General features: G+C 40.6%; 3 protein-coding genes across 5 annotated transcripts in view; 1 reads left to right on the top strand and 2 right to left on the bottom strand.

Moving 5' to 3' along the window:
• Window positions 1–5975: 5975 nt before the first annotated feature.
• On the bottom strand, window positions 5976–41084 carry Aifm1 (apoptosis inducing factor mitochondria associated 1). Its single transcript, XM_077106630.1, has 16 exons — window positions 40888–41084; window positions 31168–31310; window positions 25084–25183; window positions 23383–23507; window positions 23121–23251; window positions 22409–22499; window positions 17433–17517; window positions 16673–16749; window positions 15295–15403; window positions 14398–14505; window positions 13966–14054; window positions 13114–13254; window positions 10298–10440; window positions 8344–8468; window positions 6575–6771; window positions 5976–6239 (listed from the first exon to the last, which is right to left on the bottom strand). Exons 1-16 carry the CDS (start codon window positions 40991–40993, stop codon window positions 6168–6170), a joined length of 1842 nt encoding a protein of 613 aa, XP_076962745.1. The 5' UTR covers window positions 40994–41084; the 3' UTR covers window positions 5976–6167.
• A 5083-nt stretch (window positions 41085–46167) lies between these two features.
• On the top strand, window positions 46168–56804 carry Rab33a (RAB33A, member RAS oncogene family). Of its 3 annotated transcripts, XM_077107442.1 has the most exons (3): window positions 46168–46437; window positions 53888–53892; window positions 56349–56457. In XM_077107442.1, exons 1-3 carry the CDS (start codon window positions 46168–46170, stop codon window positions 56455–56457), a joined length of 384 nt encoding a protein of 127 aa, XP_076963557.1. The 3 variants fall into 3 exon arrangements, with proteins under 3 accessions (XP_076963557.1, XP_076963555.1, XP_076963556.1); XM_077107440.1 differs by lacking the exon at window positions 53888–53892 and having other exon boundaries at window positions 46168–46425; window positions 56349–56804; XM_077107441.1 differs by lacking the exon at window positions 53888–53892 and having other exon boundaries at window positions 46168–46425; window positions 56355–56804.
• Window positions 56805–68865: 12061 nt separating this feature from the next.
• Znf280c (zinc finger protein 280C) overlaps window positions 68866–72089 on the bottom strand; it is a 63164-nt gene continuing 59940 nt past the window's right edge. Inside the window, exons 17-19 of the mRNA XM_077106813.1 lie at window positions 70750–70868; window positions 70567–70603; window positions 68866–70441 (exon numbers count right to left, since the gene is read on the bottom strand). Of these exons, the coding sequence (XP_076962928.1) occupies window positions 70426–70441; window positions 70567–70603; window positions 70750–70868 (172 nt within the window). The 3' untranslated portion in view covers window positions 68866–70425. The remainder of the gene's footprint in view (window positions 70442–70566; window positions 70604–70749; window positions 70869–72089) is intronic.

Raw genomic sequence — 72089 nt, forward strand, 5'->3', positions numbered from 1 at the left:
GGGAGATACTTGCCCAAGGCTTCAGGTTCCATTGGCATCTAGAGATGTCAGATGACTGAAGCCATGAATTCATGAAGCACCAAGAGACTTTTCCATACACAGGTTAGGGCTGAAGGTAGAAAGATGATCTAGTCTGTTCCCCTCATTGTACAGATGAGGAAACTGAGGCCTAGGAAAGTAGCTGCCAGAGGCTATGTGTATAGTAGGTGGCAGAAACAAGACTCAAACCCACAAGAATGCTATTTCCATTGAGGTCTACTACTTCAGAGAAAAAATGTGGGCAGGGAGCACTTATTGGAACCTGAAGAAGAGAGAAGGAAAACTGAAGTCAGGGGTGGTGAAGGGGGTTGCCAAAGTTCTAAGAGGAAGGAGGGAGAATAAAAGGCTTGAGGAAAAGTGAAGAGAGATGTCTAATCTCTTTGGGCAAAAAGACTGTCAACTCCATCCTCTATCCAGCATTGGACTCTCCATGTTCTGTTCTTAGGTTCCATTGGCATACAACCAGAAAATGGGGAAGAACCATGGTTTTGTCAGTGAAAGAAAAGCCTAGAGTAGACAGAAGCAGGACAATAAGACAATTTGAGGGACACTACAGTTCTAACTGGAACTTACTCATCATTCTCCCAGGACTGATAGTCCCCGTTGGCTTGTATGTCACTAGGTTATAAAGCTATCGAAGGTTGGGACTATATATTACTTATCTCTTTATCTCCAGGGCCTTGCATAGTACCGTGGCATGCAGTAGTTGTCAGAAAAATATTTGTTAGCAACGTGACATCAGTGAATACATTTTTGTGTGTTTTTCTAAGCCCAGTACATGTTAGGTGATTCCCAAGAAGCATCTCTGGGTTGTATTGCAAATGCCAAGACATCCTAGGTGGGAACCTCCCTGGGAGACCAGCCACTATCTGCCAAAATGAGAAGGGACTCCTGGGATTTTCCCAACTGAGACGACAGACTGCAGACCTGGGAGGCCCCATTGGGACTAGGTGAGGTCTTCAAGAAGGAATAGGACTAGCAAAATTCCTAGGGTCTCCATCTGGCAATGGGCCTCCAGAACAGATTTTGGCTGTTTGTCTCCCAACTATCAATGCTTTTCTGCCAAAGGTCTCCAGGAATGCTTGGTGGTTGAGCAAGCTGCATTTATTGTTCATTGCAGCAAGGGAGAAGGCACACCATAGGGGATCATGGGGAGTCTCAGGAAGCGGGTCCTAGAATGGACTTATTATAGGATTCCAGTTGGGTTGGGAGGTTTGGGGGGAGAGATTAAGGAAGCTGGACTCACTCTGGATTAGATACTGTCAAGAAACAGGGATAGGACTGGGGTTGTGGCTCAGAGATAGAATGCTCGCCTACCATGCATGAGGCACTGGGTTCGATCCATAGAACCACATAAAAATAAAATAATGTTATAACTAAAAATAAATATTAAAAAAGAAGCAGGGATAATCCTTTAATTGGATAGGAGGGCAGGCTAGACCACCACCAAAGCTATAAAAAAGCAGCAGTCACTCAGATTAGCCAAACTGGGGGGATCATTTTTGTGGTCTGGGCAATGTTGATGTTTTTGTGTGCATTCACACGATTGTGGAGTGGTCTCTTTTTTTGTGTGTTGGTGCATCACGGTCACACAGTGACCTTGTATGATGCCAATGTCCTGTGAATCCATGTTCAACAAAACACCCAGACCCAGATATGAGTGCCAAGCCAATTGGCAGCCACACCAAGACCTTGCCAGCAATACCAGGCCAGCTTCCGAATGTCAGGGACTGCTTTCCTTTCTCAAAATGTCCATTTTGAGGTGATCCCGCACTTCCAACCAGGGCTTGGCAGTTCAGTATCTAAATATTTAGGCCCTCCCTGTACTCTGACCCAGTCACACCCATATGTAGAACCAGCCAGGCAGGGGGACGTCATCACTGGCTTGGGCTGCATGTATCTGTGTGTGGTTTTGTGTACGTGTGTCTGTGCCCGCCAGAAATTCCCTGATAAGATGGGAAAGAAGCCAGAGGCAGTCCTACTTCTCCTCTGGGCCCAGCAGGACTTCCCCTTTGCCCAGAGAGCAAGGCACTGGGATTGAGTCCCAATAATCTCTAGGCAGCAAGGGTACTCTGCTTTAGGTGGAGTCAGGGAAGGAGGGACAGAAGGGATATTGCAGCAGCCAAACTTGAGAGGAACGGGAAGGGAAGGGGTAGTAGTGGAAGGGAGGGGAGAGTTCCTTTGTATAAATGGGTCTCTAGAGAAGCTGCTGGTTTTCCTTCAAGGAAGCAGCCTGTAGTAGGTCACTGTGTATTCCCACCCCCATCCCTTTCTGTTCTAAGCCTCTTGTCTCCAAAACAGGCCTCGTTGATTAGAACAACAAAAAATCACATATGTTGACCTCATCGTTCACTCAGAGGCTTAATCTGACCCCTTTCCAATCACACAAACTTTCTTCCCTAAGTTCTACCTCTTCAGCTTTAAAATATTAGGACATCTCTTGCTCTTTGTTATAGGTGGCCAGGCAAAGGCTACTATCATCCCTAAGTGGTACCAAGGTGCCATCTGAGATCATTTGTAAAATGGCAAAGGAAAGGAGGGTAAAATCAAGTGGGAGAGCTCAAAATGCTTGGTATTTTGGCAAAGCCCCAACTCTTCTTCCCAGGGCATGACTTGCCCTGTCCTGCACTGTGGTGTGGCCTAGCTAATCACAGAGCTGCTATCAAGGGCCAAACCTCAATTGCCACTGCTAGTCTGTGGAGTCAGAATTCAGACCCTGTGATCTTCGGTGGCCTATGCAAATTAAATGTATCCTGGGTAAGTGGCAAGTTGTGGCAGGGGGTGACATGATGAGGATCTGAATGTTCTCCCATAAACAACCTGAATTACAGAGATCAGAGGCTACAAGACAGGATTGTTTTCTATGGTCAACCCTGTTATCTAGCATCATCCAACCAACCAATCAAGGACTGTTCAGCACTTTGTCAGGGTTTTGTGGGTGTGGCATGTGGTCCCCATCTTGAAGAAATAAAAAGTCCCTAGTCTGGGATAGCTTACAATTCCTTTAGAATGACTTACAGAATAATAGACATGTGCTGGAGGTAAAGCTCAATGGTAGAGCAGCACATGCTCTGGATTCCATTCCAGCACCGCTAAGGATCTCTGATCTTAACACTACCCAATGTATACATGCATCAAAACATCACAATGGTAACTCCCCAACTATGTGCAATTTTTATGGTTTTGTTTTTGGCGCTGGGGATTGAACCTGGGGCCTTGCACAGGCTAGGCAAGTGCCCTACCTCTGAGCTATATACATCCCAGTCCCAACTTTTGTTTTATGTATCAGTTATGAAAGAAAACTTAAAAAGACTTTCAGAGATCAGATAAATCATGCATGGACACTACTCCACTTGGCATCATACCATCAAGGCAAGACTTGGTTTGGGCCTTGAAAGACCAGCATGATTTCGATAGATAAAAGAGAAGAATGGCATTCCAGATCTATGTGTGAGTCATAGGAAAGGTGCTGGACACACAGAGTGGGCCGAGATCATGATGTATGCTACTGGAGACTTTGGATTTGATGTATTGGTGACAGGAATTCACTGTACATTCTTAACAGGGAGGGGAACAAATATCAAGCAGTACTTTAGTAAGTAACCTAGCAGCAGTTGTTGGCTAAGGATGATATTTTCATTGAGCTCTATTCTTGGCATGTCCATAGTACTTTGTCTTTCTATGGACACATCTCATTATATTGTACTTGTGCATTACTCACTGACACCAGGAGTCACTTGTTAAAAAGTAGTGAATATATATATATACACACACATACACACACATATATATACATACATATATATATGTATGTATATATATATTTGGCATCCAGGGATTGAACTCAGGGGGCTTTACCACTAAGCTGCAGCCCCAGCCCTTACTATTTTTTTTTTTTGAGACAGTGTCTCATTAAGTTGTTCAAGTTGGCCTTGACCTTGAGATCCTCCTGCCTCAGCCACCTGAGTAGCTAGGGTTTCAGGTATGTGCCACTGTGTTCAGCAATGGCAATGTTTTATCCATCTTCCAATTATAACATTTACCTGGCTCATAGTAGGCAATGAACACTGATTAAATGAATAGATCATTTAATTTGAATTAACTGAATTATAATGACATACCACACAAGGATAATAACTCAAAGAATTAGGCTGAATTGTACATATCACTGAAAAAAGACAGATCACAATTTGATCTTTTCTTTATGATCTTCTTACTCTTACCTTTATAAGCAGTAATTATTTTTTTAAATATATTTTTTAGTTGTTGATTGATAGATCTTTTATTTTTTAAAATTTATCTATACATGGTGCTGATAATCGACAATGCCTCACACATACAGGCAAGTATGCTACCACGGAGCCACAGCCCCAGCCCCTGTAAGCAGTAATTATTGATGCTAGATGAGTTTTCTACATAGGAGTTTGGGTACATCATATGTCAGATCATATTCCACTTGACTTGTATCCACCAGAGTAAGAACCTGTTTTAGTGCAGCTAACTGTTACAATGGAATTCTGGCCTGTTTTCCTAGTGTTCAGAAAGGATTTGGTTGTAGCTTCAATTCTCTAAAGCAAGTATTTTTTTTTTTTTTAATTCAGGCCAGCAATAATTTTTTCTTTATGGAAAGATTCATAAGACTCTTACAAGTAGTAAGCATTTAGTCTCAATTGAAATGAGTTGACTTTTATTTTTTAAATTTTAGTTTTTTTGGTACTGCGGATGGAATCCAGGGTCTTGTGCATGCTAAGCATGTGCTGTACCACACAGAACTATGCACCCTCAGTTCAGGTTTAATTTTTAAAAGTTAAGTAATTTAAGCCAGGTGTGGTGGCACATGCCTATAATCCCAGATGCTCAGGAGGCTGAGGCAGGAGGAACACAAGTTCAAGGCCAGCCTTAGCAATTTAGTGAGGCCCTAAGAAACTTAGTGAGAACTTGTCTCAAAATAAAACATTAAAAGAACTGGGGATATAGCTCAGTGGTAAAGCACCCCTGGGTTAAATTCCCAGTATGCCCTCCAAAAAGTAAATTTAAAATGCCCCCAATGAGTTGACTTATGAAACTTTGATTTGTATTCCTTGATCATCTATAAATTCTAGAGAAAACGTGTTGAGAAGGGTGGGTTTCTGGTTTGGGGAACAACAGGCAGACAAGTCAAGAAATCATGAACTTATCTAAGGAGTCCATCTCTAAGTTTAGCCATGAAGCACCTGGTTTTTGAACACTTCTTTGTATCTGTAAGATGGGTCCTTCTGCCACTCAGGAGCAGTTCAGTTCTAGAACAGGAGTTATTCCAGGTAAATCTGAGTCTATTGTTTGTTCACTCATTCAACAATAATTTATTTATTTTATTTTAAAAAATATTTATTTTTCAATTGTAGTTGGACATGATACCTTTATTTTATTTATTTATTTTTATGTGGTGCTGAGGATCGAACCAAGGGCCTCGCACGTGCTAGATGAGTGCTCTACCACTGAGCCACAACCCCAGCCCCAACAGTGATTTATTAAGTACCTACTATGAGCCAGAATCTGTGCTATGTTCTGGAGATATAACTGTAAGCAAGATGTTAATGCCTTGCATGGTTCCTGTTCCAAGAAGCCATGGGTGAGCACGTAAGACACAAAAACAAGGATCAGCCTTGGAAGGGTCAGGAAAGTCTTCATTGAGATAGCAAATTTCCCTGGAGGAAAGGACAGGGTCAAGTGCTGTAGGCAGAGGGGTCTGGAAAGAGGAGAGAAGTTTAGGGAATGATAGGATTTTGAGTGTGGAGTAGGGAATACTGGTATCCGCTCAGAGCGGATACCAATCCCTGTGGACAATCCCACAAGCACACACACAAAAATAAATCTACACTTCAGCAGTGCCTGCTGTCTGATATGCACAGCTTTTCTCCCTCCCTCATCCACCCACCCCCTTTAAAAGAACAGAATTTAATTTAGAAGAATCAGATTTTATTTCATGATGTGAACATTTAAGAATTTGCCTACTGGTTGAAAATATTCACAAAGGTCTCGATCATTCGCTCACATATACACAAAGTCTGCTGAATAAAAAATGTTCCTTTACCCATCCAACCCATTGTTAGGGACTGAGAAGTTCTTGCCTATTCCACTGTGGCGGTTCAATCTTCGTGAATATTGAAGAGTTTGGCTACTTCATTGAGATCTTCATGCTGCTCACCATCCTTAATGATCTGAGAGAGAGAGTAACAATAGGTCTCTAACTCACTCCATGTGCATACAGGCCTGGCCCACACAATAGGGCTTCCTGGGCTAGGCCCCAGCAAACATTGGGCGGGAGTTGTGGGAACATCTGTCTGCTAACCTCAAATGAACAGCTTACTAACTCCCAGGCCACCCCGCCAAGTCCCAAGTGAAAAAGAAATGTTCCTGAGCCAAAGCTATACCTTTGTCCTGCTTTAGGTACAATGTGAACCGGGCAGACAATGCATCTCAGGGCACCAGATGAGGTCAGTAAAATACGACCCACACTTCCCACCTTCCTTTAAGAACTCTGAGAGACACCTACCTTTCTTGCTATTGGCATTCGGTTAAAGATGTTCCACAACACGATCCCCACTACCACTTTGTCCCTGAGATAGAAGATGACACCTTTGCCATAGTCCTCTCCTTGGACAGGGGCCTGTGGGACCGCAGGGGTGGTGGGAGGAACGGCGATTTCAGATGCCTCTGCCTCAGTCTCACTCTCTGAGCGGATACCAGTCCCTGTGGACAATCAATCCCCCAAACACACAAATAAATCCACACTTCAGTTATTACGAGCTTGGGAAATTCTAGAAGGCAACTGTCTTTCGAGACTTGTTTCAAGCTATTTTTAGATGATTTGCTTTTCTACGTTCCTCAGTGAACTCTGGGCTTCTTCAGCCTCTCTCTATTGGCAAAACCAAGGGAAGTTCTTCCTTGCCAGCTGCCAGACACTGGTCAGTCTGACCCTGAACTTCCCTCACTATCTCATTTTAAATTTATGCTATGGATATTTCCTGGTATCTGGATTCCTTCAATCTGCAGACGACTTGCTCTTGTTCTGTGAGAAATATTCTAGAGCTGCATGGTCCAGTTCAGTGGCCACTAGCCACATAAAGCTATTTAAATGAAAATTATGTTGAATCCAATAAAATGCAGAATTCTGTTCCTTGTTTGCACATACCACATTTCTTCTTTAAAACAATTTTTTGTGGTACTTGGGATGAAACCTAAGGGCCTTGCACGAGCTAGGCAAGTATACTACTACTGAGCCATACCAGTCCTTATGTGCTATATTTTTAAGTATTCAACAGCCACATGTGGCCAGTGGCGAATGGCCTGGACAAAGCAGAGATAGAACACTGCCATCACAGCAAAAGTTCTACTGAAAAGAGCTGCTAGAGAAACAGTTTAGCCAAAGCAGAAGCGACTTCCATATGGAAAACCCCAGTGGAGGTATGGGAATGAAATGGAATCACAGCACAGGAAGGGGCTACTTTGTCTTCTGAGAAGCACCAGGCTTCAGATAATACTGTTCAATGGATGGAGCTCTGACCTAGAGTTGATAAGTATCTGGGTCTCTCTCCTGTATCCACTTACCAGGAGAGATCAGAATTAAGGAGTATGGAATACACTTGAATTACTCAGGAAAAGGACCTACATATCCATAAAATGTCTTTCTTTCTCCTTCTTCAAAAGCATGCTGCCCTTGAAACACCTCTGGCAAAAAGACACAGAGCCAAGGTCACGGAACAATGCCGAGGAGTTAATGAATGAGACCTATGTGGGAGGGAAGCCCAATCCAAGAGAGGTGCCTCCTGCCTGAAGCAAACCTGGCATTCAGATCTGACAACTGGAACTGGAAGTAGTTCAAGAACTACTCACCCCAGTGCCTCATTGCCTAGGGCCCATGGGAGACAGAAAGTCCTAAGCTAGGGTTCTCAGGCCTGGTTCTTGAAATTAGTATGAAGAAATTTTTTTGAAAAACAAAAGGGAAAAAAATTCCAAACCTAAAAATTTCAGGTTTGTTTCATCATTGAGGTCTTCTCATCCCCTCGAGACAAACTAAACAACAGAGGTGTTGAGTCAGTTGCTAGCCACTGTCTAGGACAGATATAATATTTGAGTCTATGCTTTGCCAGAACCCAGACCACTGAAGAGTAAGGACTTTGGGTTTGGTTTCTTTTAAAGCACAACATGAAGAGAAACTTTTGCTGCCAGTTCCCTCTGACCAATACAGAATCCCCTTGTTCAGGAAAACTCAGGCCACTACTTATGAACACTCTTCTAAGAGAAGGGGCTGGGTTTCCTTACCTGACTGCTCAGTGGCAGATTTTGGGTTGTCTTGTGCAGTTGCTTTTGCAAAAACACCAACTGTGGGCAAACTACTATCCACAAGACCAATAGCTTCATAGCCAACATCAGGGCCCAAGTCACTCCTATGGAAGGATATAGAAGAGGGTGTTCTGTCAAGGGACTGTAAGGAACGATATGATAGCACATATGTCCCACAATGCTGCACTCTCATATGTCAAAAAGAACTTAGGATGGGTAACAATAAGAGAAATGCCAAACTTATCTAAGGCCACTAGGACATCTGGGGACAACCATGAAAAAGCAGGATTATTCCAAATAGCCTTTATTTTTCCTTAAGAAGGAAATACATGTCACATACTCATACAATGATTTTTCTGAAATTTATTTATGCTTTTAACATTTGCCACACTTGGGAAAGGATACTTTTGCTATTCACTCCCTTCCTTTAACTTGTCCTAAAATGTTTTTTTATTTGTTTGTTTTTGGGTATTGGGGATTGAACCCAGGGGCTCTCTACCTCTCGGCTACATCCCTGGCCCTTTTACAGACAGGGTCTTGCTAAGTTGCTAAAGCTGGCTCAAACTTGTAATCCTTTTGCCTCAGCCTCCTGCATCACTGGGATTACAGGATGCACCATGGCGCCTGGCCTGAAATTATCTGTTTTTGTTTGTTTTGATACCAGGGATTGAATGGTACCAAAACAAACAAAAGAGGCACTTAACCACTGAGCCACATCCTCAGTCCTTTTTATTTTTTGAGACAGGGTGTCGCTGAGTTGCTTAGGGCCTTGCTATATTGCTGAGGCTGATCTCACACTTGCTATCCTCCTGCCTAGCCTCCCAAATCGCTGAGATTTAGGTATATTCTACTGTGCCTGGTAAAAATGCGTTTTTAAAGCTTAGAAGAGTATTTCATTTTTGTGGAACTTGGAATTTGAGATGTTTTATGCTTTCATTAGGTATTTTATTTACCTTTCACCTTCATTTTTAGAGACTGGAATACCTTCTGTAAAGAGGCCCTGTTTATCCAGTTGTCTATTTTATTTTAATTGTTCTTCTTAAAAACTTTTCCTATCATCATCATGCCCTTAATATGCTAGGAACTTCTCATATTTGAGGCACAGACACATCATCACCATGGTTTTGGGTGATAATCTAGGATACTCTGTTTTGTTTCTGCAGCTCTACATTTTATCTTCTTGGCCACAGTAGCTCATTGGACTAGTATGTTCAGGGAAGAGTCTCCAATGCCTCCTTGGAATCTGTTCTTAGGCCCTAACTGATAACTGTATTTTTCTTAACTGCAGTATCTTATATGTGTTGAACCTAAAATTCATCTGTTAATTTTTGCTGCTCACTCATAAAACTGTGACTGTCCTCAAATGTGCTTCCATCAGCTGAGAATATCCCCAATAGCAACCACCAAGAGGCTTCTGAAACCCTGAAGTTTTCTATGTACTCCATCTTTTATAGCAGTAAGATGAAAGTGTATTTAAAAAGGCTAGCTCTGGGATTCAGGACTATTCAGAGCTAACCTTTATCCAAAGAACTGCCCTATCTGCCTTTGAATCGCTGATTGTAAGGGTTACATATGAGTGGGCTGTCTTTTTTCTTCCTGTATGTTGGGCTGATTAGAGTTCCAGTAAAGAAAAAATAAAACATACTGTTGTCTATTCCTAATACTGTACTTTTGTATCACCAACTATAGTTCAAATTCTGAGCTCTTTTGCCAGAAGTGCTGGTGACATTTCCATCCATTCACCTCATCTAATTTATGCCAAACAGGACTCTTTTACCAGAAGGCTAACAGAATGGATGGATATGAAATGGACTCCTCCTGCCATCTATATGAAGCTAACTGGCCCACAAGGAAACTAAACCATAACTCTGTGTTATGACCTTATTAATATCAAGTTCTAAGCAATGGAGTTCCCAAGGCACAGAACTATTACCAGAACATTGACTGATGCCAGTACGGCTTAGCAGCTCCAGTCATATTTTCTCCAGCCAATCTTCCACTCACAACAGCATGATCATGGTGTTCTACTCGCCTTCTACCCAACTTTATATCATAGAAGCATGCAGCATCTCCTGCCTTTGGAAAAAATGTACAACATAGACACATGATCTTTAAAAAAATCAAATTAAAGGTATAATATAAACTTTGGGGGCTTGCAGGACCCTTGCAAAATTAACTGATTCATGTTTTCCATCTTCAGGTTAAAATCCTACCTAAATTATTAAAAATAGTTGAGATTTAATTTTCTCCCAGTACTAAGGCTTGAACCCAGGGCCACGCTACCACTGAGCTATATCCTCATTCATTCATTCACTGCAGTACTAGGGATTGAACCCACGGGGCACGCTCTCACTGAGCTATACCCCCAGCCCCTTTCATTTTGAGAAAGGGTACTGCTAAATTTCCCAGGCTAGCCTCAAACTTTCAAGCCTCCTGCATCAGTGTTCCATACTGGGATTACAACTAATCATGCCCAGCAAGATTCCATTTTTTTTTAAGAAAAGCTAGTCTATGCTTTCACAAAACCAACCTAAATCTCCTTTGCTTCAGTTTATGTATGTCTGTTTCTTCTCATTCTGTCTTAAGCATACAGGCTCTTTAATAACCATAATTTGCAGAATATTCTTTTCAATATGTAGAAACCAGTTTTTAGAAATACTTTCTAAGATAGGGATTTTTTCTCATCATTCAGTATTCATTCATTCCTTCAACAAATATTTATGGAGTGCTTATTATGTACAAAAGCATTATGCTGTCTGGGTTGCTGAGATGAAACTGACATGGACTTTGCCTATGAGGAGTATATACCCTAGTACAGGAAAATGCAGTACTATTCATGACTACAGGGCAATGTAAACAAGTAAAGTTCCTCCAACAGGTAGAGACTCAATGAGCTAAGTGTGTCAGCCAGAGGGAGAGACAACCCAGCTGGGGGTGAACAGGGCCAGCTTCATGCAGGATGTGGTATTTGCGTCTTCTAACCCTTGTTCATCTTTATGGCTATTTAGCCTTCCCCAAAGCAACCTAAAAATCCAACAAGTGAGCAATGGCAAAGTAAACTATGAAATCCACTTAATGGAATATTACATAGTCATTAAAGTGTTTACAGAGTCTGAAGTAACATGGAAAATGCTTACATTTATGATATTAAGTAAAAAAACAGCACAATACAAATTTTATATATAGTATGCTCACTATGACTATGTAAAACAAAGAAAAAACTTATGTGTAAGGAAACAAAGGGAAGAAACACACTAAAATATTCATGGTTGCTGCAGATGATTATCCATCCCCCTTTCTTCTTGTCTGTGTCTTCTACACTGAACACATATCACATTTATTACAGGTTTTAAAAATCCAGTATATTTTTTGCAGTTCTGGGGACTGAACCCTGGGGCTCTTTACCTCTGAGTTGCATTCTCAGTCCCTCCCCATTTTTTAGTACTGAACACAGAACCCAGGAGCACTTTACCAGTGAGCCATATTCGCAGTACTTTTTAAAAATTTTTTATCTTGAGACAGGGTCTTGCTCAGTGGCTTAGGGCCTAAGTTGCTGAGGCTGGCCTTGAACTTGTGATCCTCTTATCTCAGCCTCCTATGTTGTTGGGATTATAGGCATGTGCCACTGTTCCTGGTTCCCCATACCTTTTTTTTTTCCTTATTTATTTTTATGTGGTGCTGCAGATCAAACCCAGTACCTCACAAGTGCAAGGCAAGCACTCTACCACTGAACCACAACCCCAGTCCCCTGGCCCCTCTCCAGCCCTTTTTATTTTTATTTTTGGTACTGGGGATTGAACTCAGGGGCATTAACTACTGAACCACATCCCTAGCCCTTTTTTGTATTTTATTTAGAGACAGGGTCTCACTGAGTTGCTCAGCACCTCGCTAAATTGCTGAGGCTGGCTTTGAACTCAAGATCCTCTTGTCTCAGCTTCCCAAGCTGCTGGGATTACAGGCGTGTACCACAACACCTAGCCACTTTTTTTTTTTTTCAATTTTGATACAGGGTCTTCCTGAGTTGCTGAGGCTGGCCATGAACTTGCAATCCTCCTCCTTCAGCCTCCCAAGTTGCTCATAACATAGATGTATGCCACCACCCCTGGTAAAATCCAGTACATTTCATCTAAAAAAAAAAGCAGTCTTTGAAGGGAAAAATCCTTTCAAGGCTCCCATGTCCTCAGTTGTAGAGTCCATAATCAAACACAATACACTTGTAATGATTTAGCAAAGGGGAAATTACCTCATGGTTCCTACACACACTAGAGTCTTGTTTGTGTCATAATAGGTTTCTAAAAACAGCTAAATATAGTACTCAAAGAAAATGAAAACAGAGTGATTTTCCTTTCCAGGGAACATGTAGAAAATTGCTTCATCTTCCATTCCCTAGTCTCACGTTTGAACTATGGGAACAGCAGATCCATCTGTGTTGTGTATGTACTTGCCAGGGGTTATGCCACGGTTATTGCCAACAAGTAGAATTCGAAGAATTCTATTCCTGTAGGTACATACACTATTCTGATCTTTTACTACTTGCAGATAAGTCCATAGTTCATCTTCTTTTTTTTTTTTTTAATTTCTTGATCTTCTAAATCAAGCAGTTCACAAGTTTCTATTCTATCCCCTTGGCCTCGAAACACTTCAACCCTATTTGTTTAAGCTGTCAGTGAGCTTCAGCACAGCACCTGGAAGACTTGCCCACAGACTGGAGACAATGACTCGTGCCTGGTTATGCTATAGCACACTTACCACCCAGATGTTAGAGCGTGCTTGCAGCTCTGCATTTACCCGGAAGCCACCAAAATCTGAGTCTATTTCTAGGCCACCAGTTTTGGCCAACTCAACATTGGGCTCCAGGCCTACAGCTGCCACTATGTGGTCAGTTTCCACCTGAGGCAAAAAAAGAAAATTCAATTACCACAGATGCCACTTACGCCTATTCACATAACAGCTACAATCATGCAACTAAGAATAGGGACTTTAAAAAATCGTTGGTTAACTTACCTCTGGTACATAGATCTTAAGTTCCATTTCATAAGCACCCCCTTAGCCTGACACACATATCATACATCATCTGAATGGAAATCTGCCACCCTAGCAAGGACTCAAATGATACAGATAGGACGGGGGTAAGGGAAAGTGTTTCACAAGTGCCTACTCTGGCTTTCATCATTCATTTGTGTGTGCATGTGTGTGTTGCTGAGGATAGAACCAAGGGCCTTCTGCAAGCTGGGAAATTTCTCTACTGCTGAGCTATACAGTTTTCATCATCTGTTTTAATGAAGGGACAATTATGACAGTTAATGGAGGCTGCCGAGAAAACGAAATATAGTGGTGTCAAATGAAGGAGTTAGAATGAGGAAAGGGCAACCCACGAGGCTGTGGTATGAGGATCCCAAGTTCAAGGTCAGCCTCAGCAATTTAGTGAGACCCTGTCTCAAACTAAAAACTGAAAAGGACTGAGAATGTGGCTCAGTGGTAAAGCATGCCTGGGTTCAATCCCCAGTACCAAAAGAAGAGCGGATGAGGGAGAGAGAATGAATGAAGAAAGGGGAGGAGAGGGTTGGAAGACTTTCTAATGGTCTGTTTTCCCCTCCTTACCTTCCTGCCATCTTTCAGCTTGATAAGTAACTTGCCACCACTGACTCCAATTGATTGTACAATCGCATTGGGCATCACCTTTACCCCCTCTGTAGAAGCAAATGAAACATAAGGTTGAGTCCAAGGCCTATCACCTTCATGAAAAGTGGGGAAGTTAACTAGAGGTCTTCCCTGTAATCAAATCAGTCGTTGTAAGTATGCAGGCAGCCTTGGAGAGCCATAAAAACCTCTTTCCACAGTCTGTTTTTAGCACTTCTGGGTATCTTGTGCATCAGATTCAGAATCCTGGGTGAACTTGGTTGACTGGGGAATGGTAAAACACTGCATCTGCCAGGTGATAGGCCTTATGTCAAGGAGTTCTTAAAAAAGCTAACTTCCCGCTTGGCTACTCTCAAAGGAAATGGAATGGCAGCATATGGAAACAGCCTCTACCTCGTCTGACTTTTTCCATGGTCCAGTTGCTGAGGTATTCAGGGAGGACTTTTCCCATATTTCCTTTCTCAGGGAAGAGCTGAATCACTTCTGTGCCCAAGGCTCGAGCTGGGAAGAAGAAAGGGAGTAGTTATAGCAGGAGGCAAAAGCCAATCCCAAGAAAATAGGAAGGGAAGTATAGGAGCAGTAGGTACCTCTTACTAGATACAGAGCAAAACTGCCCACCAGGCCAGAGCCCCTGCCTATGAGACACTGTGCCATGAGGGCCTTGGTGCTTCAGTTCATCCATAAAGCAAGAACAACAGGTGCCAGAACTGCTGTCCCTGGATGAAGCTACCAACTGAAAACTCAGTACATTTCCACCCCTGCAGTCACCTGAGGTTTGCACAAGTGCTTTGTGACCTCTGAACAGGAAGTACCCTCCTGAGAAGTACCTGAGCTCAAATAGCTGAAAAATAATATTAGGAAAAACAGGTGCAATGAAACAAACATTCAAACTGGAATTCAGAGACCTGTCAAACTGGGAACCATCATATGCCTGAAGGAAGTATATGGCTTTTTACAGGGGAAACCTTTCAAATATACACAGTTCTATAGTCTGCACTGCCCTTGTCATCATAATAACTGACTTCTCTTAATATTTTATTTTTAAGGTATCGTGGTATAGATAATTGAGGAAAGGAAGCACTGCTGGGAAGTTGCTCAGATGACAGCTTTTTGGTCACCCTTCATCCTCACTGGGACTAATCTCAGTGCTTAACTTTTCACTCTACAAACCTTAATCAAATGCTTTCTATTCCTCCTGGTAAATACATCTCTGAAATTTATGACAGTCTACCAAGATATATGGGATGTAAAACTAGAGAAAGAAAATCAAGGTCACTCCCCAGTACTCACCCTTTCTGCCAAGAGCACAGGCCAGTTCGCTACCGAGGAAACCCCCACCGATAATTGTAATTGACTTGACTTCCCGTGAGATCTTCTCCAAGGCTCTGAAGTCTCCAATCTGCAGGATCACACCAGCTTAGTCCACTGATTTCCCAAAGGGGCACAGAATAATAGTCCAAGGAAATATTTTCCTTTAAATCTTTCACAACAATAATTTGCACATAAAATCTCCTTGTATAAAGTAGTTCAATTATAGCTCTGTTATTAATGCAAATTCCTTTTTTCCTTTGTAACATGCCTTCTAGTAACAGTGGTTCTCAACTGGTGGGGTTTGCCCTCTCTTCTCCAGGGGGACATTTGGCAGTTTCTGCAGATATTTCTGGTTGTCAGGAGAGGGAAGTACTCCCAGCATCTATTGGATAAACAAGGATGCTGCCAACATCCTACAATGCACAGGACACCCCCACACCCCACACAATTATCCAGTACAATGTGTCAACAGTGCTAAGGCTGACAAACCTTTTTCTTTCAAGAACTTAAAGGACAGAACAAACTTTACCAAATATCCCAAAGTAAACCACCCACTTCCTCTTTACTTGGGCATTTCTTTTGTGGATTTTTTTGTTGTTGTTACTAGGGATTGAACCCAGGGTACTTTACCACTTAGCTACATCTCCAGCCCCTGTTCTTCAATTTAAAAAAAAAATTTTGGTACCTGGGATTGAACCCAGGAGAACTGAAGCAGTGAGCCATATCCCCAGTCCTTTTTATGTTTTATTTTGTGACAGGGTCTCGCTAAGTTGCTTGACCTTGCTAAGTTGCTGAGGCTGGCTTTGAACTTGGTGATCCTCCTATCTCAGCCTTCCAAGATGCTTGGACTACAGGTATGCACCACTGCACCTGGAGATTTATTTTAAATTTTGAGACAAGGTCTTGTTAAATTGCCCAGGCTGGCCTTGAACTTTCAATCCTCCTGCCTCAGCCTCCTGAGTTGCTGGGATTACAGACATGTGCTGCCATGCCTGGCTATGTGAGTAGTCTTCATATTTCTATTCAAAGTCTCCACACAGCACTTGCAATGAAAAATGCCAAGAGGAGTTCCAATGAATCAAATCCATCCAGAAAAACCAACTAAGGACGAGCAGTACAAAGGAACTATAGCAAACAATAAAAACACTGACTGTATTTTCTCCTAGGATCTGAAAATCCTTGAGTGAGGTATTTGAGGTTCAGAGAGGAAGTGACTTGCTCAAGGCAAGATAACAAGTCTGAAGAAGAGGGACACATAGCACTCAGATCTCCCAATTCTAAGGTGGGCACTTGGGGACTACAAGATTGTATTACTTCTTCAAAATAACACAATGAAAACAGTGAAGCAGACAATTACCTTTCTAAAAAGTGTCGTTCTGCTCTTTACTTCTGCTCCAGCCCTATCAATGGCAGATAGACTCCTTGGAGTACCTCCTGGAAATAAGAAGAGGAAAACCCTTTTAGTGCAACAAGCAGGACTTAGCCCAAACAACCCCCCAGGTACAGCTCTCTTCCTTTAGGACTGTGGCATGAGTGTGCTCCCTGTTAGTACCATGTCAGCCATTACAAGATAAGGTGGCTTTGTGTTCTTTCAACTCTCCTCACAGTAGGCTTTTTGATCAATTTCCTTTGAGAAGCAGATCTGAGTGTCTTTTTAGCCACCCCCCACCCCCGCCCCCGCCATAGCAGGCCCAAGAGCCTCCCTCTACTTCAACATCCTCTTCTAGTTTCTCAGGCATGCTTATAGGCTGGCAAGGCTACAATGCTCTCAGCTGCTGCTTTGGTCTCCTTTTGATTTCTGATTAGAAAGCTGGCAATGATGCCACATGGCTACATTACTTTCAGGGCATGGGGTGAATGCCAGGAAGGGAGGCAGGAAAGGGCAACTTCTTCATGCCTTTACCAGAAGGAAAGGCAAGGACGATCTAGAAGGGCCTACCATCTAGGATACATGGGACTTAGCCGGGTTTGGCATCAAGAGAAGACATCTACTTTAGGGATGCTAGGTTTTAGTTTTCTTAACATTAAGTGGAAATGCCTTCTATAGGGAAGGCCAAATTCTAAAAATTGAATGAGCTACTATAGCTGGGAAGACAGACATCTCCAAAAATACTCACCTGTTGCAATCAAGCATTTTTCATAGGTTATCTGAGAGCCATCATTAAGTTTCACCATGTTGCCTCTCACATCCAGGTGTACCACCTGGTATAGTCATACACAGAAAAGAGGTAGAGATGGAATTAGCTTTGAAAAGCATTTTATTGAGATGATATTCACATAACATAAAATTCATCTTTTTAAAAAATTATTTATTTTTTCATTTTTATGTGGTGCTGAGGACTGAACTCAGGGCCTCACACATGCTAAGTGAGCACTCTACCACTGAGCCACAACCCCCTTCCCCATCATTTTAAAGTATACAAATCAATGGCTTTTAGTATATTCATAAGGTTGGAAATTAGATAGTATATTCATAAGTATATTCTTTTATTTTAGTATATTCATAAGGTTGGAAATTAGAAATTAGATAGTGGTTCATCACCTCTAATTCCAGAACATTCCTATCACTCTCCAACCCCCCAAAACCCTGGACCTATTAGCTAGTTGGCCCAGTGAGGATTAGTTCTGAACCTAAAATTATCCTTAAAAAACATTTCTCAGGCCCAGGCACAGTGGCACACACCTATTGTAATCCCAGCAGCTTGGGAGGCAGAGGCAGTAGGATTGACAATTTTGAGGCTAGCCTCAGCAACTTAGTGAGGCCCTAAGCAACTCAGCAAGACCCTGTCTCAAAATAAAAATAATAAAAAAAAAGAGCTGGGGATGTGACTCAGCGGTTAAGTGCTCCTGGGTTTAATCCCCAGTACCCCCCCCCAAAAAAAAAAAACTCAGTAGTTAATAGAACCATAGTTTCTAGTGCCCAGTTTCTCCAAGTGGTCATAAGTTCCTAAGCAGCCAACAATAGGGCCAGTGAGTGCTCAAGATTCTAACCTGATTTGTGGAAGTGGAGAACAGGGACAACCTTTTCTACTTGGCTATCTGGAAGTCTTACTTCTTTGTTAACAACTCCCCTTCATCCTTGAGGGAGAGCTGAGTTTCGGTGGAGAAAGCATTCTATAAGGATGAACCCAGGGGTGCATAACCACTGAGCCACATTCTCAGCCCATTTTATATTTTATTTTGAGACAGGGCCTCGCTAACTTGCTGAGGCTGGCTTTGAACTTGCAATCCTCCTGCCTCAACCTCCTGAGCTGCTGGGAGTACAGGTGTGTGCCATAGCTCCTGGCTCATTTAAACTTTTTTTTTAGTATTTTTTTTTTTAGTTTTAGGTTGACATAATATCTTTATTTTATATTTACGTGGTGCTGAGGATCAAGCCCAGTGCCTCATGCATACAAGGCAAGCACTCTACCACTAAGCCCAACCCTAGCCCCTCATTTAATCTTTTTTAAAAAGTAGTTTAGCCTCATTTCTAACTTCACAATGGAATCTAAACTGCCAAATTGAATGGGGCATTTTAGAATTCTTATCTTTTTTGGTGCTGGGGATTGAATCCAGGGCCTTGTGAACACTAAGCTACTAAGCCCTACCACTGAGCTATATCCCCAGAACTATAATTCTTTTCTTACTAAGTTCCTTAGTCATGTAACATACTGGATCACATCTTCCTTCTTGCAACTCCCTATATTCTTGGTTCTGGTCCTGGATTGTCCCTATACTCCTCTGGAACTCTGTCCTTGACTCCTTTGTGGATTCTCCTTCCTAAGCCTGTCTTCTAAACTATGAGATTCTCCAGGGCCTTCTTTTTTTGCCCCACTTTCTCAAAAGGTAAATTCCTTCCTGGGAGGCCTCACAAACTCTCAAGGTTTCAACTCCTACACCTACTCAGATGATTTCCAAATCTCGAGTTTTTTTTTTTTTTTTTTTTTTTTTTTTTTGGTACTAGGGATTGAACCCAGAGGCACTTTACCACTGAGCTACATCCCCAGCACTTTTTTTATATTTTATTTTGAGACAGTGTCTCACTAAGTTGCTTAGGGCCTCACTACATTGTTAAGGCTGGCCTTGAACTTGCAAACCTCCTGTCTTGGCCTCCAGAGTCCCTGGGACCTGGGATTACTAGTGTGTACCACTGCACCCAGATGATTTCTGAATCTCTGAGCCCAGGCCTTCCCAAGTGTTATATCCACATAACTGCCCAGAAGACACATTTCGATATTCCAGCTCATACTTAGTAATCCAAAACTTAAATTTGTCTTCTTCCCTTAAACTAGCTCTTCCTTTTTTTAAAAAAAATTTTTGGAACTGGGGCTTAAACCCAAGGACACTTTACCACTGAGATAAGTCCCCAAATCTTTTTGAGATAGGTTCTCACTAAGTTGCTTAGGGCCTCACTAAGTTGCTGAGGCTGGCCTTGAACTTGCCATCCTCCTGCTTAAACCTATTTAGTTGCTGTGAGTTCAAACATGTGCCACCATGCTTGGCTAACTCTTCCTCTTATAATGTCTTTCTCAGTTGGGGGTCCACCACCATCCATTCAGACACACAAGCTAGAATTCAGAAAGTCATTTTTGTCACTTCTCCCTCCTTCAACGTCCACCTTCAACCAACCTCAAGGCTTTGTTAAGTTTAACTCCTAGGTATGCTACAAGTCTGTTCCCTATATTTGTCACCTTTCTTTTATTCCTAGTACTAGGGATTGAACCTAGGTCCTTGCAGATCATCAGCTTTGTATCAGGAAGTAATAGAGCATTGAGAACTTGATCTCTGGAATCAGGAAGTCTGAGTTCCAATTCTGTAGTCAGAGAGACCTGTTCTCAAATTCACTTTTTTTTCCTTTTCTTTTCAGTACTGGTGATTGAAACCAAGGATGTTCTACCACTGAGTTATATCCCCAGCCCTTTTTACTTTTTGAGACAGAACCTCACTAAGTAGCTGTGTCTGGCGTCAAATTTGTGATCCTCCTGCCTCAGCTTTCCCAGTTGCTGGGATTACAGGTGTGGATCACTGCACCTGCCTTCAAATTCTGTTTTTGTTTCTTTGGGGTAATGAGAATCAAATCCATGGATACTTTAGTACTAAGCTGTTTCCAGACCTTTTTACTTTTTATTTTGCAACAGGGTCTCACTAAGTCACTGAGGCTGGCCTCAAACTTGCAATCCCCCTGCCTCAGCCTCAAGTCACTGGGATTACAGGTATGCAGATGTATGAAATGCTGCACCCAGCTTCAAATTCAGTTGTTGTTTGGGTACCTGGGATTTAACTGAGGGGCACTCACCCACTGAGCTGCATTCCCAGTCCTATTTCATATTTTATTTTTAGACAGGGTCTCACTGAGTTGCTTAATGCCTTGCTTTTGTTGAGGCTGGCTTTGAACTTGTAATTTTCCTATCTCAGCCTTCCAGTCGCCAGGATTACAGGAATGCACTACCATACCTGGCCAAATTCTGGGTTTTTTTGTTTGTTTGTTTGTTTCTGGGAATTATATCCAGAGTTGCTTAACCACTAAGCCATATCCCCAGCCCTTTCCCCCAGCTCAAATTCTGTTTAAGATTATTTTGAGAATAAGAGGAGATAATGCACATTTAAAAACTGTGCTTACAAGATCACAATAAATACTATATAAATGTTCTGGGGGCTGGGGTTGTGGCTCAGTGGTAGAGTGCTTGCTTAGGACATGTGAGGCACTGGGTTCGATCCTCAGCACCACATAAAAATAAATAAAATAAAGGTTAAATTCTTAAATAAATAAATATTCTTATTTTCTTTTTCTTCTTCATCATCATCATCATTACTATCCTACTTTGGGCCTGAACCATCTCTTATCTGGATTATTATAATAATCTTCAAAATGATCTATCTCTAGTCTTACTTCTCTGAAATCCATCCTTGTCATAGCCAATAGTGATCATTGAAAATCCAGTGCAAGTGTTTTATATCCTTGCCTAAAACTTGATAGCTCACTACCACAGAAAAAGCTCAAGCTCCTTCACACAGCAAACAAAGCCCTTAACAACCAGAGCTCTGCGTAACTTCTGTTTCATCTCTTACAACTCCCTAACTTGAATTTTCTGCTCTTTTAGTACCTTGTAACTTGTTTTTTAGTACCTAGTAACTTTGTTTTTTCTTGCAGCAAATATGCTTTTCCATACTCTTCACTCTTTTTTATGTTATTCATTTTTTAAAATTTTTTATACAGCTGTAGGTGGACAGCATGCGTTTATGTATTTATTTATTTATTTTTATGTGGTGCTGAGGATTGAACCCAGTGCTTCACACATGTCAGGCAAGTTCTCTGCCACTGAGCTAAAGCCCCAGCCCTATGCTATTCATTTTTATTTGAATGTTTTTTTTTTTACTTGAAAGCTCTTTGTTCTTCTCTACTTTATATCTCTTCATTCCCTAAGACTTCCCATTCTATAAGAGTTCCTCTTCTAGGAAACTTTTCCTGATCCATTGCTGTGCTGGATATTCTTCCCTGTGATTCCCACGACACACTGCATCACTCTTATACACATCTATGTGTTATGATCTGTTCCTGCCTATTACCATTATACCCTAGTGGGCAGGGCCTGTGTGTCATTTATACATGGGGGACACTTAACATATAATGTCTCATTATCAGTTTATCCACAAACCTATATCCACCTTTTTCTGTATTATGCCCCTTAAAGAGAAGTCAGGCTCTCCTTGTCAAAGATCAAACCCCCATTTATGCTCTGGATTCCACCCACTGAGCTTTGTACCTTCAGCAAAATATTGTCATCAATAATCCCAGAGAGAAGTTAGTATGAAAAATAGGAAGGAGGAGGAAGGGCAGAAAAGCAAATACAATCAGAAACAACTTTTAGAAATATGATTCTCAAAAATAGAACTTCCTTAAGAAAGTTTAGCCAGCCCAGTTTCCTAGGCTTCGAAACTAGTTTTCCCCGAGACAGATACACGAAGTAATATTAATCCTAAAATGACTTGGTCCTTTTTTGATGAACTACAATGGCAGGGCAGACATCAATGATAGTGGAAATACACATCAACATACTTGCTGGTTGGCACCTACACAGAACCTGACAAAGGAAGCAGCCTACCAGCTCACCTTCTTCCCAGTGAGGACAGCCACACCACCATTCTCAATATGAGGCAGGTCCTGAGCAGAGACGTAGAAAGAAGGTGGCTGGAAATATATGCTGTATGGAAAAGAGGCAGAAAAATGTTATAAGCACCAGGAACTGGTAGATCTGTAAAATTTAGTTCAGTATCAAAGGGATCACTTAATGAGAAAGAATTGAAACCCAAAGTATATAGTGCTGGAATCAAAAGATCTTCTAAGGAGTCCTTTGTAAGGGGAAAGGCTTCTGGACCTGTAGCTCCAAGTCTCTTAAGCAAACATTCCGATAAAGAGGCTCTTCTTTACTGTTTTCCCACCCTATTACTGAAATTCTGAATGCAGGCTAGGGTGTAAGAGAAAAGGCCATTAAACAGTTTCTTTTCCTTTTATGGGACATTCCCAGGCAAGTGTGAAGAAGTGACAACAGAGGCCAAGTGCATCGTCACCTGAGAAATCTATCCTAAAGGTACCAGAAATAGGTACCTTAGCATTTTGGAGGCTAACATTTACTACCAATTGTTGGTAGATCTGGTAACAGAATCCAGAATGTTCTTTGTAGCCTATTGCTTCTAAACTGTAGGGTATTCCAGCATATAGCCAAGTCATCCTTCCTATTTGTTGCACACATGGCAAAATCCTAACCTGCTCCTATACTCAGTTGAAGTTGATAGTTAGGCCCATTTTACATAAGCAAACAAACCTTCTTTCCTTTCCATTCCACTGTTTGAATCGCAGTGTCTTTGTGACATTTGGATCATCTGAAAACCACAGTTCTTTTGAAAGAGGAGGTCGCATGTATGGCAGCTCAGGATCTTCAGATACGATCAGTACCTTTAGATACAAAAATAGCAATTCGTATCAAAGCCAAGTCATTAAAAAAGAGGCAAATGTCAAAGTGTTCACATAGGCTGAGTGCTACCAGACTATATCCTCTGTGCCAAACAAAATAACATGCAACTTACCCTGGCCCCAGGATCCCGAGCCCGGATGGATCTGGCTGCAGCAAAAGCAGCAGTGCCTCCACCGATTAGTAGGAAAGGAACATGACTTGGTATTCTGACCTGAGGAACCGGCTCGCCTTCTGGAGCTTTAAGCAATAGACCAAACAGGGTGAATCTTTTTGTTGTTGTTGTTACTGGGTATTGAACCCAAGGGTGCTTTACAACTGAGCCACCTCCCCAGTGCTTTTTTTTTTTAATTTTGAAACAAGGTCTCTCCAAGTTGCTTAGGGCCTAAGTTACTGAGGCTGACCTCAAACTTGCAATCCTCCTGCCTCAGCCTCCTGAGCCACTGAGATTCCAGGCATTTGCCACTGTGCCAACCCAGAGTGAATCTTACAGACTCAGATGACTCTTTGTTATTATTAAAAAAAAATCAACTTGCACTTGGTCTCAATCTTTTACATAAAGGTAGTAAAACAGATGGGTGCAGTGGCACATGCCTGTAATCCTAGCAGCTCAGGAGGCTGAGGCAGGAGGATCACAAGTTCAAAGCCAGCTTCAGCAACTTAGCAAGGCCTATCTCAAAATAAAATATAAAAAGGGCTGGGGATGTGACTCAGTGGTTAAGCACCCCTGGGTTCAATCCCTAGTACCAAAACAAGTAGCAAAACATAGCACCTACACTAAATAAACTTGCTAGGGTGTGGCTGAAGCACTTGCCTAGCATGCTTGAGCCCCTAGGTTCAATCCCCAGCAATGTTAAAAAACAAACAAACAAACAAACAACCTTCACAGTATCCTAGTAGGAGAGGTAAAGCAAGTATTCCTTTCACTTCACAAGTGAAAAAATACCCAAAAAGGTGAATTATTTGGCCCATGTCATTTATTCATTAGCTCTGTAGTGAATAAGGTCCTAGCTTAAATATTCAGTTATTTCTAAAATATATTAGAAAGTATATATTAGTAGGCTTGTACCCTGCCCATTAATTTCCTACTGACCACCAAGATAATATCAAGTTCAGTTTCACCTTTTGTTAGCAATAAAGGGAGAACACCCAGGAAGTCAACTGGGGATTATTATACAAGGATCAAGAATAAGAAGGCTATTGAAGAAAGCAAGGCAAACCACCCACCCATATCTGAGGGGCTTATTAAAGGATTAAAACAATTCCTCTCTGAAAAACCAAGTCTCAAAAGGGGAACATAACAGACAAAATTTTTTTGCTCATTGAAAAAATGGCTTTTATCTCTTTTCCAGTAATTTTCCTCACCAACCTTGTATTTTAAGAATCTAATATATCAAGCACAGTGGCATATGCCTATAATGCCAGCCATTCAGGAGGCTGACACAGGAGGACTGCAAATTTGAGGCCAGCCTTGGTCACTTAGTGAGACCCTGCCTCAAAATTTAAAAAAATAAAAATAGCTGGGGATGTGGCTTAGGGTATAGTGCCCCTGGGTTCAATCCCCAATACCCTTCCCCAAAACAATCCAATATGAAGAAAAAAGGAATCATAATCACCACTCATTTTATCATCAAGCCCAAATGCCAGCCAAACATTTTAACAAATTGCTCCTGGTTTGGGTGTTACACCATGATTCACAATCTTACACTATCATCATTTCTATAAGATAATTTATAAACCATGGCACCCAAACCACTTAGAACTTTCTCTTCATAAGTTTCAAATTACACATAGTGAGAGCTCAGGACATACTCACCAGATGATGTGGCCCTTCTCTGTTTCTCTTCTGGTGTCATCCCTAACTCTGATATTCTTTCATTATATCTTTTTTGGTCATCTTTTATTGTTTTGTAGGCCTGCAGATCCAAACACAGAAAAAGATTATTTCAGCATACAGCTAACTCAAACCACAAGGAATATCAGGAATATCATCTTTCAATTAAATGAGAAGCTTTTGTCTACATGAGGCTAGTTCCTCTATATTAATATTACTGAGGCAAAATTCTTTAAAACTTTGGATATATACACACTTGGTGTATTCAAAATTAAATGAAGACTATTCAAAAATTAAATCAAGACTATTCAAAATCAAATGGAAATACAACAGTTTCAGATTTTCTGAGGCTCTCTGTAAAAAACTCTCATGATATTTAATTCTGAAGGTACAGATAAAGAAAAAAATAATTCATACTAGTAAGTGCTAGAAAGGGCTAATGTTTATATCAGTATAGAATAGGGCTCCGGGCTATTGCTGGACACTGGCTATGAAGTCAATCTACATGGTCTCAAGCAGAAGTTGGGAAATAAAAATTTCTTGGTAGACCTATTCCAGGTTTGCTAAGGTACTCAGATAATTGCTTGGATATGTGGCCACCTGTGTCCTATTCTTATAGAGTAACTCATCTTTCCCTCAACAGCCTGTCCTTTTCCTAAACTGATGAGGCAAGAGTCTCACTCAGAAAGACTACACACATATATTATGAAGGTTCAAACACCTTGCCTAAATACTTGTATCAAACATACTATGTTTTCTACCCTTTCATACTAAAGAAGGATATCTTGGTATTATGACTAGGTTTTGTTATTATTGGTAGTTCATTTTATGACACACAACACCTATTAGTGACTTTTTGTTTATTTTTAAAATTTTAATATATTTATTGGTACTGAGGATTAAACCTGGAGCCCTGCACATACTAGGTAAGCATTCTATGATTAAAGTACATATCCCTGCTCTAATAGTGACTTTTTAAAAAGTGGTAGGCAAGAACAAGAATTTAAATGACCACATGTCAAATGAAGCCCCAGATTAATTAATTAATTAATTCTGTAATTAACTAGAGTAAGCAGAGCAGCCCATTAAGTGACATATTACAACTGGGGAATCTGGACCCTAAGAGTTCAGTTTAACATTCATCAATCTGAAACAAATTAACATGAGACAGATGGAGTAGAAACTACTATATGTTAAAAGACAATGGGTATTCTTTCAATTTACCACTAAATTCATCAAATAAGTGGACTGAATTCAATTAACATTAATTTCAGGAAGGAAGAGTTTTTTTTTTTTTTTTAAATCTTGGCATCAGGTTACTATGTATATACAAGTTCAGTATTTATCCATATTTAATTTTTTTTCTATTTAGGAAAGAGACTTTTGGGCTGGGGATGTAGTTTAGAGGTAGAACACCTACTTAGTATGCACAAGCCAAGGGTTCAATTCACAGCATCAAAAAAAAAAAAAAAAAGACTTTTACCAAAAGATGGTTTAATCTGGTCAACAAGAATGAATGGATAAATAAACTAGGGCCATGTTCATATTGGGAACGACAGCAGAAAATGGCCTAAGCCTGGCTCATACCTCCTAATGGCTTCACACATGAAGGGAAGAGCAGAGAAAGAAACAGAGATTTAGTAGGGAAAGGGCAAGAATGAGGTTATATGTGTACATATATCAGCTTTTAAGCTAAACGTTTAAGAATATAAATAAGCTTACAGGCATACTAAATAAAAATTTACCTTTCCCCCAAGGGTTTCTATAGTCCCACTTTGCACAGATTTCTAATTAGTGACATAAATACATGTTGGGTTAAGAAATACTATAAATTTGTGAAAAGTATTAGTGGGGAAAACCTTTCTAAAAAGATGAATATGGTGCTGTTTGTCTTAAGCAGATTTGGAACCAAACAGGTCATTTTTTGGATGAGGCAATGTGCTCCTGTCAGTTGAATAATGGCAAAGGCCCAAATATTCAATTTCATTAAATATTCTAAATGTCATTTTGGCTATAGCAGACTGAGACTAGGAGATCTACCTGTGGTCCTAGAGAAAGTTACCAGCAAGAGGAAGAAATGCTCTCATGTGGATGCCAATCAGAAGCTCATGTTTACATCTAGGCAGCAGAAATGCTGCTCAAAACCAAAGTTTCTCAGACTGTGTGGTTGCAAACCATTAGTGGGCTGTTAAATCAGTCTATAGGTTACCACCAACCAGCATTAGGGAAAACATCAGAGCATATCACATCTAGTAAAAGTATCATTGCTTGAAACTTTCAGTTTTATGTATTTGTAGCTATATAGGTTGAGCTATAAGACAAAAATGCATTTTTTACTGTGGAACATGGTGAAAGTTTTTAAAAAGCTCCCTTCTTTGTGTGTGGGGGGGTAAAGTGGAAAGATAGTAAAGAGCTTTTGATAAAGGAATTGCTAAAGTAGTGATTATATTCAAATTAGGAACATTTCCTCAAATGAGAGAAAACAGTTATGAAGGAATAGTTAAGTACTGTAAGTTTGTGTCCTCTCCCCAATTCACACTCTGAAGTCCTAACCTCCAATGTGACAGTATGTAGACATGGGGCTTTTGGGAAATGATGGAGGTTAAATGAAGCCATAAGGGTGGGCCCTAATCCTTTAGGGCTGGTGCCTTTATAAGAAGAGAAGAGCCCTGCATAGGCCTCTAATCCTAGTGACTAGTGAGGCTGACGGAGGAGGATTGCCAAGTTCAAGGCCAGCCCCAGGAAATCAGCAAGACCCTGCCTCAAAATAAAAAGAGCTGGGGATGTAGCTCAGTTAGAGTGCCCCTAGATTCAATCCCAGTATGGTGGGGGGGGGGGGACGGGGGAGAACACAGACACAACAAAACTACCTAACTTGCTTTCCACCATGTAAGGACACAGCAAAAAGGTGGCTGTCTGCAATCCATGAAGAGAGCCCTTACCAGAAACTGAACCCTGACTGACCAGGATCTTGCACTTTCCAGCCTTCAGAACTATGAGAAAATAAACTTCTGTTGTTTAAGCATGCAGTCTGTGGTGTTTGTTATGGTAGTCTGAGAATCTAATACAAACACTAAACAACTTACAGCCACATCTCACCAAATCCAGGCTCTAATTTTAAGTTAACATTTCTCTTGAGACTAATAACAATTTCAGAGAAGAAAATCCAAGTCACCTGACATCAAGGTTTCAACACATTTAAAAGCTAAAATACTGGGGCTGGGGTTGTGGATCAGTGGCAGAGCACTTGTCTCGTACATGTGACGCACTGGGTTTGATCCTCAGCACCACATAAAAATAAATTAACAAAATGAAGATTTTTTTTTTAAAAAAAGCTAAAATACCAATTACTCAGGAAGCTGAAGCAGGAGAATCACAAGTTTGAGTCCAGCCTCAGCAACTGGTGAGACCCTGTCTCCAAATAAAAAGAGCTGGAGGTATAGCACCCCTGGGTTAAATCCCCAGTATTGGATAAAAAAATTAAACAACAGTGTACAAAGTAGTTTGATAACAGCTGTAGGTAGACAAGAGCTTATCATTTAACCTGGATCTACTATAATATCATAGTTTTATTACCACCAGTGTTGGATAAACACAGAGGGAGATGAGGCATTTAACTGAATGGCTTGAGAGGAACTCATGTTTCTTGCTATTTCTAAGACAGGAAAAAGCAACAGTGATGACCCTGTCTCATGGCTTGACAGCAAGAAAATTTGCATGGTCAACTCTGTGGAGGCATCCAACTCTGGTAAGGCAACAAACCAAAGGTTTAATGGGTTTAAATTATTATAAACACACACATCTGTTGCAAACACTTCGAATCTATTTTTGAACGAATGGGGTTGAACCAATGGGAAAAGCTGAGAGAGACGTGAAATGGAAAAGTTAAGGCTCAGACAGAGGGTAATATCTGAATGATGAACAAGAGGCATTTAGGAAAGCAATCTACATGAATATGTTAGCGTGTATCACTTTAGCCACTAGTTTGATCAAATTAGAGATTACAAAAGGGACACTGCCAAATGCATTTACTTGGAAGTAGAAGCTGTGGGTGGGTGGGGAGAATACTGCAATTTCTATGGCTTTTTGGCCCTCCTCAGAAGCATTCAATAAAATGCCTTTTCAGTCGAGTTGATCATTTTCCACAAACCAAAAAAATTACATTTTACCTAGAATAATCCAAAAAGGATGGTTCTCAAGTTAACTTTATTTGCTTATTAACATTTACTCTTCATGACTCTTGTTACACATGCAGCACTAAAGCACAATATAATTTAGTGATAAAAATAGGTATGAAATTGGAAAAAGTTTCCAACAAAGTGTTGATGATGAGGATTTGGCTTTAAATTGATGGTTTTAGATCTATACAGGAGGACTTCAACAGTTTAAAGAATGTAATTTGAGGACTCTCTAGTGACTGACAATGTCCCTTTAATAAATGCCTAGAGAAAGCACATGCTGTGAATATTTTACTATAGTCTAATGGATCAAGATTTCATTAGTGCCATGGTCTCACCCACCATACCCCCAAATATATTTTAGTGTAAGCATCTTACATAATAAACTCCTGCCCCAGTGACTGTTGCTCCTACAATTAAGAAGTATACTAGGCTGCTGCCATCTTTCCCAGAAGCACCTGCAGACGCTAGTGATCTAGAAGGGGATCCTAGGTGATGACACTGCACAACTGTAGGTAAAGATAAGGCCAGGAAAGAAACAAAAGGAAATAGAAAAGGCACTAAGTATTAATGAAGAAATATTCAGTACAAAGGGAAGTATTTTTTGATTATTCTGTGCTAAAAAAGAAAAAATTTAAAAATGCTGTACCAGGATTGAAGGAGAATATTATCTTTCATCAAAACGTTATCAGACAGATCTCACCTATTTCTTACTGATTTGACTCACAACTGGCAGGGCTGGCTACTCTTCTTGTGCATTTGGGAGTCAGGTCAGATAGGAGGACAAAGGCAATTTCAAATAATTTTCATGTCCCCTTCCTTTTTTATCTTGGTGCTCGGGATTGAACCCAGAGGTACTTTACCACTGAGTCACATCCCCAGTTCCTCTCCTTTTTATTTTTGAGATAGGGCCTTACTAAGTTGCTGAGGCTGGCCTTGAACTTGTGATCCTCCCGCTTCAGCCTTCCAAGTTGCTGAGATTGTGCTGCTGTACCCAGCTGTCCCTTTTTTTTTAAAAATTAGTGACCAAGGAACAAAGATAAGTTTGCTGTCTTGCCAATGAGAAAGAACAATGGTTTCCAACCATTCACTCATAGTAAAACAAACAGCTCTCTTCAATCAAGTGTGTTACTGAGTGATACCTGAATTGGTTCACTCAACCTTACAGGGTCCAACTTTAGACTGATCTGCTTAGTCACAGTAAACCCTGCCAAGTTTAAAAAAAAAAAAACACCCACAGAATAATTCCTTTGTGACCCACTAAGCTGATTAGAGTTCATTTAAGGAGATATAATTGTGCTAATACTACATAGCAATTAAACACCATATTTCTCACCTCACACAAACTCCACTCTAAAATTGAAGATACTAGGCCTGCTTCTAAAATTTAGTCTTTGGGGAAGATTCAGGGATAGTTTTCTTTTTAGTAATGCATATTTTTGATTGAAGGCTGTTGCTGTTTTTTTTTTTTAAGTGTCAATCGCAAAGTGAGGAAAAATAAAATATTTGATAAATGGATCAAAATCAAATATTGTGCTAAGGAGCTGCAATGAATTTTTGCTTTATTCATAAGTTAGTATGTTATATCCAAGAGAACAGGTACAATTTTCAGGTTAGTCAAACCTAAGAAAACAGTGGCTTTCAAATAAAGAGTAAAAAGACAACTGAAAAGAATGAAGATCATCAATCAACATGAAATAAAATTTCAGTCATTTCCACATTGGCTCAATAGGATATTAGACAGTAGGCACTTTAAAGAAGGCTTTTTGAAAAATTTTCCAAAAGGAGAAAGGAGAATTAGTTGCAAAAGTTTTAAAGCAGAGTAGTACTGAATCTATAAATGGGAGCTGTTTGGCAGCTTCTCTACACAAGCTGCTTTTCTACTTACATATGCACCAGCTCCTATTGTTGATAAGCCCACAATAAGGACTAACACAGAATTATCGATTTTGCCCCCTGATGCACCAGAGCTAGCCATTTGTCTTGTCATCTGGAGTTCTAGTGGAACATGCCATCGCTGGATCAAGTTGCCTAAAGGAACACAATTTATTAAGACACACATACACACACAAAAAAATAAAACAGTTAATACATGTTTATGATTTGATTAAATGTCAATGCATTGTAGATGTAAAGACTTACTACACATTGCACTGCATGGTGTTTAATGTTCAATGACCAAAAAAAAAAAAAAACAATTAAAAATGTACACATAAATACTACAGATATCTGAAATGTACATTCTTAAGTTGTTGAAGTTTTTTTAATACCATTATTTATTTATTTTTATGTGGTAGTGAGGATTGAACCGAGTGCCTCATATGTACTAGGCAAGTGCTCTACCACTGAGCCACAACTCCAGCCCCCAAGTTGTTGGAGTTTTTGAGAGACAATTTAATGCTGCCCAATGAGGAAATTGATAGCTTCCAGAAAAGTTCATTAAAAACATATAAGCAGTTCATCAAATACTTCTCCTTTTACATATTTACCATAAATGAAGAAAACACAGAGAGATGACTGATTGGGTAGATATAGTCATCTCTTGGTATCTACAGGAGAAGAGGATTGGTTCCAGGACCCCTGGAAGATACCAAAATCTATGGATGTTCAAGTCCCTTATATAGAATGATATGGTGTTTGCATATAACCTATATACATCCCCTTTTATACTTTAAATCATCTCCAGATTACTAATACAACTTAATGTAAATAGTTGTTATTCTAAATTATTTAGGGAATAATGACAAGAAATCAGCCAAAACATATTCAGCACAGAAGCAACTTTGAAAAAAAAATATTTTTGATCTGTTGATTGGTTGAATCTATGGATATGGAACTTGTGGAAACAGACGACCAACTGCACACAAAGTTAACTACCAACTACTTGGGACATTTCAGGAGTAATCTAAATAGCTCAAACCCCACACAAATTAAACACTGCAAAACAACTTAGGACACAGTTCAGTCTGGCATGAAAGGTAATGTGTCTTAGAAAAAAGAAATGTTAAAACTCAGAACAAAATCAGAAAAAAAAAATTTCAGAAGTGAATTTATCTCCCCAAAGGAACTGAAGACTTTTAGACTACGAAATATTTTCCCAAATGACAAAATTTAAAATGTCCACCAATGATCTGGCTCCTGCTCCTCCAAAATAATACAAGGTTATTCTGATGTAGTACATAGAGCTATGTAATGATCTGATGATCATCATAACACTCATACATGGAAATGTAAGACTTTCATAGATTTCTTTCTCCAGGGGGATGCTGACATTTTCAGATGAAGGAAGGTCTCAGTACCTTCTTTGCTTGTGCCATTCCTCATGGTTGCTGACTATTGACCTAGAGCAGCATTTTTTTTCTGTAAGGACCAAATAGTAAATGTTTTCAGCTTTGTGGGCTGTTTGGTCTCTGCTATAACTATTTAATTTTGCTGATGGTGCATAAAAGCAGCCATGAACAACACATAAATGAATGGCATGACTGCATTCCAATAAAATTTTATTTATGGACATTAAAAGTTGAATTTTACATAATTTTATGTGCTACAAAATAGTATTTCATATTTTTGGTAATTTTAAAAATGTTAAAACCATTTTTAGCTTGTGAGGCATACAAAAAGTAGGAGGCCATAGACCAAGTTTGGCCTATAATTGTAGTTTGCAAACTTTAATCTAGAATAATGCTTCTCAAACAAAGTATGTTAGAATCCCCTGGAAGGTTTGTTAAAAAGTAGTTGGGGCCGGGTACAGTGGCACACACCTGTAATTCCAGTGGCTTGGGAGGAGGCTGAGACAGAAGGATCGTGAGTTCAAATCTAGCCTCAGCAACTTAGTAAAGCACTAAGCAACTCAGGGCTGGGGTTGTGGCTCACTGGTCAAGTGCCCCTGAGTTCAATTCCTGGTATCCCCCCCTACCCCTGCCAAAAATAGTAGCTGGTTAGGCCCTACTCCCAGTATTTCTAATTCTAGGTCTGGGATGGGCCTAAAGAATTTGCATTTCTAAGGCTGGAAATGGAGAATATTATGCTAAGTGAAATAAGCCAGTCCCAAAAAACCAAACGCAGAAATGTTCTCTGATATGTACATGCTAATCCATAATAAAGGAGGGTAGGGAGGGGAAGTATAGAAGTTCAGTGAATTAGACAAAGGGGAATGAAGGGAAGGGATGGGGAGGGGGCTAGGAAAGATAGTGGAATGTATTGGATATAACTTTCCTATGTTCATATATGAATAATGGACCAGTGTAACTCCACATCATATACAGCCAAAAGAATGGGAAGTTATACTCCATGTATGTATGATATGTCAAAATATACTCTACTGTCATGTATAACTAAAAAGAAATAAAAAAAGAAAGGCAAACAAATTTTATTTAGAATTCTAGGACATGGGCTGGGGATGTGGCTCAAGCGGTAGCGCGCTTGCCTGGCATGTGTGCAGCCCAGGTTCGATCCTCAACACCACATACAAAACAAAGATGTGTCCGCCGATAACAAAAAAATAAATAAATAAATATTAAAATTCTCTCTTTCTTCTCTCTCACTCTCTCTTAAAAAAATAGAATTCTAGGACGAAGAATTTATGTTTAACTATATGCATAATTTGGGAATAACAGAAGAGTGACCCTAAAAATAAAGGAATTTGCCTTCTTACAAATTCCTAGATAAATATATCTGATGACCCTGGGTGGGTGACACCACAGCTTGAAACTACTAGATGCTGGTGGATACACTCCAGTCCTGACTAGGTTCTTTAATTCTGACCCTGGCACCTCTCTTCCTCCTTCTCTTTCCCCATCCCTCTATGATATTTCTGCCATTTACTTATATTTTTTAAAATTAATTTCTTGTGAATATACACAATGTAGAGTCACTGTGGTATATCCATATATGAACACAGGAGAATTATGTCAGTTTTATTCCACTGTCTTTCTTTTTCCTATTCCCTATCCCTTTCCTTCATTCCCCTTTGTCTACTTCACTAAACTTCTATTCCTCCCTGATTATGCTTATTGTGGGTTAGCTTCCACATATCAGAGAAAACATTCATAAAGACAAACAGAATGGGCCCTGGTAGTGGCATTTCACCTGTACTTGCAGAGATTAAAAATAAGGTGCTTTCCCCCCAGCGGCTCAGGAGGCTGAGACAGGAGGATCACGAGTTCAAAGCCAGCCTCAGCAATGGCTAGGTGCTAAGCAAGTCAGTGAGATCCTGTCTCTAAATAAAATACAAAATAGGGCTGGGGCTTGGGCTCAGTGGTTCAGTTGAGTGCCCCTGAGTTCAATCCCCAAATCATCATCATCATCATCATAATGCACTTTCCCTCTTGCTTTCACAGTGCCAGGATGGGGGGGGGGTGTAAAAACCAGTCCAATACAGATTTGCAGTCTCTCATCTAAAATACTTGGGCACTCAAAATTGGTCTTAAATATATAACTCACATACCACGTAGTGACACCTGGCATAGTAAGAGGCAGCTAACTAGAGTCAAGCACATTAATATTTCTATGACCAACTACACTACATGGGGATTTAAAAAATTATAAGTAGGGCTGGAGACATAGCTCAATTGGTAAAGTGCTTGCCTCATATGCACACAAGGCCTTGGGTTTGATCCCCAGCAAACACACACACACACACACACACACACACACACACACACTTATAGTAGCCTCTCTCCAATTCAGGTCAAGTTTTATACTGACCTGCAAATGAGTTACAAAACCCCGACAGTTCTATTGGGATTTCTGAATTACAGATAGAGACACTGGATCTACACTCTTAGAAAAGGAAATGTATTTTTCTTCACTCTTCTTATTTCTTACCTGCTTTAGAAACTTTCATCACAACATGAAATAAATGGTTAATATTTGGAAATAACAATAAATCATGAAAATAAAAATGTGAAAGGGGGAGAAGCTTATCTTAATCTGGGCAAGTTTTTGATTTTCAGATGCCCATAAAAATGATAAAAGATTTAGAAGTAGAAATGAATAACTGGAAGAGCTTAGAAAATGAAACTGGCAAGAAAAAGTTTCATGTAATTAAGCTTGGTTTCCATCTTTAGCCCAGAACATAAATGTTCTTTTAAAAAATTCTGTTTATCCTTCTAGAAGATACTAAATACAAATACTATAACAACTTGAATTTAACACTGTTGTGTTTATTCTGGTTTTTTTTGCTTGCTTTTCATGGACTGATAAAACAAAGCATAAATTGAGGAAAGTTCCAGTTTTGCCTCAATTTACCCTGAAAAGAAGATAAGTAAAAGTAAATTGACTTTGGGACCAGGGTTATGGCTCAGTGGTAGAGTGCTTGCCTAGCATGTGTGAGGTACTGGGTTCCATCCCTGGCAAATTATGTCTATCTACAACTAAAAAAATATTTTAAAAAAAGTAAATTGGGGCTGGGGATGTGGCTCAAGCGGTAGCACGCTCGCCTGGCATGCGTGCGGCCCAGGTTCGATCCTCAGCACCACATACAAACAAAGATGTTGTGTCCGCTGATAACTAAAAAAATAAATATTAAAATTCTCTCTCTAAAAAAAAAGTAAATTGACTTTAAAAAGCTAACATTTAAGCTACTGCTTGAAAAGAAATATAATACACAACTATCATTAAAAGAACTTTTTACATAACTACAAAATTACTTTAATTTTGTAAAAGGTACCAAGGTAAGTATTATATGGATGTTTATATTCTTCTCTGATTTTCTTTTACCCATGAAAGTACTGCTATACCACTCTCCCCAGAGTTTCAAAACTTTAGAAAAATTTCCATCATGACTGAAACATGCTTTTTCACTTATCTTACCAAAGTGGGAAAAGTGGAGTTACTTCTTGACTTCTCATTATTGCACTAGTTTGCTTGTTTGGAATTTTCTGCAGTCAAGCTAGGTGTGGTTACATAAACCTGTAATCCCAGTGATATAGCTCCCAGGTTGAGGCAGGTGGCAATTTATTAAGACCTCCAGCAACTTAATGAGACCCTGTCTCAAACTGAAAAATAAAAGGACTGGGAATGTAGCTCAGTGGTAAAGCATCCCTGGGATCAATCTCCAGTATCAAAAAGAGAAAAAGAAGAAGAAAAACTGCAGTTAGACTGCACATATACAGGTTGAGCTTTCTTCTGCACACTGTTTGATTTCCAATAAGCAAATTTGTTCTGTGTAACAGTGCATGATACAAAGGATGTGTTTCCTCAATAAATGTTTGTTGAATGAATAAATGAAGGAAGGAGATAGAAATTGATGTTGACTTAACATTTAAAAATTATTTGCAATGTTCTTTTAACCAGATCCCATTTACTTTCATGTTGTTTAATAAATTAGCAAAAATTAAAAAAAATTTAAACACCACAGATTAGCATCAGAACAGTACCTAAACCAGCAAACTCATTTCTGTAGGTTTCATAATCCATTTTTCCATACTCCCTGAAGGCCTGTTCCAGAAACATATCTATACACTGAGGCACCTAGGAATCCCAAATGGTTAAGAGGTCTATATATGCTCTTGAGACCTGATTCCTGAGTGTCAAACTGATTTTTCTAACATGAATAAAACAGAGGGCAGGACGCCTACAGAGAGAGCCTATTTATTTATTTATTTATTGGTACCATGGATAGACCCCAGGGCGCTTTACCAATGAGCCAAATCCCCAGCACTTTTTGAGACAGGGTCTCGCTAAACTGCTTAGGGCCTTTCTAAATTGCTGAGAGTGGCCTCAAACTTGCCATCTTCCTGCCTCAGCCTCCCAAGTTGCTAGAATTATGGGTATGCACCACCATGCCTGGATGAGTGCCAATTTTAGCTAGATGCTTCTTTTAAGGAGTATGACAACTATTTGTTTATTGATCCTTTTTTTGGTACAGGAATTAAACTTACACTAAGCCCTTTTCATTTTTTTGAGACATGATCTTGCTAAGTTGCTAAGGTTGGCCTTGAACTTGTGCGTCTACTGCCTCAGACTCCCAAGTTACTATGATTATGGGATGAGGCACGTGACTATCAGCCTTTTAAAGTATCAACTTTGCTAGAATTTCAGAAAAATCAGAGTGGTAATAACTATAGTATAGTATGAACCACTCTGATGAAAGGCACAAAAGGAAAAATTATTTCAATGACAAAGAAAGACATTTAACTCTATTCTGCAAAGTCTTCCACAGAACTAGCATTTAGCTATGGAGAATTTACCATGTGCCAGAGACTGTATAAGACACTGAGGGCACAAGAATAGATAGGACATAATCCTTCTCTTCAGGTAGTGTTTAGTTTAGGAGGAAAAATGACTCTGAATCTGAGAAAATGAGCTTGACACAAATCATCAGAGTTGCTCAGTTTGGTTTTATAAACCTTGGGGCGGTGGAGTAGAATGGAAAGAGTCATTACTCATGCAAAACAGTACTCCCCAAATTTTTCTGATCATATGAATTATATCTAGGACTCTATCCTGGAGATATTCATTCATTCTCATTCCCAGGAGTCTCTCCTGGAGTAGGTTTGGGTTCTGTCCTCCAATCAATTCATATGACCCAGAAACTTTTGGAAACATGATCTAGAAGAATGTTAAGACATGCAGCTACTCCCTTAAAAAGTTACAAACATTCTAGAAAATCTAACTTATTAACTGGTTATAGAAAAGGCTTACTTGCAAAAGATTTTCTTCTGAAAAGTCCTGTGTAAGCAAAAAAGAGTGAAGGAAGACTCATCTCCTAGGCTTTAAAAAGTATCATTTGGCAATGTCCATAATGCTAAGATCCTAGCCCACAAAGAATTCAAGTTTCCTCTTTAAAGAGGTGAGAATGATTCCAAATAGAGAAAAATATTAAACATCTGAACTTACAGTCAGGGAGTCACATGGGCAGCACAATGTTTGGTTATCAGATAAAATGTTACAGAACAGAAAAAAATATCTATTATCTAACCCATCTGCTTCTCAGGGTTGAATGCAGACATAGACTTGTGACTATTAGTTACCTTTAATCATTTCTGGAAGGAGGCAGCACATCCAAAAAATAGCACAGGGATTGAACTCAGGGGCACTCGACCAATGAGCCACTACCGCAGTCCTATTTTTATATTTTATTTAGAGACAAGGTCTCACTGAGTTGCTTAGTGTCTCACCATTGCTGAGGCTGGCTATGAACTCACAATCCTCCTGCCTCAGCCTCCCAGACTGCTGGAGTTACAGGCATGTGCATGGCACTACTACTGTGGTTTTAAGGTGAAAGGCAACATATAATGGATATGGAAATGAACTCGACAATGGTATATGTATATGAGATAGTTTCAAGGCAGGCTTAAAGTTTGCTGACACAAGAAACATAAAATCAAAAAGAAAAGATAAAGAAGAAAATTTGCTAACAACCTGGCAAAGAACTAGGTGAGGGGCAGAGAGGAGGGGAAAGTGGTGTATAAACCTTGCCTACCTCTGAAAAAACATATAGCAAATGCTACTATGTGAAAAAGAAATCAGATTAAAAGCAGTTGATAATCAAGCCACAAAACAGACTTAATTCCTAAAATGAGAGTATCATAATTTCTTTTTGAAATTGTAACCTTACCCCCATCCATTTTTTAAAGGCAAGTTATATCATGCTCTGGTGCATGGCCAAAGGACAAAGAATAAGTGTGTACTATTAGATAGATGAATATGTCAGGAACTCAGAATTTTCCTACAGTAGACTGCCTTCAAATGAAGCCATGAAATGGAAAAAACATTTGATTCCATATTTATCAGCAGTTCTAAATATTGTCAACCCCTTAAAATATCTTTAATAAAACAATTGAACTTTGCAAATGCAAATCCTTCTGGTTAGACTTCAGAATGCTGGTAAAGGCTGAGATTCTTTTGTTTGTGTGTGTGTCATGCTGGGATTTGAACCTAGGGCTTTCATCATGAAAATGCTCTGCAACTGGGCTATTACCTCAGCCCCTTTAATTTTATTTATTTATTTATTTTTGTGGCAAGTTTCCCTAAGTTGTTCAGGCTGGCCTCAAACTTGTGATTTTCTTACCCCAGCCTTTCCAGGGATTGGGATTACAGGCATGCCCCAATATGCATGGCTAAAGCTGTGAGTTTTAGCAAAATAAATTCACATTAGAAAGGCCAAATAAGTTCACACTGGAAAGGCTAGTGTTGATGAAAATCTTTACCTTATCTTTACCTTTCTGTGTGAAATTTACATAGAATACCAATATACTGATGCACAAAACCCCTGCAAAAGACACCCATGGTCAGAGCATTATTTAAAAGGAAGGCAGGTTCCAAAAGCAATATGCCCTGGGACATAATGCCCAATACACCTATCAGGAAATGTCTGACTCCCAGCAACTGGAAAAACTATTCAAATGCAGATTTGTATAGACTTTAAAAATCTGAGGGAAATAGCTTCCATGTTTTAAATTTTAAATCATCCAGAAGGGGCCTGGGGATATAGCTCAATGGTAGAAGCCTTGCCTAGCTTGTGCAATCCTTAGCACCACCACCAAAAAAAAAAAAAAAAAAAAAAAATCAACCAAAAGGTGTTTCCACAATATAAAAGCCTCCATGATAAATTCTGATTTTGTCAATGCAAATGCCCTGGGATTATCATTCAAATATTATTGATTAAAAATGCACCTCATTATCTCCATGAGATTGTATAAGCAGACAGATGTAAACCATGCTCTGTAAATTAATGGATATCAGAATCACAATGGACTAATTAATGCGAAAGGAACCAAATTCATTCTTAACTTTTTGTAACCTCAGAAAGGGAAGAAGAGTAGGACTGTAGAGGATTAGGGGCCTAGAGACTGGCAAACTATCCTTAGCTCTACCTATTAATTATGTGACCTTGGGCAAGTAATTTCACCTCTGTGCCTCAATTTGTTATCCATAAAATGAGTAGGTTGAATGTTACCACACACACACACACACACACACACACACACACAAACAACCTTCCAGCTCTAAAAGTTTGATGATCCAACTTCATGGAGGACAAACACAATGTGTTCTGCAAACTCTCTTTGAAGCATTAATGACCACCAAGAATTACACTGACCAGGCATCTCAAATTAATTTTGAGCCAATTCTCTTGGTGTCTGGTGCACAACAGATTGACATCTTGCATTAGACCGTTTCTGTTTCACAGGGCATTCAAATCTATAGATCTCATCTGGGTTGGAAGGTAGAGCAGGTATTAACCCCATTTACAGAAAACTTGTGCATATGACTTTAATGTCCTGCTGAAAGTCTCACCATTAGTAAATGACACAGTATACTTGACCTCATTGCTTTAAAAAGGCGAGGAGAGGGAGGCAGGAAGGCAGCGGTGGACAATGAGATGCCCAGTTTTTCTGTAATCCCTAAACAGCAAACCCTCCCCAGAAAAGGCCTCAAGCCAACTACTGGGGTTCAAATCTCTTGAAGGTCAGGTCGGCAAGGCTATGCCGACTCCTCTGCTTGCAAACTCAGGTTTGTATCCCTCGAATTCGGAATCCATGCGACAGTGAGTGTAAGATTTCCGAGGGGTGGGGGAACGCTGTGAGGAATGGGTAGCCAAGCCTATGACACCCAGGCCCTTGGACGTCGAGGTGGGGTTTGCCCGGGATGGGTCAGTCACCTGGGAGCCGGTTCCTCTGTCTGGGGCTTCGGACGCACACTGTCCGCACCAAGGGCACCAATTTCTGCTTGAAAGCACCCGCCGCAAGGCCTCCACACCGGAACATTTCGGCAACCGCTACTCCAGACCTCCTCCTTCCTTTTCCTCTCACTCACCGACCAACGGGTCAAACACCACGGGCCCGAGCCCGCTCCCCCCTCCTCTCACACGCACACTACGCAGGCTCCTCCCCCCAGATGCCAGTGGACATTGGACAGTGAAGCCCGCCTGCCGGAGCCAGGAACTGGGAACTGCGACCAGAGGCCTACTGCGCAGGCGTAGCACTCAGCGTCGCAGTGCGATTGGTCCGCAAGGTAATAGGATTTGCGCATGCGTTTATGTGCTCGTATTCTTTGCAAAGATCCGGGCTCTGGCTCGGGTTAGCAAGTTTCTTCGAGTTGGTGGCAATGAGTTGGGGTGAACGAATTTGGAGAACTGTTTAAGGAGCTACCGGTGGAGCCATTTGACTGGCGGCTGTGGCTGGTATTGCCGCTCTGTCGGTGATGGAAACTGATAACAGTACCCCACAAAGTGTGACCCCTGAACCGCATTGTTTTTCCGTTTTAGGCCACAAGCTACTAGGTACTTAAGCCTTCCGGATTCTCTTGCTGTGATCCACTTCCAGTCTTTCCATGGGTCCGAATCTGGACCCCTGACTGCCCAGATCTGGAACGTACTTCCTTCTTTTACAAGTTTCTGGCACTTTTCCACCCAGCCTGTTTCCGGGACTAGTAATCGTTATGCGCGCTCTGTCCCCTTACCACTTTTATACTGTGCATTTTTATGTTCTAGGCACTGAGTAGGAGCAGTGGATAGTCTCTTGCTATGATGGCTTCTGCGCTTGAGAGCAGATGCTGGTAAAAGAGTTGGTGCTTTCCTAAATCCTAAGGAGGAGTTTTGAGTTGTGGGAGGAGTAGTGAGGGGCTGATTGTAAGTAGGTATTTTGACTCTGCTAAGTGTAAGCTAAACCGTAAATAACTTTTTTGGCTGTATTGAGAAAATATATTCCCTTTTCAAGGATTTGGGCTACATATTAATTTAACATGTTCCTTGAGCACTTGCCTCTTGGACTGAACTATGAAAGTGACTCTAAGTGGAAATACAAAGTATTGAAAATGGTCACTGTCTAGTTGGGGAAATGACATATACTGGTCATTTAAGTAATAATCCTATTTGGTGCAGTGCCAGAGCAATGAAGAAGATCTTGTGATGGAATCACTAAGGAAAAAATTCATGTGAAAATGTTATTTGAGCTGTATCTTTAAGGAAGAATAGTAACTTTCAAATAGTGGAGGGAGAGAAATTATATTTCAGGTGGTGAATATGTTGGGACCAAAGGTAACATTGTTTATTGGCTAAGCATGTTAACTTTGGATCCAGAGGGACCCAGGTTGAATCCTGGATGGTCCACTTGGGCAAATCACTTAATGACTTCACTTTCCTCATATACCAATCTCACCGGGGTGTTAGGAATACTAAATGAACCAATATTTGTAAAGTGTCTTAGAGCAAGCACCAGGCTATTTGTTAAATTAACAGGCCTTGAGGTATGAAAAGCAAAATCAGCATAGGTGTGTGTGTGTGTGTGTGTGTGTGTGTGTGTGTGTATACAGAGAGAGAGAGATTTTTTAGTTGTAGTTGGACATTTATTTATTTATTTTTATGTGGTGCTGAGGATGGAACCCAGGGCCTCACATGTGCTAGGCAAGTGCTCTACCATTGAGCCACAACCCCAGCCCCCAGCACACTTTTGTGGGACAATGACAGTACATACTGCATTAGGAAGTTGTGATAAAGACAGGTAAGTATGGTGGGGTGATATTTGAACTGGCAAAAGAGTTTCCTAATTTTGGAGGTGATGAAGTTAAATTTTTAGTGGAATGAGAATAGGAAATGAAATTACAGGTATTGTTTTAAGAAGTTTTTTTTTAATTTTTTTAAGAAGTTTTTAACCCTGGAAGCAATCTTTATTGGATGAAATGATCCAGAGTTTCCTTAGCCATTCAGCAAGAGTAGATCATTGTTGAGAAGTACAGTCAATGGGTGACATTTTACCTAGAGATGCTTCAGGGAATAAATATTGAAAACATCAACTGCAGAATAAGGAAATTATTTATAGTTATTTAATATTTTAAAGGACTTACAGGAGGGCTGGAAAGGCCTTGGGTTCAATCCCCAGCACTGCCAAAAAGAAAAAGAAAAAAACCCTTACAGACATTGTTGTATATTGATATTTCTAATACCTATAATATACCTAGAAGGCTAAGGCAGGAAGATAGCTTGAGCCCAGGAATTTAGGGGCAGCCTGGACAATGAGATCCCCATCTCTTAACAGCAACAAAATAATAATAAAAATGATAATAAATTGATTGAGTTGATCACATCTGTTGGTAAAAAAGGTGGAAACACTGTGAAATCATGACAATCAGGGCCTCATGAAACAACCACATATATTTAAAAGAATTTAATGATCCAAAGTTAAAACGAAAAGCATTTGTAAAGCACATTTGTTTTTTTAATAGGTGCAATGAGGTAGTTTTCTTATCCTTTTAATTAAAAACTATATTTTACGTTATAAAATAGCAAAATGCCCATCAAACCGATTCCAAAAATCTTATGTGAAAGCCCCCCAAGACTTTTCCCACACAAGTAACACACACTTTTTATTAGGACAAGAAGCCCATTTTGTTTTGTTTTTGCAGTACTAGGGACAGAACTAAGGAGCACTCAATCAGTGAGCACAACCCATCCCTTTTTATTTTTTATTTTGATATAGGGTCTCACTAAGTTTCCCAGGCTGGCCTTCCAAGTTGTTGGGATTATTACCACCTTGCCTGGCTACAGAGCCCATTTTGAAATACCATATTCCCAGAAATCAAAATTTCTGTCTTACAGAGGTAAACTCAGTGACAAGTTTTTGCTAGAAGCATACATCTAAATAATCTTATGTGGTTATAATGCTTATTTTTATATTTCTTAGGAAGTTAGCATTAACTCTAGGTATGAGTTGGCAAAGACTCTTTCCACCATATGTACATGATGTTCCCAATTAATAGTTATCTCTCCCTTACTGTTTACAGCTATTCTTTTATAGGTAAAGGACACTAGGGGCATTAGCTTTTAATACAGATGAGAATGATCCACAAACTATTATCTAGACATCAGGCAATAAAAAAACCAAAATACTGTGCAATGATGATTGATATGCTGTAGCATGGTAATTGGTATTCATGATGATGACCTTGGATTAGCCAACTAAGATTAATTCCTTCTCTGGATGGTTTTAATGTTGAATAATATGATCTAGGGTTTTAGAAATGGGTGACCCACATATATGATAAAGAGGTTAGCTATAAATATATCTGCTAACTCAGTTAATACACTTAATAACTAGAAGACCCCATTTTGAGTAACTTGAACTTAACTGAGTAGTCACTTCCACTTTTCTCACAGACATATCACTGATGCTGAATTGTTTTTCCTCTTGGTGGGAATGGATATAGTCATATTTGTCTCTTCCTGCAGCTCAGATTCACAAATAAGATGTCAGCTCATGTGTGCAGCTTGAATCCCTGACTTTAATGGCATTATCAATATCTCATATGATGGTGCTATTGGCATATGTCACTGTCACCTTAGCCTATGAAATACAGGGAGGAGTATTCTTTAAAGCAAATATAAAATGGGTGCCCTTTATTGTATGTAAATTGTTTCTCAGTAAAGTTGATTTCAAACAAATTCTGAACCTGCAGATCACTTTCGGAAGAGGGAATATGCGTCTTGACCAAAACGTATGATGATTAATAAGCTTTGGGAAGCTGCCCTCTAATACCGTAAGAAAGTTGTGTTCATTTATCATCTTCCAAGCATAATCTAGGCTTCTGGCAAATTAGACCCAACCACTTTGTTCTACATTCAGTTGCAGAGGGGGTGGTGAACTCTCCTAGGGATTCGCAATTCTCCTTGAAACTCTGCCATCCTGAAGGTTTAATGGATATATGGAAGGCTCACGAATGCAAGGCACTGTGGAATCTATGCCATGTCCTAAGATCCCTCACCTGGGCCTGTAATGGCTAGCTCCAGAAACAAAATCCCCTTTTTCTGGAGCGGCCACCACCAACTCTCCCCCTTCTCCTATCCTCCATGTGTCCCACTCCCGTGGCGGACCTTCCCTATTGGCCAGCCAAACACAACCGACTGCGGCAGCCAATGGGAAACGCTCTCCTGAACATTCAGAGGATGGGTGCTCGTGGTGTGATGAGGGGAGGTTGGCGCCTGGTACGCTCCCCCCTACATCTGGCAAGTCTGTGACAGAAACTGTAACACCCCCTACACATGCACACCCGCGCCCCCTGTCTCCCTTCTTTCAGTTGCGCTTCCCCCCCACACACACACAGCCCACTGCGTGTCTTGGCAGCGCCCTCCCTGGCTCCTTGGTCTCTGCCAGAGCACCTGCTTACTCAATAAGACAGAGCATCCCTTCATTCCGAGGCTTGGTGGTGGTGTTGGTGTTGGGGGAGAGATAGTGGACCAAGAAGGAGTGGTGCAGCTGCCTGCTGCTCCGGAGGTAAAAGAGGTATCTCTGACCCCCCCCCCCCACCTTTGAGTTGATCGCACTGAAGCCAAAGTGCTCTAGTGATGCCTTAGTGTGCAGCTCTCTTTGTCCTCCCCAGCTGTGCTCCCTGCCGACTGACTTTGTGCGCTCCAGCCAAGGGGGGAGGGGGAGAAGGGTGGGGGAGCTTAAAACCTATAAGACAAATAGGAAAAGGGAGAGAGGAAGACTATCCCAGGGTGGTGTAAGTACTCTCCCACCCCCTTCCTTTCCTTGGTAGTCGTCCTCCCTCCAGTGTGTCCCTGGGGTCCAGACAGGGGAGGGTCTAGGCAAAGGCACGGGAACAGGATCACATGCCCTAGCGTCCGGTCCTAGGGCACACACAGGCAGAAGGCTGCTCGCGGTTTGTCCACTCTCCTCCATCTCTCCTCTCCTTGGCTTTTGTGTTGATGCCTCGGAGCTGCAAGGAGGGTGCGCTGGAGGAGGAGGGGGCCTAGGGTGAGAGGCACCCCCTTCACGCGCGCGCGCGCACACACACACGTTGCCGGCGCACGCACACACGGGCGGACACACACTCACAGACACGCACACACACGCACAAAGCTCGCTCGTCTCGAGCGCACTAACGTGGCCCTTTCTTTGTGTGGAGCCCTCGAGGGGGGTTGGGGCCCCAGTCCGGTCCCGGGGAGATGGCGCAGCCCATCCTGGGCCATGGGAACCTGCAGCCCGCTTCAGCCGCTGGCCTAGCATCCTTGGAGCTCGACTCATCGCTGGACCAGTACGTGCAGATTCGCATCTTCAAAATCATCGTGATTGGGGACTCCAACGTGGGCAAGACCTGCCTGACCTTCCGTTTCTGTGGGGGAACCTTCCCAGACAAGACTGAAGCCACCATCGGTGTGGATTTCAGGGAGAAAACCGTGGAAATCGAGGGCGAGAAGATCAAGGTGATCCAGCTGGTCAGATCTGGGAAGGGAGGGAGCTGGGAAGGGGCTTCGCCTGAGGGATAGCTCTAGTGGTTGCAAATGCCCAGCATTGGCTGAATAGAAGCTTGCTGAGCCCCAAGACCCTCCACACTTTCTCATCCCTTTTCTTCTCTCTCACTGAACCTGGTCCCCACCTCACCCAATTTTTTTAGTGCAAGTGGGAGTGGTTGCATTCTTACCTTTTGCCCTGCCTGACAGTTTGTGCCAGGAAAAGCATGTTTGATTTCATCCTTGACCCTGACCTACTGAGCAGGAGCAGCGGCACCTGAGGGCAGAGGGAGGTGGGAGGCATCCCTTGGTTCTAGTCTGTGGGATGGATCCCAAAGCACTTTACACAATCTTGAAGTCTCTTATACCTCTTGAGTGCCAATAGGCTGGAAAAAAAAAAAAAAAAACACTTTTGCTAAGCCAGGTGGCATCAGAGGGAAGGAAAGCATGGATATCCACAGAGAATGAAAGCTGCTTATTTTAAATTGCACTTTATTAGTTAAGATTAGGACTGAGTTGGAATTGGGGTGGAGTAGGGTGTTTATTCACAAAGCCATGAACCCTTTTAAGGATTGAGACTGGATCACCTGCTGGACCTTTCTAATAGACAAAACTTGTTCTTGGGGAACAGTCTTTCTCAAATGATATTTTCTTTACTTGTCTGGGGGTACCTAATGAATGAACTGCCCATAACTCATTCTGTTGGTATTGTTCAGAAGGCCTTTGTAAAAGCTGCTGAGCACCTTAACCAAGGGCCAAAGAAAGTGCCTTTTTTCCCCATTAGTTTATCAAATAGGCTAAGTACAAAATATTCTTGTCTGATCATTTGTACTCACATTTAGTTCAGAAAAGGCAGAAACTCAATAGGACAGAAATATGTCAATGTGCAAAGGGTGGCAGGAGGGAGGACATGGCAAGGGCAACTTGCCATGGGAGGAGAACAGGGCAGGATGATGGGAAAAGAAGCTCCTGAAAAGCACTAGGGGGTGCTGGGGATATAGCTTACTTGATAGAGTGCTTGCTTCACATGCACAAGGCCTTGGGTTCAATCCCCACCAAAAAAGAAAGAAAGAAAGAAAGAGGCACTAGGGACACTGGAGACCCTCTGGACTCACAGTTGGCCTTTCCCTGAGTCTATGGTCAAACAGCCAAAGAAACTGCAAGGCCACTGTTCTTAGTGAAGTGGAGAGAAAGACTGAGCAACTGGGGAGACTGATGAAACACTCCCAAATATGCAAGACTCCTTGATTATTAAAATAAATGTGGGTTGTTTTTTCTTTTTTTGGTACCAGGGATTAAACCCATAGGTGCTTAACCACTGAGCAACATCCCCAGCCCTTTTTATTTTATATTTTAAGACAAGGTCTTGCTAAGTTGCTTAATGGTTTCTGAAATTGCTGAGGGTGACCTCAAACTGCAATCCTATAGCTTCCAGAATCATTGGGATTACAGGTATTTGCCACCATGCCCAGCTAAAATGAATGTGTTTAAAATGGCTTCAGAAACCAGGCCAAGGCACTAGATGTCAGGAAGATGAGCAGCTCAATACTGATAAGGCAGAGTACTAGGGTCTATATTTTGAGTTGTAGATGGACACAGTACCTTTATTTTATTTATTTATCTTTATGTGGTGCTGAGGATAGAACCCAGTTCCTCACAGGTGCAAAGAAAGCACTCTACCACTGAGCTACCACTTCCAGCCCAGGAAGATAGAGCATTCTTTTGAACTTGTGATCTTTTTTCTTCTTGCATTTTTTTTCGGGGGGGGGGGATTGCTACACACCCTTTTAAAGTCAAGGTAGTTAATTATCCCTAGATTTTCCTGGGACTCTCATTTTAATGTTTGCATCATGTTTGATGTTCCTCTAGTATGTCTAGCTTCTTTAATGTAAGGCTGTAAGATTCTGTAATGTCTAAAATATGCTTTTTCCCCCAAAGTGGAAATATATGGATGGGCTCTTAAACTCTCAAAAATCCTTAAATGTTGATACCCTGGATTTAAAAGTGGGGAATTAAATTCATTTGAAATTTGGGTGGAGGATAAAGGAAGTATTGGGGAGTCTAGGGGAGGGGAAAAGAGGAGAGGAGAGAAAGAAGTATGAAAGTGAGGAATGGGAGGTGAAGAATGAACCCTGCTTGCTACCCAATGGCCTCAGGGAGATTTTTTTTTTTTAAATGTTCTTCCCTTCTAATACCCTTGTGCTTAGCCCAACTAGGTTTCACAGCCTCTGCCAAAGATTCCAGACTTTTTCCCAGAGGGCAGAGCCTGTGACAGTGTGACTCACTAGAAACAGAGCTCAGCACACCACCACGTGCAGATAAGTGCTTAACATGGGCTTTTTTGGAAAGATGATATTTTCAAGAGGACAAAGCCTTGTGACACTGCTCAAGGAGGAGCCCCTCTGAGGGCAGATTCTGTAGGAACTCTAAGTGGAGTATGGGAATGGGGAGATGGTGAACCTGCTTCTTGTAAAGCTGCTTCAACATCAAGGCCAGAGCCAGCAGTCAAGAGACCAGCATGTCTGTGGGAAGATAGAAGAGCCTGGCAGCTGGCACATGATCTAGATAGGAGAAGATTTTGCTTCATCATCTGGCTGACCTGGAGTTTCTCAAGGAACAAGTGCCAAAACCATGCTAGGAGATGGCTGCCAAAGGCTTCCCCCTTCAGGCGAAGGAGAAAAGTCCAATGTGACAAGTTGAGATAGCCCTAGACCACAACCAGCAGCAATACAAGGCTGTCAGGTCATAAAATCCCAGCCCTGGCAGGAGAATGCTAGAGAAGTCTTAGGGAGCTCTTGTCCTGTGCCCAAGGGTAGGGTGTGGTCTCTCATGGACTGCCTCCCTGTGTCCCAGAATAGCACATAAGACAGTGCCTACTGGGAAATGACTGATTTGCTGTAGTTGAAGCTACACTCTTAATCACCAGGGCCATCCCTAGGGGATTGAAGCCCCATTTGGTCTCTCCTCTCACTATGACCCCCACCCCCACATCATCACAACATTTACAATCCAGTGTTTCCTGGTGAAAATGACCTCAAGAAGAGCAATACTAGTAAACAACTTTGATTTACTGAATTAACAAGGAGCCCAGGCTAGGTACTTTACATACATTGTCTTATTTGATACTCACAGCAACCATAGGAAATTAGGACTGTTATCATCCCTATTGTACAGATAAGGAGATTAAAGTTGAAAAAGAAATAACTTGCCCAATGACACATGGATCTGAGCTTCTGTCTTTGACTCTCACTCTCAAGCATTTTTCCTCTTTTTTCTATCTTGCTTTCCTTGTAACAGGGTCAGGATTTCAACCCAGATTCAGAACCCATGCTTTTTACCTCTGTGCTGTGCTCTAGGTGGCAATATCCAGTCTCTAGATTGGGAAGTGTACTCAGGGGGAGGCAGCCAGTCTTGCCATCCCGAAGATGTATCCCAAGGACCCAGGAGCCTTCAAGATGTCTCCTTTAGGGCTGGGCTTGTAGCTCAGTTAAAGAGTGCTTGCCTAGCAAGGATGAGGCTCTGGTTTCCATCTTCAGCACTGGAGAAAAATAACTCAGAGCACTTAGAGTCCATGGGTTTTGCTTTTTGCACCTTGGGCATGAGAATTAGAACATATTCCGAGATAGAAGAGAACTTAGAGATTCTCTAATCCAATGTAATAATTTTATAGATAGAAAACTGAGGCTTAGAGAGAGAGAAACATGCCCAAGATCAAACAGGAGCAGGCCTGCAACTCAAGTAGACTTCTCTTTCTTGTGCTATTTTCATGCATGATTCTTTGAAAAGCATATAAATCACCACTCGTCCATCCAACCTACAAGGTTACCTGTAACAACACACAGAGGGACATCATATGGGAAAGCTGACAGCTTTTCCTGATATCAGTCTAAGAAGGGTGGAGGCATTGCCTAACCCTAAAAGGTAGGACAGAACTTCCCTATGTGTCTGTCACAGGTTTAACTAAACCATATTGAGTCTGCCTCAGTCTAAAAGCACTGGAAAGGGCTGGGGATGTAGTGGTAGATCACTTACTTAACATGAGTGAGGCCCTGGATTCCATCCACAGCACCACAAAAGAAGAAAGAAGAAAAGAAAGAAGGGAAAATGAGGAAAAGCCTCAGAAAACAATGAATAGGGTTTGGGGGTAAGAAGTAGAAGGGAAACTCAGAAACTAATTTTTCAGCCATTATTGATAAATTCTCATGGAAGAAGCCCTCCTGTTTAGTTTGTTTCCTTCACCAGGCTGGGTACCCTTTCTGTCCCAGCCCTCAGAGCCAGGCAAACTGCAGGTCAGTTGTGGCTGTGGCAGGTGCAGCCTAGGACTGTGGATTTCTCTTCCTTTGCTGATCACTGAGAACAAAACACTGTCTTGGGTTACTACAGCGAATGGATGGAGGCTGAGCTCAGTGTTCCTCAGAAGCTGCCTGCAGTCAGAATGACATCATGTCTTCCTTAGGGCTTCTGAGCTTCCTCCCATCCTCTGCCAGTTAGCTTAATGGTTAATTATCCATCAGTGTGTGTGTGTTTGTCTCCCTGGCTGCTGCTTTTTCTCTGTGTGTTTCTCTTAGTCTCTGTTCTCCTTTGCCATTCTGTATCAGCTTTGTGTGTGTATCTTAGATGCAGATAGACAATCCAGCTAGTTGAAAAAGGATTTCTTTTAAACTTTTCCCATCACCCACTGGGGTGTCCCTCAAAGGTTAGAAATGTATTTGTCTCCCTTTTTTGCACTTTTACCCTCCCCCATCAGCCTCCAACAAAAGGACATTCATGCCTAATCTGTAGAAAGATATGTTCCCTAGAGAAAAGAAATACCCATGTCAGCTAAGAGCATGTGCAGGGGATGCAAGGCTTGCTAAATTTTTCATAGGCAGGGATAGCCCCAGGAAAATGGTTAAAAATGTTCAATTGATCTTTGGCGGTTCCCCATGCTGTGCCCTGCAACCCTCTTCTGGCACCCACCTGCCTCTGGCCCCTCATGGCATGTTGACCACATTCCTCTCTGTCTCCCCACAGGATTGCCCTTGCCTTGGCTGTATTTCAGTTTGGAGAAGCCAAGCTTTCTGTGCTTTCCAGGATGAAACCCAAAAGATCCAAGGAGCAAGACTAATGGGGAGGGCTGCTGAGCTTTCAGAGAATAACAACTAATATTTACAGAGAACTTTACATTTTGCAGAAGCTCTTTCTCATATTATTTCACTGGCTCATCCCAGCCACCATGAGAGAATGAGTTCCCATTGTGCAGAGGAAGAAAGTGTGGCTCAGTTGAGGGTGGTTAAATTACTTTCTTAGTCTTTTACTCAGATACTAAGGAGAAGAGCTGGAATGATGCCTTTCCAATAGCATCCAATCAGTTGTCCATCCAGATTCAGTGGTGGGGTTTCTGGGCTTCTCAGACAGTTGGTCCTCTATATCCATGGGTTCCACATGTAAGGATCCAACTAACCAAGGGGTAAAATTATTCGAAAAATTGCATCTGCAGCTGGGGCTGTAGCTCAGTGATGGAGTGCTTGCCTAGCATGTGTGAGGCATTGAGTTTGATCCTTAACACCACATAAAATAAATAAGTAAAATAAAGGTATTTTGCCTATCTACAACTACAAAAAAAATCTTTTTTTTTTTTTTTCAGCTGGGTGTGGTGGTGCATGCCTGTAATCCCAGCAGCTTGGGAGGCTGAGGCAGGAGGATCACAAGTTCAAAGCCAGTCTCAGCAACTGCAAGGCACTAAGCAACTCAGTGAGACCATGTCTCTAAATAAAATACAAAATAGGGCTGGGGGTGTGGCTCAGTGGTTGAGTGCTTCTGAGTTCAATCCATGGCATGAACCCCCCTTGGCATTTAAAAAAAACGTGCATCCGTACTGAACATGTGCAAACATTTTTGTCATTCTCCCCTAAATAATACATTATAACAACCATTTTTTAGCATTTACTTTGTATTAGGTATTATAAATAATCTAAACATGATTTAAAGAATATGGGAGGATGAGTATAGGTTATATACAAATATAACAGCATTTTGCATAGTGGACTTGAACTTCCACGATTTGGGCATCTTCCAAGGATTCTAGAACCAAGCTGCTGGGGATACTGAGGGCTGACTATATTTAGTCATAATGTCATGTACTTACAAGGAATGTTAATGCTCACATGATAGCTACTGCTATCTTCATTTATGCAGATAAGGACACTGAAGATAGGGAAATTAACTTTCCTAAGGACACCCAACAATTACATAATTTGGGCCATGAAATGCACACGCGTTGATTTGACTCCACTATACCCCACTGGCCCTCTGAGAGAAATGAGGATCTGGGGTGTGTGTGTGTGTCTAAGAGGTTGTGGTCATCCCTGCACACAGGGTAGAGGTGATATTTATGGAAAGGACATGGGCCAGGGGTTATAAAAATGGTGAGAAGAACAGAACGCTGAACCCCAAAACACAAAGAGATCATTTCCCATATCTGGTGAACCTAACAGCTATTGCTCCTTTTCTGAAGGCTCTGAGACTGCACTGCTGGGAGCAGCCTGCTTCCAGGCTTACCTCTCACCACAGACAGGGGTGCAAATAACTTAGATTAGGTTTTTAAAGAGCTGGATTGGGAGCAATGCCTACTGTTGAAATTCTGAGCCTCCAAATAAAAGCTTCCAGAAGGAGGCTCTTGATAGCAATACCCTTGGAAAGGCAGAGGAGATCTCCAGCAGAGAGGGCCCTCCCTGCAGTTCCGGCAACTTGGGTGGTATACACAATTAGGAAGCCAAAGAAAAGCCAAACAGCCAACCTTACTCAGCCTCAAACACCTCACATACTCCCACCCGTGTTCCTGCTAGTGGCAGGTATTTTTAGAGTCCTGAGCTCATGGTGTTAAAGCATCTGCCACATGCCTGAGGGCTGATAGGGATTCAGCCTTACTCAGAGGCAGGAGGGAGAGTTAAGACTACTGGGGGGCAGGGTGGGAAGTGGAGATCAGGAGCCAAGTGGTAATGATATTCCTGGGCTAGACCTGCTCCCTTCCCCATGACCTCCAGTCCTCTCTCAGCCTACTTCCCCTTTCATCCTGTTTAGAGCATCAGAGAGGTGGAAGAAATGAAAATCCTTTGTCTTTGCAGAAGCAAATCCATCTTCAAGGACATAGGTTTTTCTATGTAACAAAAGTCATATATTCTCTCTGAAATGGCCCTGGCAGATACCTAGACTGCCAGACTGTTTGTAGTTTTGGTGGCTCAGGCCAATAGTGCTTTTGATGATAATGAAAACCTTGATGGTGAGTGATCTGATGTAGAAAAAGACTGCTTACAGTCTAGCTGGAGAGGTGCCAAGAGCACTGAGGAGACAATCAGAGAACACAAATATATTCTAAATGGTATGATACAGACTCAAAATGCAAAAGAAATTCCTAAGGAAAAAAAATTGTATAGAAAGTGGGGAAAGTAGCCAGGTGCGGTAGCACATGCCTATAATCCCAGTGGCTCAGGAGGCAAGTGGATCACAAGTTCAAGGCCATCCTCAGCAACTCAGCAAGACTCTAAGCAACTTAGCAAGACCCTGTCTCAAGATAAAACATAAAAAGGGCTGGAGATGTGACTCAGTTGTTAGGTGCCCCTAGGTTCAATCCCTGGTACTAGAGAGGGGGGGGAAGGGAGGGAGGGGGAGAGAGAGAGAGAGAGAGAGATTGATTTAGAAAGTTTGAGGAAGAAGAAAGAAGATGGAGATATGAGCTTAGCCTTCAAGAATGGGTGGGATTTGGATAGGGCAAAGAGGGGGCAAACAAATCTACAGTAGAAGGGTAGACTAGCAGGATCAAATGAACCAGATGTAGCTATCTGAATGTTTGAATCCAGGTTGGGAGAGTCAACTTATGGCAGACAGAAAATTTTCCATTTGAAGTCACACACAGTAGAGGGCCACTATAATTTCCTGAAGTATAAGATGACATTCAGATACAAGTGGGGATTTGGGAAGGCTAGTTTGAAAGTAGCATTCAGAAGACAGTGGAGTGGATATATCCAGAAATCAAAAGAATACTGTAGTCTAAGAGCAAGGAGGGGAAGGTCTGACCAAGGGACATGAAAACTGAAATAGAAGAGGGGGTTATGCTGGAGACATCTGAAGCCATGTCAGTAGAGGATGATGAAGGAGAGCCAGGACAATGAAAACTGATGTTCAGAATGATGACTCTGGGGCCCTGTAAGATCTTCACTCAGCAAAGTGATTCAATTATATTTACTAGATTATATTTATGGACCACTAACTCCAAACAAAGGCTATACATCGTTTTAAAAGCCATAGTAATCAATTAGTGGCCATAATCAAATTTTATTTGATAGCCGAGAATTGTATAGGGCATTGGGACCATCACTCTGAGCATGAATGTCTCTTGTCCAAGATGTTGGATGTATAAAGGGCAAAAGGATTGGGCTTGAGTGTGTGTGTTCTCTGGGTGTTCTCTTTGTGCATGTTAGTGATACCAGCTTTTTTTCCTTTATAAATTGGTCTTATCAAAAAAAGCCAGCCGGGCACTGTGGCACATGCCTATAATCCCAGTGACTTGGAAGGCTGAGGCAGGAGGATCACAAGTTTGAGGCCAGCCTCAGCAATTTAGGCCCCAAGAAACTTATTGAGACCCTGTCTCAAAAAATTAAAAGGGCTGGGGACGTGGCTCAGTGGTTAAGCACCCCTGGATTCAATCCCCAGTATAAAAAAATTTAAAAAAGGTCAAAGTGCAGAAGAAAATTCCAGTGACTTGAATAAATTCAGCTGAAAGGTGAGATTTTAATACTAACTTTGCTTTCTTTAAAAAGTAATGTAATATGGCTGGGGATATAGTTCTGTGCCAGCCTAGCATGAAAAAAGGCACAGGGTTCAATCCCCAGCACTGAAAAAAGGAAAAGAAAAAGAAAAAAATTTCCAAATAAAGCAATGCATATTTATGGTAGAAAACTTGGAAAATACAAAAAAAAGTCACCTATAGTCCTGTTGCCCATAAATATATATAACCATTAATGATCTATATACACTTCCATTCTTTCCTATACATATGTTTATGTTTAGTGTTTTATTAAAAATCAAGACAATACCATATGAATTTTTTGGTGATGTTGGGGATGGAACCCAGGTTTTCTACCACTGAGTTATACCTCCAATCCTGAAAAAATCTTGTATCTATTCTTTTGTTTTTCACTTCCTTGTACTTTGTGAGCATTTCTCTTATCATTTATTCTTTGGAAACATTATTTTTAATGGCTGCATAATAGCCCATTGAATAGCTATACATTTTTGCTTCCTAGTGAGCATTTAGATTGTTTCCTGTTTTTAGAAGAGTATAAATAATACCATGGTTAAGATCTTTGTGCAGAATTTTGAGCACATCTCTGTTACGTCTTTTGTATAGATTTCTGGAAGTGGAATTACAAATTCCAAAATTTATGAATATTTCTTGGATAATATTGCCAAAGTACCCTCCAGAAAATTTGACCAATTTATGCCCCAGTGTTTAAACTAAAAGCCTTCAGATTTTCAACTCTATTTGCAACTAATAATCTTAAGAAAAACTTGACAAACCCTAAAATTTCTGTCTGTACTTTGATAAGTCCATTCTCTTATCTGTCAAGAACCACTTCCTATGTCGGGGCTTGTAACCACATTTTCTTTTTTTTTTCTTTTTGTTTTTTAGTTGTAGATGGACACAATACCTTAATTAATTAATTAATTAATTAATTAATTAATTAATTTTATGTGGTGCTGAGGATTGAATCCAGTGCCTCACACATTAGGCAAGCGCTCTACCACTGAGCCACAATGCCCTGTAACCTCATTTTCTTATGCTACAAGACCATATTTTCTTTTGTCTGTTTATGTTTCCTTTTCTGACTCCACATATGGGTTTTTGTATCTTCCAGGTTCAGGTGTGGGACACAGCAGGTCAGGAACGCTTTCGTAAAAGCATGGTTGAGCATTACTACCGCAATGTGCATGCAGTGGTCTTTGTCTATGATGTCACCAAGATGACCTCCTTCACCAACCTCAAAATGTGGATCCAAGAATGCAATGGGCATGCTGTGCCCCCACTAGTTCCGAAGGTGCTTGTGGGCAACAAGTGTGACTTGAGGGAACAGATTCAGGTGCCCTCCAACCTAGCCCTGAAATTTGCTGATGCCCACAACATGCTCTTGTTTGAGACATCAGCCAAGGACCCCAAAGAGAGCCAGAACGTGGAGTCAATTTTCATGTGCCTGGCTTGCCGATTGAAGGCCCAGAAATCTCTGTTGTATCGAGATGCTGAGAGGCAGCAGGGGAAGGTGCAGAAACTGGAGTTCCCACAGGAAGCTAACAGTAAAGCTTCCTGTCCTTGTTGAAACCAAATGTTGTAAATACAAATTATCACTGGAGTTTTTTCTTTCCCTTTTTCTGTGCCTGCATAATGCTGACACCTGCTTGTTTCCATATAAATTGATATCAAAATAAAATTTGTATAGATTATCACAAGGCTTTATGTTTTGCTTTCCTCCTAGAAGACATTTTTTTCTTTCTTTTTGCACTACTGTGGTTTGAATTTGGAGCCCTGGTGCATGATAAGTAAATGCTCTACCACTAAGCTACACCTTCAGCCCCAAGAAGACATTCCAGATTGTAATGAGCTTGCCCTACTATAGTGAAATACTCATGCAAATGCACACTCCCTACCAGACTTTCATGCTACCTGAAATACCCATTGAATCATTTCATTGGTACTAATTCATTCTCCTGCTCAGTGTCATCAGTGGGTAGAAGAAACACCCAGAGGGAATGACACATAGGCCAGATGTTTTTCTAGAAAGACAATGCAGGTGGTCAGGTAGAAAAGTTTTGAAAGGAGATGTGGACACAGTATTTCCTAGGAATGTGCCTTTGGATGTATAGATAGACTGTTCACTTCTTATTCCTAAAGTTTAAAAATAAAAAGTATACAGTAGTTAGATCCTGTTTCCCGTTTTTTACCAAGCTGGCTTGGACACCAAAGGTGTCACCCTGTCCTCCCTTTTCCTTTCTTAGATGGGACAGGGCTGAAGCTAGCAAATAGCTATTATGCTTCCAGATTTTTTTTTTTTTGGTACTATGGATTGAATCCAGGGGCACTAATCACTGAGACACAAGGGATATCCCCAGTCCTTTTTTATATTTTATGTAGAGATTGGGTCTTGCTGAGTTGCTTAGGGCCTCACTAAGTTGCTGAGATGGGCTTTGAAATCATGATCCTCCTGCCTTAGGCTCTCAAGCTGCTGAGATTACAGGTGTGCACCACTGCACCTGGCTGCCCCCAGAACTTTGTTGGATGGTATGGAATATATGTTACAAGAGACATGTCCCCTATGTTCAAAAGGCCCTATAGTCTAGTCACAGGGACAATGTACAACACTAACTACCTGAGAACAAGAATTAGACAACATCAAGTCCAAGGTTGTACTATGGGGATTGAAAATACTATCTACTTGGGGCTGGGATTGTGGCTCAGTAGTAGAGCGCTCACCTAGCTTGTGTGAGGCCCTGGATTCGATCCTCAGCACCACATAAAATGAATTAATAAATAAAATGAAGGTATTATGTCCAACTACCACTAAACAATATACACTAAAAAAGAAAATACTATGTACTCAACATCAGGGCAGGCTTGCAGAAAACCAAATGGAGTTATTGTGTCTATTGAATATAGTGTAATTTTTGATTGGTAAAGAGGAGGGTACTGGGCAAAAGTAAGGAGGTAGGAATGTCTTTGGGGTTGGATGGGAGGACACCTGGGAGTCTGGCCCAAGAAGAACCCTGGTGGAGAGCTGAGTTTGGAAAGGACCTGTGCATCAGGGAGAACAATTTGCACCTGGTTTTTGAGACAATGGGAGCTTTGGATGGTCCTTATAAAAACAGGCTAGTAAAGGCATATCTGCAACAGCCCCAAGAAGATGGGGGAGGGGGGCTCCTTTGGGGCCCCTCTTCTTGAAATCCCACTGTGAGCAGGTCCTGGGATGACAGCTCCTGAGCTGTTTCCTGTTCAGAGTATGCAGTTCTGCTCCCAGACAGCAAAGGGTAATGCACACCAGATGTGCTTCCCACCCAAACAAAGAGCCTGTCTGGTCCTCCCTGGCTCATCCCTGCAGCACTCTCCCATGCTCATTTAGCCTCAGGCTCAGCTCAGTCCCTGGTCTGGTTCTCATCTCTGCCTGGTTCTGACTTCTGCCTGGATTCATCTTTGGAACCTACTTAATATCTGGATTAGAGCTGGTCTTATCAGTTGTCCCCACACAATTCATTGCCCCAGAATGTCACCCAAACAGGAGGAGGGGTCCTGTTGACTGTTGATATGCTGATGGGTTGAACTCTAGTTACTATGCTTCTTCTGGGGGGGAAACCTCATGACCTTGTCTCATACTCTAGGTGCTCCAAGCCCAGGACACAACCTGCTGTTTTGGCACTTTTTGGCCCAGCTGCAGAGGTGAGCCACCTCTGAGTGACTTCTCTAATGGGCACATTTTGATCTGGTTCCTAGTTCCACTTGGTCAGGACCTCTTTCTGCTGTAGCAGGGCCAGGTTGACAACATTCCAAGTCCTCTAACCAGGACTGCCTCTTCTTCGACCTTGATTAACTCCAACACCTTCCAGGCAGCTAACAAAAATTTACCAAGCACCTATGTGTCACTATTCTAAGCCCCAGAGATACAAATGAGTAAAATATACATACAAAATGAAATCCTGTTGTCAGAGAGACAGACACTAAACAAGAATGAGATATATAAGAAAGATCATTTGAGAGAGTGACAAGGACTCAAGGCCATAAGACAGGGTAAACTCAGAGAGAGAAACATATTAGATAGCAAGGTCACAAAAGGCTTCTTTGAAAAGAGAACATTTGAGTTGAGAATTGAATGAGAAAAAACAATCGTCTGTGAGATCATGGGGACAAGAACCCCAATCAGGGGAAACAACAAATATCAAGACCCTAAGACAGGAGTGAGGCTGATATATTTGAGGGACAGAAAGGGGACTAGTATGGCTGGAACAGAGCAAGCAAGGGAGACAGTAATGGGAGATGAATTAGAGAAGTAGGGGCTTTGTAGGCTTTGACTGGGATGGATATATATATATATATATATATATATATATATATATATATATATATATATAAAACAAAGTTACATATATAGTTGTCAATGGACCTTTGTTTAATTTATTTACATGTGGTGCTGAGGATCAAACCCAGTGCCTCACACATGCTAGGCAAGCACTCTACCACTGAGCCACAACCCCAGCCCCTGATGTTATTTTAATTTTATTTTTGGTGCCAGGGAATGAACCCACAGGCATTTAACCACTGTGCCACATCCCCAGTCTTTTTTATCATTTTTTATTTTGAGACAGGGTCTTACCAAGTTTCTCAGGGCCCCATTAAATTGCTGAGGCTGGCTTTGAACTTGTGATTCTCTTGCCTCAGCCTCCTGAGCCACTGGGATTACAGGCATGCATCACCATGCCCAGTAGGATTTGGGTTTTTAAGTGCAATAAGGAGCCAGTGGATTTTAGCACCATCTAGACTCAGTAACCTTCAGAAAGATTCAGCAGGCTGGCTGAATGCAAGAAGGAAAAGTCTTCTCTTTCAGCTCCTCTGAGATTGATACACACCCCTTTCTGGGTGATTCCTGAGTGTGTGCCTCAAGGATGCCACTTCCATGCCTGGGTCCCACCCTAAAAACCAGGCTCTGAAAACTTCCCCTAGACTGTCAAGGCTCTTGTCATTGTGCTGTGAACAGCAGACATTCACTGACCTGCCTATTATATCTTCTGTGCCTCACCTACCTGATCTTACCCCTCCTCACAGTATGAGATTTTTTCTCCCCCAGTCACCTGGCAACACTCAAAAAGTTCTGGGGCTCACCATGTGTTTCCAGGAAACCTGAGAACCTCCAGAATCCACCCAGACCTCCTTCCAGTCCATTGGCAGGGTCCCTAGGTAAGATGCAGGGGAAGATGGGACCCTAGTTCTAGTAAGGTCCCTTTCCAGGTCCCAGCACTGACTCATGGTAACAGAAGGTGGCATGATGGTGCTCAGGCATCCCTTGTGTTGAGAGAAAGGATTTGGAAACAGGCTGAACCCAAAGCATACCTAATGGAAACCCAGAAGGCTAGAGAACCTTGTTGCTGTGAGGATGGAGAGGAATGGAGGCATTCAAAGGAAGTTGGTGTTTCCAGGTTCCTCATTTGATATCATCGAGTTTCTAGAATTAATTATGATGGCCACTGCCTCTTCTCTATAGTTCTTCACTATCTAGACCTGTCACCTTGGGATCTTTTCTAGTGCTACAGAACAGAATTAGGAGAAATAACTACACTTAAATGCTTATTATGTGCTGGCACTGTGGTAAAACTCTTGACATTCTCTCATTATCTCTTTTAATGCTCTTTTATTAATCTATGAGGTAGGGATGATTTATGTTTTATAAACAAGAACATGATACACTGACCAGATACCTCCAAGAAGCCTGATTGTCTGACTGAAGTGTCAGTCTCTGAGCCAAAGGAGTCCCTAAAATATCCTTGCATTGGACAACAACTGGGGACCACACAGCCAGCAAGACTTGCTGTTCAGGCTTTGGGGCTGAAGGATCTTGCCACTAGGCTCTCCAGAGCTGTCCCTCCCTTCAGTATCTGCTCATTTGCTCAGGCCCCCAGATTCAGCCTGTGGATTTGTTCTGGCTGAGCTCAGTGAGGCTTAACATGATCTTTGCTGGGTCCTGCAATCAGAGCTCAGGGCCAGAAGCTGCTCTGAGCACCACTGCCTAGAGCAGGGCCAGGAGGGATCCCCAGTAAACACCTGAAGCTCCACCTGCATGGGAGACTGCAGCCCACCTGAGTGTATGCCGGGAGTTGGGGAAGGTCCGAGCATGTGCTGAGAGCTCCATGGAAAGCAAGGTTCAGCTTCTTCTGAAACCCTGACCTACAGATGCAGACAGAGGCCAGCATTTATTCTTTCATGACACTGGGGGATAGAGTTGCTATCTTGCTTCATAGAGGCTCCTTTCTACTGGTCGTACCTCATCACTTCACTGGAAGGGGCCTTGCTCCCTCTGGAAGAGCTGACCTACTGTCCTGAACCACCTAAATTCCCCTGAAGATGTCAGCACCATTTAAAGGCAGCAGTCTCCTACATGAAAATCTTGTTCTGCCTCTAAGCCCTGTTGACTGTACATGTTCCTAAAGGTTGGTGCTGGGGCATCAGGACTGAGATGGAGATCCCAGAGATACTCCTGGACTAGTGATTCCCTAATGATGGTTCATAACCTACTTCAGGAAATCTATGGGGCACTTGTTAATGAACAGATTCCTGAGGCACCAGCCCCAGCCACTCTGATCTATTAACTCTGGGTATGGGGACAGCAAATTTGAACTTTACAAATGTCCACAGGTGGTTCTGATGTACCTCCAGGTGTGTGTGTGTGTGTGTGTGTGTGTGGTATTATCCCTCGGCTTCCTGATGAACTCTAAAATCAGAAACTGTTTCCTGAGCCAGAGATTCAAAACCAGCTGTGTGAACCCTAGAGTAAGCTGGGTAACCAGGGAACTCAATCTAGTGAAATAGATTCTTTCAGGCCCTAAAAAGTATAAATTAAACTGTTCCTGTTACACCCATTGTCCTTGGGCTGTTTGCCTGAAACTAGTAGGTAAGAGCCTCTTAACTACAAGGGACAACTGAAGACCAATCCTGAGTATAAACACTTTCACACTAAGTACCACTCTGGATGAAAGGCAAGAGACAGAATAATACAATGAAGAGATTTTGCACGTCTGCCAAGCGCCTCCTGCTGGTAAGATCAGTAAAGGCAACAGAGTATTTACCAGACATTTTTTCTGACTAGTACTGAGCATTTTCTGAAGGAAATAATCCTGGTCCCTATTTGGACACTGAGACACCTGGAACTTGAATATTACTTTTATAAAAGGAAATGGGCCAGGTGTGGTGGCACATGTCTGTAATCCCAGTGACTCGAGAGGGTGAGGATAACAAGTTCAAAGCCAGCCTCAGAAATTTAGTGAAGCCTTATCTCAAAATAAAACAAAAAGGGCTGGGGATGTGGCTCAGTGATTAAGCACCCCTGGTACCAAAATTAATAAGTAAATAAATAAGGAAATGGGCCAAGAGTGTCCTAAAACTACCTCTGCCAAATCATGAGAGCTGAATTCTCCTAAGGGGAGCCTGAGAACTGTTAAGAACTACTAGCCCAGTAGGAGGGATGGAGGAAGGGGAGACATTGAGAAAGCACCTCACCTGCACAGGGAGATGTATTTTGGAGCCAAAGAATTAGGCCTGATACACTGGGAACACAGAGAGCTTCCCCTAGGCCATGATGCAGTTGAATTGGATGAAAAATGGACTTTGCCGGGGGTGCAGTGGTGCACACCTATAATCCAAGTGACTCAGGAGGCTGAGGCAGGAAGATCACAAGTTTGAGGTCATCCTCAGCAATTTAGCGAGACCCAGTCTCAAAATCAAAAAAGCAAAAGGGCTGGAGATATAACTTAGTGGTAAAGTATCCGTGTGTTCAATCACCAGTACAAAGAAAAAAAAAAAAAAAGAAAAACAAAGGAACTTCATGCCAAGTCTGGATCCAATTCAGCTCTTTGTACTTGATCTCTTCCCCAGCAAAAAAGTAAGTAGTGGGCTGGAGATGTGGCTCAAGCGGTAGCGCGCTCGCCTGGCATGCGTGCGGCCCGGGTTCGATCCTCAGCACCACATACAAACAAAGACGTTGTGTACGCCATAACTAAAAAATAAAAATATTAAAATTCTCTCTCTCCCCCTCTCTCTTTAAAAAAAAAAAAGTAAGTAGTGTGACTCTCTGAAATTAATCTTACAGTGTGTGTATGTGGTGCTGGAGATTGAACCTAGACCTCACACATGCTAGACACACACTCTACCACTGAGCTACATCTCCAGTCCTTTTTATTTTGAGACAGGATCTCAAAATAAAAAGGATTGCTCAGGCTGGCCTTGAACTTGTGATCCTCCTGCCTCAGCCTCCTGAGTTGCTGGGATTATAGGCATATGCCATGGTGCCTGGCACAAGATATATACATTTTTTAAAATCATTTCAAAGTCCTACAAAAGGAAACACTTTACTATTGCTATTAAATGTTTCCATAAAATTAATAGTTTGAATCTCAAAAACAAGTTAATAGTATTAGATAAGTACTCAAGATTTTTGGATGTGAATTTCTGTAAGTGGATATGTGTGTGTGCTTGAAACTGAATCTAGAGACTTGCACATGCTAAATACTCACTCTACCATTGAGCTATGCACACTATTTACAAAATATGGACATTATTTCTAGACCTAGGTACCTTCTTTTACAGAAATCAAAGTGTTACTTTTATGAGAGTTAACTGTGCTTGGGAGTAATTGGGACAATTCATTTCTCAGTGTTAAGTCCTTGTTTCTGTTGTCGGAAACAGTAGCATTTGGCATTCTTTCTTTCCTCCAACTTTATTGAGGTATACTTAACAAATAAAAATGTAAATTTAACATGTACAATGTGATATTTTGACATATGTAAAATGATTACCATTCAGAATTCATTTTCTCCTAACAAATTATAAGTGATGTGTAGGTCTGACCAAAATAGAATCACAGAATCCCAAAACTCTAGAACAAGTTAGCATCTATGTTTTACAGAGTTTTCCAGACAAAATCACTTTTCTGGTGTTCCTCTCACATAACTGACCACTCAGTTTCTATTTGTTGATTCCCTTTCATCTTCCTAAACTCATTGTCTTAATGCTCCAGAACTCAGTCTGCAGACTTTATTTTCTCTATTCCTTGGTGGTCTTGCAGTTTTTAAAAATAAATTCAATATTATTGACAGCTTGGACCTCTCCCTTAAGCTCTAAACTCATATATCTGAATGTTTATGACATTCCCCACTTGGATACCTAATAGGTATCTCAAACTTAAACATGTCCCAAACCAAAGTCCTAATCTTCTCTCCCTAATCTGCTCTTTTAAAGTCTTCTATGTGTAAATTAATATCAACACCAGTTGCCCAGGCTAATGACCATGCTGTCGCACACATTTTTTTTTCACATTTTACACTGAAATCATCAACAAATTCTGTTGGCCTAACCTTCAATATATACCCCAAATTGAGTCACTTATCTCCTGTGCTCTTTCCATCCTAGTCTAAGCCCCCATCATCTACCATCTGGATTATTATAACCCTGATTATGCCCTTGGATTTCAAGCAGCTTGTTCTCAAGACAGCAGCTGGAGGGATCCTATTAAGACTGTACTTGAGAAACTTTCTTTTGAGGTCCAAAGGATTGAACCATCTTGCTCATGCTTGACAAATGCTCTACTACAACTCTTCTTAAATTTTGAGACAGGGTCTCACTAAATTTTCCAGGTTGTCCTCAGTCCTCAGACTTGTGATTTTTCCTGCCTGAGTCTCCAGACTAGTTGGAATGACAGGGGTGTACTGCCATACCTTGCTAAAATGATTCTTTTTCCTGTTCATAGTCATTCCTTGTTTGAAAGTATGGCAGGCTTGTTCTCAATAACTAGAAATTTGAGGAACATTCATAACCTCTCTATCTGATCCTGCCTTTTGATTACTAGGAAAACATCCAGCTCTGAGTTACACCTCCAGCCCTTTTAATTTTTTTGAGACAGGGTCCAAGGTGCCCAGACTGACTTTGAACTTGGGATCCTCCTGCTTCAGCCCCCCAAGAGGACTTTCATTTTCATTGTTTATCAAGGTATAATTTATATTACCCCATTCAAAATCTACTAATGGGGGCTGGTGTTGTGGCTCAGCGGTAAAGTGCTTGCCTAGCATGTGTAAAGCACTGGGTTCGATTCTCAGCACCACATATAAACAAATATATAAATGTCCATCAATAACTAATAAAAAATTAAAATATCTACTAATGGCTTCCCAACACAGAATAAAAGCTAACTCCTTTAAACTCTCTATAAGGCTCTACTCTTTGTGGTCCACATGATCTCCCAAGCCATGTCCTATCTGCCACCACTTAGCCTACAGATCTTCTGCAGTGCCATCAATCTTGTGTTTTTTAACCAGGCACGAGCCTGCTTCAGGGCCTTCTCCCCAGCCCTTTCTCCCATCATAATCATGTTAGCTGTAGATTTTTATTAGGTTAGGTTAAGGAGGCTTCCTTTATATTCCCAGTTTAATTTAAACAGTGATGTTAGATTCACAAATCATAAAATCAGCCATTTTAAAGTGAACGATTTAGCAGCAGTACATTCACACTATCATGCAACCATCTCTATTTAGTTCTAAAACATTTTCATCACCCCCAAATAAAGTCCCACACCCATTAGGCAACTGCTCTCCATACCCTGGCTCCTCCAGCTCTGGAAACAACTAATCTGCCTTTGTCAGTATGAATGTGCGGATTCTAGATATTTCACATAAAACGTGACTGTTAGTGACTTTCTTTCACTTAACATGTTTAAAAGGGTCACACATGTTGCAGGATCTATCAGTACTTCATTCCTTTTTATGCTTAATAATATTCTATTGGATATTCCACAATTTATCCCTTTATTTGTTGATGACATTTGGACTGTTTCTATCTTCTGGCCATTGTGAACAGTGGTGCTATAAACACACATGTGCTGGTATGTTAGTATCTTCTTTAATTTTTTTTTTTTTTTTTTTGGTACTAGAGATTGGCCCCAGGGACACATTTCCCACTGAACGATATCTTCAGTTTTTTTTGAAACAAGTCTCACTAAATTGCTGAGGCTGGCCTTGAATTTGGTGATCCACCTGCCTCAGCCTCCAGAGTCACTGGGATTATAGGTGTGTGCCACCAGACTTGGCTGAATTATTCTGGCTATATACCCAGGAATGGAACTGCTGGGTCCCATGGTAATTCTTTTTTTTTTTTAAAAAAACCAAAACCAAACCTTTATTTGGGCTGGGGATGTGGCTCAAGCAGTAGTGCGCTCGCCTAGCATGCGCGGGGTGCTGGGTTTGATCCTCAGCACCACATAAAAATAAAAAAATAAAGATGTTGTGTCCACCGAAAACTAAAAAATAAATATTAAAAAATTCTCTCTCTTAAAAAAATACTTTATTTTATTTATTTATTTTTATATGATGCTGAGGATCGAACCCAGGGCCCTGCACATGCTAGACGAGTGCTCTACCACTGAGCCACAACCCCAGCCCCTCCCATGGTAATTCTATGCTTAATTTTTTGAGCAACTGCTAAACTATTTTCTATAGTGGCAGAACCATTTTACATTTGTACCAGTAGTATATGAGGTTTCCAATTTCCACTTCAGGGATTTTGTTCTTGTTCCATTTTTCTAGACAGTACTTCTGATACCAAGTGGCTCACTTCCTCATTTCCTTCAAATTTACTCAAATGTTGTCTTCTCAAGGAGGTCTGCCTTAATGGCAACCACTCACCCAACCCTCAACCCATATATATATATATATATATATATATATATATAAAAACTATTGTTCCCTACTTAATTTTTCTCTATAGATCACCACTCATAATATTATAAAGTTTTCTTTTTTTAGTTATGAAGGATGTTTTTTCTATTTTTAAAATTTTTATTGATTCATTATAATTATACATTAATAGTAGGATTTAATGCCATATATTTACACATTATTTACATTCTACTGTATTTCTCCCCACCACTAAAATGTAAGCCCCATGAGAGATGATTTCATCATGTATTTCCAACACCTAGAACAGTGGTAGGTATATAGTAGATAATTATTTGATGAACAAAGACTGAAGAAGTTGTTTTGTCAATGTGTCGCAAAGGGCAAGAATCTAAATCTGTGTATAAGTGGTTATTTTTCTAACAATGGTGATGAATTGAAACTGAACATATAACTTTTAGTCAGCTAAAACAAAAAGCCAGTAGGCAGGTATGCAAGAGATGGGTATTTCTGAATCAAGATGAAAAAACTATTTAGGATAGCCTGAAGATAAAGAGGGATCAGAGGCTGGGGTTGTGGCTCAGTGGTAGAGCACTTGCCTAGCATGTGTGAGGCACTGGGTTCTATTCTCAGACCACATACCAATAAATAAATAAAATTTAAAAATTCATCAACAACTAATAAAAATAGTTTTTAAAAAAGAGGGATCAGGGTGACAAGATAAAATTCATTAGTATCAATTAAAACACAATTGTAACTGCCTATAATAAGTAAGGTTAATATTGATTGAAATGTTTTAAACAAATTAAAATGCTGTTACATGGCACAGAACTTTAAGAGTATTATATGTATATTTTGAATCTTTATTAACAGTATTATATTTTTAAGAAAATACCCTGATATATAAGAAATAGAATTCTATGAAAGAACACAAAGCTGTATCCCTGTACCTAATGTACTGCTTATAGCATGTGGTGTTTCATGTTTCTGAACTATTGGCAGAGAACCTACACATAAATAAAAAGAGAACCTATCTTTAAAATGCAAATAAATTATTTCTGGGTGAACGTTTAAAATAATTTTTTTTTTAAATGAGCATCATTAATTCCACTAAACTTGTATACTTATGAATCGTTAAAGTGGCAAACTTTATATTACATATATTTTATTACAATTTAAAGGTTTTTAAAAATTGAGTAGAAAAGTGGAAATTGACAAAATATCCTAGAGATAGATATGAAAATAAAAGACCAGAGTATCATGAAGTTCACTACTATGAAACAAACCACTTCTAAAAATTTTGGAAAATGATTCATAGTTTCAAAATACATTCATGAAGTTCTGATTTTGGAGTTTAAGGAAAAAAACACTCATGATTGAGTCAAATTACTTCATAGCTTTACAACCTTTATGTTTATTAAGATCACAAAGTGGGCTTTTTCTAGGTTTTAAAGCTCAAGAAAGTAGCCAGGTGTAGTAGTGCACCCCAGTAATCCCAGATACTTGGGAGGTTAAGGCAGAAAGATCACAAGTTCAAGGCCAGCCTTGACAACTCAACAAGACCCAGTCTCATTGTAAAAAATAAAAGGGCTGGGGATATGGCTCAGTGGCAAAGTGCCTTTGAGTTTAATTCCCAATAATGCAGGAAAAATGTTCAGGAAATTACTTAATAAAATATAAACAGTGAGCTTCTAAATATGCTGGGAGAAAAAGTGCAAGATGCATTCAATAGATAATGTTCTTGATCTACAGGCCAAGCAATCAGGCTTCCATTTGAGAAGCAAAGCAATCTTTCTAGTTACTTATATGATACAATCTACAGTTTTATATGAAGGTATTTATTAGAAAACAATTCTCAAGGCCCTTTAACAATACAAATTTTATTAAAAAAATAAGTAACATCAAAACTGTTCAGCAAATCTCTATTCAATGTAACCAAAATAAACAAACACCAAATTAAAAAAAATATACATCTATATATATATATGGGCAAGAAACAAGTGCATTTTTTGGTCCCAATATTTTTGAATATATTATCTTTATCCAAAGGAATTACATTAATGGCTAAGAAGATATTATGTATTAGATAATCAGAAATGTAACTTTAAAATTTGTTTCAAGGTCTGAAAGAGGAGTTTTTGCCAATTCTTTATGTCTTTGAACTCACAATCCCTAAGATGTTAATGAAAGTCCCAAGATAGAGCATGTAATAATGTCTGATGAGCTGAACAAGTATCAAAATTAAGAAGCTACCAGTAGGTAGCCACATGAAATCTGTGGAGAATTATAAAGAAAATTATTGGAGTTCTTAACAAAAACAAAACAAAACAAACACAAAACAAAAGCTTTAAAGAGAAGAGTACAAAAATAGACATAACAAAACGGACATCAATAAACTTGATGAAGAACAACATAACACCAAGCTACCAAAATTTAATGAAAAAAATTTAAATTAAAAAAAATCTAAATATTAATATTGCTGAAAACTCCTAGGATTAATACTGGATAAAACTTTAAATGACAATGTGAATAGTTGTTACTTTGGAACTGTAAATTTAAAGTTCACTTTTCCAAAAACATAAAAGTAATCTTGGTTCTCTATACAACAGAAATTTCATTCTCTTTAGACTGCATGCATGCTATAGGAAGATTAAAGGGCAGCAGCCAAAATGATTCAACTTCAACTTGGATGTTGAAGCACTGATTTGATGGGCTTTTCTTGGTTAGAATCAACCCATAAGCTTAAGATCAAGAACGAAAGCCCCCAGTGGGGAGTTGTGCTCAATTTGGTGGGCCTTGAGGTCATCTCTGGCCAAATCAGCATCAGCATTATGGGAGGCCAGTCAGGTAGGAAGGGACTCTCCCCAAGATCTGATTCCTTAAGGCCACAAACTAGAAGAAGTCTCACAGTCAAATAATTCACATTCCTTGGAAAGACAGAACAGGCATCAGTTGTGTCCATCGAAGGGGGACACTGTCCAGGAGTACACTGGACATTTTTTGAAATTTCTGTGTTGCTTCTGCATCTGAAAAATAGGAAAAAAATAGAACAATGACAGACAAAGAATGAGGGAAAAAACATCTATCTGACCTAAAAATGTAAGACTTATAAGAAATTAAGAAAGCAGACAAAACAGACAAAAAAGATGAACAGCCATGTCATTTGGAATGTAATATTCAGAAGGCAAGTACAGGAGAAAAAACACAAATTATTTTAAGCAAAGAAAGAAAAGATCATAGCAACAAAAGTTATTTTTGGAGAAAGTCAACTAGAGGAAAAAAAAAAAACACGTTAAGACATGTTAACCTGACACAAAGATAAGGTGGAATAAGAATCTAGTGCCATCTCAAAGCTGAAAAGAGCTGAATGTCATGAACTTTGTTTAACCACCTTCATGTGAGAAAACACTTCAGAACTTTGAACTTAGGAAACTGCCTTTGTGTAAGAAAACACTTCAGAACTTTGAACTTAGGAAATTCCAACTTGTCTTGCACCAGGTTGCACGAGCTCCATAGAGCAGGAATCTATTTCAACAAGCCGCTTTAAAAACAAAAACAAAAACAAAATACTTTAATATTTTTCATTTCTATTAATTATACATTTTAAAATTGCAACAGTGCTAAAATCCATCAAAGAAAAATGCACTGAATTAAAATTAAACTTACTCAGAAGTGGGTTCAGAAGTTGAGGTACTTTCGGAAACTGTAACCAGAAGAAGAGTTTTACATTTAAAACAGCATATATGAAGAATAAATTAATTTGTAATACCTGAAAGCCCATACTGTGGCTGATCAAAAGTACTAGATTAAATATCTAAAATTCAAAGTAACGCTATTATATATACATACCATTCTCTATTACAACTTGGCAAGTATGAGTTTTACGTTGACTTAAATGTTTAGCCATACGGTCTAAGCCAGAAGAATCAGTTAGGAAATCACACTTAAGGCACACAAGAGTAATGCCCCTATGGAAAAAAGATTTAGATGGTAAGAGAGACTCTTATCTTGTATAGAAATCAATACACAAGTTCAATGATTACTGCTCCACATAATATAACTTTTTATTTTATGTACCAAGATTATCATTTTCAAATTTTGTAATATGAAATATACATTTGCCGAGGACTTCCTTTGCACGTTGTACTACTAGGTATTACAGACACAATTAGTGAAGAAATAGGGTACAGTCTATGCAGCCTATATAATCTTGTGTCTAATTTAAATTAGAAAGGAAATGTGAGATGAGCTAGGATTGTAGCTCAGTGGTAGACTGCTTGCCTGGCATATGTGAGGCACTGGGTTCAATTCTCAGCACCATGTGTAAGTAAGTAAAATAAACATCCATTGACAAATAAAAAAATTTAAAAAAGAAAATGTGAGGATTTAAAAATAAATTCCTTAATGTAATTATTATCAGTTTATTAACAAAGCATAAATATAGTTTTCAAGTTCATCAGATACTTTGAATTGGAATATCCTTCCTGTATAGGAATAAAAAACAATAACATGTGGGCTGGGGTTGTGGCTCAGTGCTAGAGTGCTAGCCTAGCACATGTGAGGCACTGGGTTTGATTCTCAGAACCACATAAAAATAAATAAATTTTAAAAAATGGTAACAGAGCTGTGGATGTGACTCAAGTGGTAGCATGCTCGCCTAGCATGTGTGAGGCACTGGGTTCGATTCTCAGCACCACGTAAAAGTAAAAAAATAAAGATATTATAAAAAAAAAAAAACAGTAACATACCTTAGATTCATTCTCCCCTGAAGTTCTAGTCTTAATAGTCTGTTTTTATACCTAGCTCTTACTCAGATGAATCACATATTATCTTTGTAAAATTGAAATTGTGTGCTTTCCTCCCCCAAATCACCCTTCCTGTCTGTTCTCTCTTATGGTGCCACTTCCCTGACACTGATACAAACCAGTAGTTATCTTTTCCTTAAAACATTCAATATTTCAAACATCTAGAACAGTAACAATTTATTGGGCATTTACGCTGTGCCAGGTTGAGGGTTTTAGACATATCAGCTGATTTATATCTTCTAACAACCCAGAGAAGCAGGTGCTATCATTAGCACTTTTCTATAGAGGACAGGATCAAGTTTACTTAACTACCAAGGCCAGCATGAGGTTTGAAACTGAACCCTTTGATTTCAGAGCTCATGATATTAAATATGATGTGATAAT

Source organism: Callospermophilus lateralis, chromosome X (genome assembly GCF_048772815.1).
Source record: "Callospermophilus lateralis isolate mCalLat2 chromosome X, mCalLat2.hap1, whole genome shotgun sequence".
Lineage (NCBI taxonomy): Eukaryota > Metazoa > Chordata > Mammalia > Rodentia > Sciuridae > Callospermophilus > Callospermophilus lateralis.

Excerpts from the sequence above, each read along its gene's own strand:
- Aifm1 (XM_077106630.1), bottom strand. The coding sequence starts at position 40,993 with ATGTTCCGGTGTGGAGGCCTTGCGGCGGGTGCTTTCAAGCAGAAATTG. Across the intron at positions 17,518-22,408 it reads CTGTCCTCACTGGGAAGAAG|GTGGTACACCTGGATGTGAG; the intron begins GTGAGCTGGTAG and ends TGACTATACCAG. Across the intron at positions 14,055-14,397 it reads CATGGAAAAAGTCAGACGAG|AGGGGGTAAAGGTGATGCCC; the intron begins GTAGAGGCTGTT and ends TTGCTTCTACAG.
- Rab33a (XM_077107440.1), top strand. The coding sequence starts at position 46,168 with ATGGCGCAGCCCATCCTGGGCCATGGGAACCTGCAGCCCGCTTCAGCC. Across the intron at positions 46,426-56,348 it reads TCGAGGGCGAGAAGATCAAG|GTTCAGGTGTGGGACACAGC; the intron begins GTGATCCAGCTG and ends TGTATCTTCCAG.